Below are 69,880 nucleotides of genomic sequence, written 5' to 3' on the forward strand. Positions count from 1 at the left end.
GTGCTCCGCAACGGGAGAGGCCACAACAGTGAGAGGCCCGCGTACCAAAAAGAAAAAAAAAAAAAAAAAAAAAGTGTCTTGGCCCTACCTCTTCATTGAGCTGCTGTGTGTTTCCCTCCTCCTTTTAACAGCCAAACTGTGTTGAGTCCACTTCTTTACCATCCACTCACTCCTGGGGTCCGCATCCACCAGCCTGCACCGTGACTGTTCTGGCCAAGGTCAGAGGCATTCTCATTGCTACATCCAGTAACCACTTCCCAGTCCTTTCCTCACTTGAGTTCTTGGCGGCATTTGACACTGTCCATCACTCCTCCTTGGAACATCCTCTTCTCTTGACTTGGCTCAGTGGCTCCCTGGGTTTCCCCCTCCTTGTGTCACCACTTTTCCTCCTCCTCCTTAGTGCAGTTGTGCCCCGCTGCCTGTCCCCTTGAATGCTGACATTCCTCAGTGCCCCGTCCTAGGCTCTGTTTTCCTATTCTACATACTCTACCTGGGCAATTTCATCACTTCCGAGGTGCCGGGGACTAGGCAAAGATGCTGATGACTTTCATATCGATTTCTCCAACCTACATCTCTCCCTTGGGACACCACAGTGCTAAGCCTAATTCTCAGCCTCAGCTCTTGAGGCTCAGGAACTTGGTTGACCAGCACACGCAGAGCGGCGGCACATTTTCTCTTGGGGAAAACTAAGTTATAATTGTCACACTGCCTGACAGCCCTAGGCAGTGAGAGAAGCGTTGAGTCAAAGCACAGGCTTGTTACTAGCTGCCTGCTCTTAGGTAGATAACCTACCCTCTCTAAGCCCCAATTTCCTAATCTGCAATGTTGGGGAAATAATAGTACCTTCCTCCTAGGCTTACTGTGAAGGTTAAATGTGATAAAGCAAATAGAGCACTTATGATGCTTACCAGCTCATACCCAGCCCTCAATAAGTATAAGTTATTATTATTTCTCTCCTACCAAATTCTGCTTCATCGTAATAATATTTTTATTAAAACTATTGCAAAAATACATACATCTGTCTACAGATACATACATACATGTGCCTACAGCACACACGTGCGTGCGCACACACACACACTGAACATTATTCAATCATAATACCTAATAAATTGCAAAGGAAAGTGTCTCATACCACATCAAAGTCTTTAGATAAAGGAAAATACCTAATAATCTGTGCTTTAAAATGCTGCATTTATGCCATGCTCTTGAAGTAGCTGGGTTCAGTTCTTGGTAGCAGAACCAACCCAACCAGGGGAGGGAGAGAGTCTAGCCCTTAACAGTGTACACAGTGCTTTTAAGTGCCTGACAGGCTCTTTTAATCCACTCTGCAGTACTGTGAGGTGACATTATTACCCCAACTTTGCAGGTGTAGAAACTGAGGGCTGTAACCTTCTGACCAGATGTCCTCTGATTTCCAAATGCTTTTGCTACGTGACGCCAGGGAGAATTAGGCCCCATTTCATTGTACCTAGTTTAGTAACTAAAATAGATGATTAGCTCTAATATCAAGAACAATTTTGTTAATCATTCAACAGTTGTTAAGCAATCCTTGGGTGTGGTGAGAGAGGAAAAGGCTAAAGAAAAATAGATCTTTGCCCTTTTAAGAGCTTCGTCTGTAATAAAGGGACATACCTATGAGCAGCAAAAATACTCAGGGACTCTTACAAAGCAACATAGTTTCCCATGAATTGTAAGCTGCATGCTACTTCATATTTTAATATCTCTGGATGCTGTAAAATCAATTGCACATCACAGTTTACTTGTTAGCAGTTGTTTGCTATCTTAATAGCACATAAAATAACATGCCTCTTATAATCAATAGCCTCTTATATAAGAGCCAAGAAAATATAAAATAATTAAATGGCCATTTCTTTAACAGCAATCAACAAATATTTGCCAAAAAGTAAATCGTTTTATCCGTAGGTAATAAAGTTAATATCTGTTACCACAAAACTGGAGGTCATCAGTATCACCATTATTGATTCCTACTGTCTGGCTCAGGTTCAAGGTCTTCTTTCCCAAGAGGCAGGCACAGCAAGAGGCTCCTCAGCGTTGGGTCAGAGCAGCCTGCACAAATTAGGCTAACAATTAGTTTAACAAATTCAGATGACAGTGTAACCAGTGGGGAAATGTGCAAAAAGAACCCTCATGTGGACAGAACATTTGAATAAACAAAATGGTACAATGAGTTCAGACAGAAAGAGCGCATTGTTCCTGGAAACACAGTGAAAGTTGTATTTTCAGAGAAGTCGAATTTCAAGGGGTGACTTAGAAGGGGAGGACGTCCTGATGGAGGCGGCATCGTGGCAGAATTCAGAGGGTGTATGGAGATCTGTAAAAGTCTGGGTGACAGGGGGGCCACAGCTGAACCACAGTCACAGACTCAAATCCTGACCAAACCTCACACTGGTTTTTGACCTTGGGAAAGTCACTTTATTCTTTTAAAGTCACTTTACAGGGAAAGTCATAATTATGTTGAGTTTCGGTTCCTCCTTTGTAAAATGACTATAAAATACTTACTTTTGTGCTGTGAGGAGGAGAGGGAATATTTGTAAAGTATTTGGCAGGGAGAGCAGAGAATAAATGGTAATAAAATTGGTTAGAAGGTTTTGAACAGAAGAAGTGAATGAGCAAAGCTATGATTTGGGAAATTAACGTAGAATCTGTGATTAAAACGGGCTGGAGAAAGTGCTAAGTAGAAAACTAGTTAAGATGCTTTTTCAATCGTCTGGATGAGAGGTGGCAGGGACGGAGGGCAAAATAGGACATCTGTCGGTGGAGATGCAGCAGCCAGGGGTCCCTAAGGGCGGCGGCTACAAAGCCTGTGAACCTGATATAACACCTGCCTGGGGACAGGGCCTGAGGGTGGAGGCCCGGCAAAGCACGCGAGGAATCCGAAAGTTCTGCAGTTTAGCGCCCAGGTACCTGAGAGAGGACACGGCGGGGGACAGTCTGGGAGGGTTGGCAGAGGGGTGTTCACCACCGCTGCCTAAATCCCACACCGGGGCGCATCTGTTTCAGGCCGCCAGGGAAGAGGTCAGAGTCAGTACGGGAGGCAGGGCGAGCAGAGGTCGACCGGCTTTCCCACCGATCCGCGCCCCCGGCGGGCGGCCGCGAGGAGGCAGAGCGCGGCCCCTGCTCCGCCCCTCCCGCCGAGTCCCACCTCCCCGAGTGCGTTCCGAGGGGCGGAGCCCGAGGCGCCCCGCCCACCCACCCCGCGCTCGCCTCGCCCATTCGACACGCTACACCCTCCCCGATCGCCACGCCCATCCGTCACGCCCCGCCCTCCCCCCCACCCACTCCGGGTAGACCAGCTGACGCCAGCCGCAGCGGCCACCCAGCTTCTACCCGTGCATCCAGAGCGCCGCGGCGACACCATGTTGGGCATGATCAAGAACTCGCTGTTTGGGAGCGTAGAGACTTGGCCTTGGCAGATCCTGAGCAAAGGGGGCAAGGTAGGCCCACAGGGCTGCCGGGGACCGGAAGGGCGGCCGCGCCCACCGCACCCTGTTCGCGGCTGGAGCGTGGACAGGTGGGGCAGGAACGTGCCCGGGATTGTGCGTTCTGGCGTCTGCCGTGGCCACGGCCCTCCTCCGATGCCCAGCGCTTGGACTGGGAAGGAGGGGAGTAGGAGGTCGGGTGCAGCGGGGCGAAGGGCTCTGCTGGGAGGAGGGGAGACAGTGAGGCAGGATGGGTTTGACGGAAGAATCCCAGCTTACCGAGATGGACTGCGCCTCTTGAGTGCATTCGTCCATTTAAACATTCCAAACTTTATGAATATTTGTTCGCTGAGAGGCCTTCGGTTGCAGGAAAGACTGGAAAAGTGCTTGTCCTTGAGAAACTCCCAAACTGTCCTTGGTGGAGAACTGAATATAAAAGAACAAGATCTGCTCTGCGAAGGAGATAACTGTTCAAGTCCGGGAGCGCAGGCGAAGGAGCAGTCCGTTCAGCCAAGGGTGATAGTGGGGCCTGCGCAGAGAAGGTGCCGTCAGCTAGGCCTCTGGGATGTGCAGGAATGCACAGAAACAAGAGCCCGTGCAAAGGCCCAGAGCTGTCAAACGGCTTGTTGGCCTATGGGAGTTGGACTCCTAGAATACAGGATGAGTGAGGAGGGCATCATTGCAGTTTTCCCCCAAATTAACATTAGTGCTCACCCAGGCAAATTGGACTGCCCCCTGAAAACAAGAAATCTGCCACTAGATGATAATCTCCTGTGGACAGGTACTTTGCGCACCTCGCGGCTGTATACTCAGCTCCCTGCCCAGTGCTTCATCTGTTAAAGGACCGTGTTGTCTGGGGGGCCAAAGTCAGGTACCCATTACATTGATCATCACACAAAAGCCCTCAACTAGAGTCTGGACTCTTCAAGCAGCTATAGCCGGAGGCCTGTTACTTCATCTGTCTATATCTGTTTCCTTAGCCTTACGCAGAATAAGCACTTTAGCCCTGATCAAAGGTGACCTATTCAGGTGCCTACAAGCAGCCAGGCACATAATGAAAATGATTGACAAACTATAAGGCAGGGTGCGAACTGAGGCAAGTTGGAGACAGAGAACTCAAGCCCCCATCTGCAAAGGGTAATTCCAGGCAGTTGTCATGCAGTGATGTGAACCAGGGTTGCTGGGTTTTTAAGGAAAACCAGCAATCCAGACTCTTCATGTGAAATCTCTAAATTTAAAATTTATTCATTCAACAAATAACTGTTGAGTGGGCCGGGTACTCTTATAGGCAACGGGGATAAAGCAGTGGACAAAACTGGCAAAAATCCCTGTCCTCATGGAACTCCTCTTTTAGTGACTAGTGAGCAAGTAAGTCAAATATTTCATGTATCAGGTGGTGGTCAGTGCTGTGATCAAAAAATAAAGCAGGGGGGGCTTCCCTGGTGGTGCAGTGGTTGAGAGTCCACCTGCCGATGCAGGGGACACGGGTTCGTGCCCTGGTCCGGGAAGATCCCACATGCCGCGGAGCGGCTGGGCCCGTGAGCCTGTGCTCCGCAATGGGAGAGGTCACAACAGTGAGAGGCCCGCGTACCGCAAAAATAAATAAATAAATAAAAATTTTAAAAATTAAAAAATAAAATAAAGCAGGGAAGGGGAGGAGGGACTAGAGGGTGTTAGGGGTGAGGCTACGGTTTTAAGTAGCACAACTGTGTCAGTTTTTTTTTTTTTTTTGCGGTACACAGGCCTCTCACTGCCGTGGCCTCTCGCGTTGCGGAGCACAGGCTCCGGACGCACAGGCTCAGCGGCCATGGCTCACGGGCCCAGCCGCTCCGTGGCATGTGGGATCCTCCCGGACCGGGGCACGAACCCGTGTCCCCTGCATCGGCAGGCGGACCCTCAACCACTGCGCCACCAGGGAAGCCCTGTGTCAGTTTTAACTGTTACAAATGTTTGTAAACCCTGCGGGTCAGGTAGGCAGTAGGATCTGTCTGTGGTGGGATGTCGCCTGTGTGCATACCAGTCTGTGGACACGGCCCGAGGATCTCCAGGGTCCTCGTTGGCCTTGACACTTGAGGAATCCACGTGTTACCCACAGCTTGCAGAGAACTTTCCTTTCTGTAGTAGAATTGGGCTCACTTTGTCTTTGCTGTTAACAGTTATTTGCAGTGCAGGCTGAGGGTCTGGGCTCCCAGTGGGAGGCACTAGAGGGAGATAGGAGGGCTGGAAGAAGGGAGAGGCCAGGGTATTTCTCCCTCGCCTTCTCCTCCCTGTCAGGTCTCTGGAAGCAGGAGCTTCTCTGGGGCTCCAGTTCTTGCTAGCCAGGCCACCATGGTTTTGGTTCTCACCAAGTGATCCAGGTATCTGAACTCAGGTAAAGGATCACCCTCCCTCTACCTCTGTAGGGCGCTTACTAACCTCAGGGTTGCTTCACTGTCCCTGCTGGGCATCTCAGCTCTTTTATGATCTGTGAAATCAGTTCTCTGAATCAAGGTGCCTCTGTTCAGAATACTCCAGTCATTTGGTTTTCTGTTAGCCCCTTATAGTACGGTGTCACCTGCCACTGACTTGGCATCTCCAGGGATAAATGCAGCTCCCCGATCGGCATCTTCCCTCAACATCTGATAAGAATATGGAACCATACGGGATGTTGTTGCCAGGCTGAAGCAGATCGTTTAACCTGAATGAACCTCAGTTCCTGCACCTGTAGAAAGGGTATCAAAATACCTTCCCCATCCACTCCCAGAGTTGCTAGAAATATTAAATTGTTTAAGAAACATGAAAATGATGTGTAAGCTAATACACCCTACAAATGTAGTAATATCGTTATGTCGGAACTCATTTCAGCTCCACTCTTACTAGCTTCGTGGTCACAGCTCACTTAACCTCTCTGATGCTAATCATGAGAGAAAATAATAATCCACGTCTTATAACATTGTTTTGAAATTTAAAGGAGAAAACCAATTACAAATTATTCAACAAAATACCTAGCACTTGATTGTTAACTTGCCCTTAGTTTTCCAGGTAATTTGGGTTAAATTACTTAACCTCTCAACCACTCTGAACCCTGAAATTCCTCAGCTGTTAGATGAGAATGACAGTGCCTTATGTGACAATTAATTAAACAGTTGAAGATTCTTGTAATCTTTTTTTAAAAAATATACAAATTCAGGGTGTTGTTATTGTGAAGAGAGCCTCTTTCTGAAATGGAAAGAGAAAGAGAGCCTCTCTCTCTTCCTGGAAAGAGTCTGGGTCAGAAACCATTGTTCACTTTCCTGGGTGAATGAATATATTACACAGGGTGCCCCACGTAGCTCAAAGTCAAGACTCAACCAGATGTTCAGGGCTGATTCCAGGCACCCGGTGGGGAGGCCCAGGCTGCTGCAGACCTTATCAGGTCCTTCTGCATTTCTTGGGGAGGGAGGAAGATGCACAGCTCTCTGTGTGGGGTTGAGTGGGTCTTGTGGGTACTGAGAGCAGGACTGATATTAGTAGTGGACATCTTTATGGGATTTGTTTCCAGCCTGTGCACATTGATTAGGACCCCACTGCCTGGCTTGGAATCCTTACCCCACCTCTTGCCACTGTATCTTGGGCACGTTACTTAACCTCTTGTTTTCATCCGAAAATGAAGATAAAAACACTTACTTCTTCACAGGGTTGTTTAAAATAATACGTGACACATAGAAAGTACTCAGTTAGGTTGATCATTATTATAATAATTATTGTTGTTTTCTTATAGTGAGAAAGCTGGCTTCCAAAATCAGCATGTATACCAACCACAGCAGGTGGCAAGAGAAAAAAACACCCTCACAGAGGACCTTGCGAGGCATTCTTGCAACATCTCTGTCTGGGACTTGAACTTGACCAGGGTTCCAACTGAATGTTGAAAACTTCTATTTGTGGCCACTGGCTGAAATCCTCATCTAGTTACTGACGTGGGAGCACAAGCTAGCTGAACGTGGGGTGAGGGAAGGCCATTATGCCATTATTTTGTTACACGTAACAAGGAAATGCACTCAAGATGTCAAATTTGAAGAATCACATGTGCTAACAGTGTTAACTTAGGCGCTTTGTTTTCTGCCGAAATAGAGCTCTATTTAAATTCAGCTCCCTGGAAAATCAGAATAGTTGGATAATATCCATCTCTCAAAGCTAAATTTTCATAGTGATGCAGTGGTTCAAATGAGAAGTTACAGACATAGATGCTGTGAAAACAGGCAGTACCTGTTGGAGAACCACCTTCAGACAATGTGGCACAACCTTCCTCCAAGATGGATATATATAGTTAGGCTAGGTTCTCATCTCTCCAGCCAGCTATGGCTACCATATTCCTTTTCATTAGAGTAAAGCCAGGCTTCACTCCACCGCCTCCTTTCCCACAAATCCTTATAGAGGGCCTACTATATATATGTGTAAGACGTGGTCTTAGATGCTGGGAGATACAGCGGTACACAATACAGACAGGCCATGACCCCATGGGGCTTACGATTGCAGTTGGAGATTAAACACACTATTATTCCATTACAATTTCCATTGTAATTATATTCCACTATAATTCCATTGTAATTATAATTACAATATACTATGTTGTGAAAATACAAGGGCCTATAAAAATATCATGGGGAACCTGTTTTAAACTGGGATCCTCTCTGAGGAAGTGACTTTTAGGTTGCGACCTGTTGGGTGAGTGAGGATTCATTGGGCAGAGACAGGAAAGGAATCCCCCAGGCAGAGGAGGAGGCAGGTACAGAGGCCCTGAGGCAGGAATGACCGTGGCATTGAAGCAGATAGCAGAAGGCCAGTGAGGAGGTGCTCTGGGTATGGCCGGCAAAGTAGGAAGAAGCTCAGTGGTGCCTGGACCATCACAGATAAGAACTTGGTGAATGACAGCGTTTAGGCGGGGGATTAATTAACGTGATTAATTTATATAGAATGCTCTGTGTATGTTCCCTGGGCAACACAGCCTCATTCACAGCTTTGGTTGCCCTTTATGCTGATGCATCCTAACTGAGCCAGGCCCCTGCTGAGTCCAGACCCATGTGTCCAACTGTACAACGGACAGTTTGCTCATCTGTAACAGGAGACAGATAAACCAGTGGATTTGTAAGCGCCCTTCCAGCTCTAGTGTCACCTGTCTTTGAAGTTCATGGGAAGGCAAGATCATTCAGGAAGAAGAGGTAGAGTTAAGCTCAGCCTTAAAGGATGGTAGACTTATCATGGGGGCTGGGCTCCCCGAATCAAACTGGATTCCTTTCTCTGCAGCCGTTCCTTTCTGGCCGTGGACTTTTCTGCCTCGGGGAACAAGCTGAGAACATGCTCACTCAAGACTCAGACACACCTGCAAAACCCTATATTTAGATTACAAAAGTAGGTTGAACTAATTTGGGGTAGATGAAACGAACTTGCTGTCAGATCACCATCATTGGACTAATGGTTCCAAAATCCAGCTCCCCGTGAGAGCCTTCAGATGTTCGGAGATCTGGGTCCTGCCAGAGTCTCTGGCCTCCTTTCTTGCCATGCCCTGCTGGGCCATTCTTGCTCCAGTGGCAGTGAATTACTTATATTTTTCACCGTCATCATAAAGTTCTTCAGCTCTTCGCTTTTACCCCTAGGGTGCCCGCTACCTGAAATTGCCCTCCCTAAACTATCAGAGCACTTACTACATCATATAATGATTATGTAATTCTTCTCACCATCCAATGAGACTGCCCGAATCATATTAATCTCCAACTCTGTAGCGCCTGGCAGAGGTTTTCAGTAGATGTTTATTCGATGAATCAATGCATCGGTGACTGAATGTCCAGTTGGATGCTCTGTAAGCACCTCAAATTCAGCTTGGCCTACCCAAACTTGTAAACAGACACCCATGTCCCCCAAACTAACCTAGGTGGTCCTCTCCCATGCTCCCACACTGCCCTGGAGCGCCTCTCCCCTTAAACATATCGTCAGGTTATAACCTGTTTTCCTGGCTACTTCTATTAGACCATGCCTCCAGATGTCAGGGACCATGTCTTTCATCTCTTTAGTTGTTGGTTGAATGAATAAAGGAAGGAAAGAAAACAAAGGAGAGAGCCAGCCAGCTCTTTCTCCGGTGAGAATTGGTCATTGGTTTCTTCATTTGTAAGAGAAGGAGCTGCACTGAATGACTTTTGATGGCCCTGTTCTGAGTGTGATGCGAACCTACAAATGTCTGTCAGAAATAACTACCTCAGTAGCTACAGAAAGAGGTTAAAAAATACCCAATTCATCCCCTGTGGAGCATAGAGCCTTGTGGCAAGCATTAGACCAGAGTTTGGGGATTTGAATTCTGGTTCCAGCTTCACCACTCAGCAGCTGTGTGGTCTTGGGCAACTCAGTCTCTCTGGTTCTTCATTTCCTCTTTGGTAAAATGAGTTTGATTGGGTGAACCTTGAAACCTCTTTCAGGCTGAAATTCTGTGACTCACAGAGTGACATTTCTGGAATTTAAAACATTTTAAGTGGCAAGACTTAGTGGGACCTCCAAAGAAGGCTGGGTCTGGTCTCTGCTATGACAGAAGGAGCCAGAAAGAGCAAGATACCCCGAGTTTACATAACACAGTTTGCTACTGAAGGCTCTTTGGAAGTGGCAGACTCACTAAGGGGAGGGCCTCACAGCAGTCCTCAGAATTAGCAGGCACAGTGCCCCAAAGTCGAGGCCAATTTGTGGCCTCTTGACTCTTGGTCTGGTGCAATTTCCCCTGCCCCATGTGGAGGGAAGTATATGAAATTGGCACTCAGCGTTTATGTTCAGATGTCCCTGACCCTTTCTCACTACTCGCCTTCAATTTTGCATTACAAAAACAATAGGTGTTTTTGCATTCTAGGTATAAGTTTATAATATTAAGTGTACTTTTTCAGACAGTATAGGCCACTCACAGTCCTACCCTCCTCTAGAGATTCATTATATCCCCTTGGAAGTTGAATCTTCAGTCTAAGATGTTGTAGGAAGGCCTGTTTGACCAGCCCAGGGCAGCCAGGTCCTCTATCATGTGTCTATTTTTTACAATCGTTAGTAAGAGAGGCACCTCCTTAATCAATAAATAAATATCTTTTGAGCATCTAACATGTAAAGCTCTGGGATATAGTTTCTGTCCACAAAGACCTAGCAGATTTTTCAAACTGTACTGGTGTTCCGTTACCAGATAGTAAAATTAATATAGATCAAGGTTTTTTTTCTTTTAGTGGACTAGACTAAAATTCACTTGAGTAGAGCAGAATAGAAATAAACAGGATAGAAAGAAAAGGCATGTCGCTATGGAGAACAGTATGGAGGTTCCTTTAAAAACTAAAGATAGAGCTACTCTGTGATCCTGAAATCCTACTGCTGGGCATATATCCAGAAAAAAACATAATTCGAAAAGATACATGCACCCCAATGTTCACTGCAGCACTATTTACAATAGCCGAGACATGGAAGCAACCTAAATGTCCATCGACAGCTGAATGGATAAATGAGGTGTAGTGTCTATACACAATGGAACATTACTCAGCCATAAAAAAGAATGAAACAATGCCATTTACAGCAACGTGAATGGACCTAGAGATTATCATACTAAGTGAAGTAAGTCAGACAAAGATATACATCATATGATATCGCTTATATGTGGAATCTTTAAAAAAATGATACAAATGAACTTATATACGAAACAGAAATAGATCCATGGGCATGGAAAACAAACTTATGATTACCAAAGGGTAAGGTGGGGGGAGGGATAAATTAGGAGTCTGGGATTAACATATACACACTACTATATGTATTAAATAGATAACCAACAAGGACCTACTATATAGCACAGGGAACTATACCCAATATTTTGTAATAACTTATAAGGGAACAGAATCTGAAAAAGAATATATATATATCTCTCTCTCTCTATATATATATATCTGAACCACTTTGTTGTACTAACACAACATTGTAAATCAACTATACTTCAATTTAAAAGAAAAGACATGTATAATCATGCATCCGGTCCATACAGGTAAAGTGTTATTTTGTGAAACTTTGCTTCAAACGTGTATGTTCATGATAGGGTGTGGTGTAAAAATGTATTTCTTGTTATGGATTGTGGTTTTTTTTTAAAGTTTGAAAGTGCTGCCTTACAGTATGTTCAGGAATACAAAATTTTTTCATATGAGACATCAAATGGTGAAGAAGAGGAAGAGGGGTGAAAGAGAGCTGTGTGGGTCTATAGGGAAAGGGTAATGACCTTAGGGCAGAGACTCAACACAGAGAGGGGATCACTGCCAAGGAGGAAGGGTTTGGGGGGGAAGTGACAGTGCAGCTGGTCATTGAGAGGCAGATTGGGAAGAGGAATTGCATCTGGGAGTACAGTGTGAAAAGAACTACTCTGATTCTTCTTGAATTGCAGCCCTTCTACTAGATTGAGGCTAATCTTGGGGCCACAGAGTTTTGTGGGATGGTTGCTGTATTTCTTTGTTTCCTCCTTCGCAATTTTCTCTTCTCTTTTCCTGGGTCTCCTGTTATTCAGAGGTTGGATCTCTTGGCTTGATCCTTTGATTTTCTTTTCTATTTTCTACTTCTTTGCCTTTTTACTTGACTTTCTAGAATATTTCCTTCAATTTTCTCTTCCAGCCTTTCCACTGAATTTTTCCTGTTATATTTTTAATTTCCCAGAGCTCTTTGATCTCAGAACAGTCTATTTTTATAGCATACTGGGGATGTTCTCGGTGGTTTGGGTTGTAATATCTTCTATTATTTCTCTGTGAATATTGATTATATGAAGTTTTTTCTGCTGTCTCTACATCTGTAAGAAATCTCAGAATCTGTTTGTCGTGGCCCTTCATTCTCTGGCCTGTCTCTTCCCTGTCACCATCGTTGGGCTCTTTATGGAAGGTTCCTTAGCAGTGTGTGCCTCTGGTAACTGGACTTTCACTGTTTCTAGAGTCATCACAGGTTGCTACTTTCTATCTCTTAAGTGCTGCATATTCTCTGCCTCTAGGGAGAGGTCTCCTATGAGGAGAGGGCCTGTGAAGGTGGGAAGTTTGCCACAGTGGAAGTGACTGATAAGCCTGTGGATGAGGCTCTACGGGAAGCAATGCCCAAAGTCGTGAAGTATGTGGGAGGCTCCAATGACAAGGGTGAGTATCCCTGAAGGATTGGTTCTGGTCTCATAGGCCAGGGCTGCATAGTCTCACGTCATCAATGGAAAACACAGGGAGGGACCACAAGGCACCTGTCACTACCTGTTTCAGTGGCACGTGAACTTGCTGTGCTCCGTGGGCAGGGAGGCTCTGAGGAGACCCACTGACTTCATGCCAGTCTCCCCCGACTTTGTGGGATCCCCGCTCGGTAGCACTGAGTTCATGCTTCTCTTCCAGGTGTGGAGACACAACGCTGATTGTTTGTTTCTTTGTTATTTTTTAACCCTACAGTGCTTATCATGTCTTTGGGTTAGTGGACTGGGTAAGGTGTGCCCACGATACGCCAGGCCACAGAACAAGGCCAGCTTCTGACATGAGACCTCTGCCCCCATGCTGGAAATCTCCAGAGTCAGCCCCCTGGTAGCTCAGATTGTGTGGGGATACCGAGGATCAGTGAGTGATGATTATGGAGGGTCCATGGCTCTGTTCCGGCAAATAAAGAGCCTGAGAATTCTTAGGCTGCTCCCCTCTTAAAGTCTTGGCAGTCCAGGGGAATTCCCTGACGGTCCAGTGGTTAGGACTCAGCGCTCTCACTGCCGGGGGCCCAGGTTCGATCCCTGGTCGGGGAACAAAGATCCTACAAACCGTGTGGCATGGCCTAAAAATAATAAACAAACAAACAAATAAATAAATAAAAAGACTTGGCAGTCTGTGCTGGCTGCCTCCCTGTTTTTAAAATGAGAGGCCTGAAGTTTCAGTGTGCCTATTAGTATGTAAACCACATTTAAATACGAATTGAACTCTTTAGGTCTCTAATTTGTCCTGCACTTTGGAATCAGTGCAAACCCAAAATGGGTCAAAACACAAGGTGAAAAAAGAGACAATGTGTTGAATTTTTAGGATATATCTCAAGTTGATAATTGAGAAAGTTAGAAACTAGTATTAACCTTAGTAACACTTACTAGAACCAAAGTAATCAGGCTTTGGACATAAGTTGACCAGTAGGAGGTCAAGAAGAAATCTCTTCCTTCTTAGCACTGTCATAACATTTTATTTAGAAGAAAATATGTGTAAAAATTATAAACTCATTAAAAAATTTTGAAAATAACAAAACAGCACCCCTAATCCATCTTTTCTAATATAATCATTGTCGTCTTCAAATGTATTTTTTAGGGCTTTTTAATAGGTTTTTAAAATGTAATCACAGTGTTTGTGCAATACATCCTGCTTCTGTCACTTATTTCATAATTATTTTACACTGTAGCTAAATAGCCCTAAGCATAACTATTAATAGATAAATCAAATTGCATCATGTGCCTGTCACTTACTTAGACATACTCCTATTTTGAACATTTATGTGAATCCCAATTTTTCACAATTATAAATTCTGCTGCAAGGAAAATCCTATTACCTACAGCCTCTTCCATATCTTGAATTATTTCATTAAAATCAACAATTAGATAGGAAGTAATTAGATACTGATATATTTACAGTCTTAAATATATATTACCAAATAATTTTTTCCAGACGAGTTGAATCACTATGCTCTTACCTCCAATATATACAAATAAGAGGCGTTTTGTCTGTGTCTGATGATATGTTTTCATGCCTGAAATACTTATTATGAATTTCAAGAACAACAAATATTGTCTTGGAAGAAGAATGAGACCAGCAGATGGTCCATGGGCCTGAGCAGGTTCTGTCTCTAACACCCACATCCATCTGTGGGGTTTTGTGTTTTCAGGAATCGGGATGGGGATGACAGTTCCTATTTCCTTTGCCGTATTCCCCAGTGCCGATGGGTCCCTACAGAAGAAATTAAAAGTCTGGTTCCGGATTCCAAATGAGTTTCAAAGCGACCCACCAGCTCCCAGCGATGACAGCATTAAGATCCAAGACAGGGAAGGCATCACTGTCTATTCCACGTAAGGAAACTATTCTTTAGGCATACACGGGTAGCACTTGAATCATCTGCAGTGAGCATTTGCATTTTCTTTTTCCAGTTTTGAGATGGAATTGACATATAATATTGCATTAGTTTAAAATACAACATAATGCTTTGATATATGTTTATCTTATGAAATGATTACCACCATTTAGTTAACATCGTTCATTAAACAAAGTTACAGATTTTTTTCCTGAGATGAGAAATTTTTTTTTTTTTTTTACAAATTTATTTGGCTGCATTAGGTCTTCGTTGCTGCACGCAGGCTTTCTGTAGTTGCGACGAGCAGGGGCTACTCTTCATTGCGATGCGCAGGCTTCTCACTGCGGTGGCTTCTCTTGTTGCAGAGCATGGGCTCTAGAGCACAGGCTCAGTAGTTGTGGCGCATGGGCTTAGTTGCTCCCCGACATGTGGGATCTTCCCTGACCAGGGCTCGAACCCGTGTCCCCTGCATTGGCAAGTGGATTCTTAACCACTGCGCTACCAGGGAAATCCCCATGAGAAATGTTAAGATCCACTCTCTTAGTAACTTTCAAATATATGATACAACGTACAATATTGTTAACTGTGGTCACTGCTGTACATTACATCCCCAGAACTAATTTATCTTATAGCTGGATGTTTCTACCTTTTGACCACCTTTAGCTAGATCTCCCACCCTCCACCTCCCCACCCTCCGGCAATCACCAATCTGTTCTCTGTATCTGTGAGTTCAGTTGTTGTTTTCTTTAATTCCACATATGAGTGAGATTATACAGTATTTCCCTTTCTCTGACTTATTTCGTTTAGCATGGTGCTTTCACAGTCCAGCCATGTTGCTGCAAATGGCAAGATTTCCTTCTTTTTATGGCTAAGTGATATTCCATTGTAGGTATGTACCACATCTTCTTTATCCATTCATCTGTCTGTGGACCCTTACGTCATTTCTACACCTTGGCTATGGTAAATAATGCTGCAGTGAACATACGGGTGCTCATACCTCTTCAAGCTAGTGATTTCATTTCCTTCAGATATATGCTCAGAAGTGGAATTGCTAGATCATATGGTAGTTCTATTTTTAATTTTGTGAGGAACTTCCATACTGTTTTGCATAGTGGCTGCACCAATATGCATTCCCGCCAGCAGTGCATAAGGATTCCGTTTTCTCCTCATCCTTGCCAGCACTTGTCACTTCTTGTCTTTTTCATAATAGCCATTCTAACAAGTGTGAGGTGACATCTCATGTGGCTTCGATTTGCATTTCCCTGCTGATTAGTGGTGCTGAGCACCTTTTCACGTACCTCTTGGCCATTTGTATATCTTTTTTGGAAATATGTCTATTCAGATCCTCTGCCCACTTTTTAATCTGATTGTTTGGGTTTTTTTACTCTCGAGTTATATTATTTTTTTATATATTTTGGATATTAACCCATTACATATATACGATTTGCAAATAATTTCTCTCATTTAATATGTTGCCTTTTTATTTTGTGGATGGTTTCCTTTTTCTGTGCAGATGGTTTTTAGCTTTATGTAGTCCCACTTGTTTATTTTTGCTTCTGTTGCCTGTGTTTTCAGAGTCAAATACAAAAAAAATCATTGCCAAGACCGATGTCAGGGAGGTTACCCTCTATGGTTTCTTCTAGGAATTTTACAGTTTCAGGTCTTATGTTCAAGTTTTTCATCCATTTTGAGTTGATTTTTGTGTATGGTGTAAGACAGTAGTCCAGTTTCAATCTTTTGCATGTGGCTATCCAGTTTTCCCAACACCATCTACTGAAGAGACTGTCCTTTCCCTATGGTACATTCTTGGCTGCTTTGTTGTAAATTAGTTGACCATGTATGCCTGGGTTTATTTCTGGACTCTCTGTTCTGTTCCATTGATCTTTGTATCTGTTTTTATGCCAATACCATACTGTTTTGATTATGATAGCTTTGTAATATAGTTTGAAATCAGGAAATGTGATGCCTTCAGCTTTGTTCTTCTTTCTCCAGATTTCTTTGGCTATTCAGGGTCTTTTGTGGTTCCATACAAATTTTAACATTGTTTTTCTATTTCTGTAAAAAATTCCATTGAAATTTTAATAAGGGTTGCATTAAATTTACAGATTGCTTTGGGTAATATGAACATTTGAACAATATTAATTCTTCTAATCCATGAGCATGGAATATCTTTCCATTTATTTGTGTCTTCTCCAGATTTTCCATTAATGTCTTAATAGTTTTCAGTGTAAAGATCTTTCACCTCCTTGGTTAAATTTATTCCTAGGTATTTTGTTCTTCCTGATGCAATTGTAAATGGGATTATTTCTTTTTCTTTTTTTTTTTTTGCTGTACGCAGGCCTCTCATTGTTGTGGCCTGTCCCGTTGTGGAGCACAGGCTCCAGACGCGCAGGCTCAGTGGCCATGGCTCACGGGCCCAGCCACTCCGCGGCATGTGGGATCTTCCCAGACCGCGACACGAACCCGTGTCCCCTGCATCGGCAGGCGGACTCTCAACCACTGCACCACCAGGAAAGCCCGGGATTATTTCTTAATTTCTCTTTCTAAATTCATATTATTGATGAATTAAGAAATACTGAGTACTGACTTTCTTCTTAAATTTCTTCAGCCTACAGCACACAAACATTTGCACTGTATCTAAGTAAACGCCTTTGCCAGTTGCCAAACTGATTTGGATATAGAGAATATCCCCTCAGCTTAAGCTGAACATCTACATTAGCCACAGCAGGGTTCTGGGAGATTCAGAGAATATCTAAGTCAGTCTGTAGTTTGGGGTCATGAATATCTGGGGAGCATAAAGGGCTAGAGATACTTCGTTTTTAACCCACACTCCCCTTGAATGCCAGAAGGGCAGGGAGCATTTGCCAGAGCCGGACTGCTACTGCCTTAGTTATTCATGGTCTGTGGGCCTTTCAGCAGAGCACATGTGCCTCCTATTATTCTAGTCCTGTTTCCAGGGCTTTACTTGGGGTCCGGTTTCCTTGACTTTAGAGAAAAGCAAGTGCAAGTGGTTGCATGATTTTATTCTTTGGGCCTCAACCTCCCTTCAGAAGCCAGGTCTCTTCTAGATAATCAGTGACTCCCCAGTTGTTAAAATCCTCCTGTGTGACAGGAGCCTCCACCTCTTCTGCTCCAGCCCTCATTCAGACTTTCCAGCCTTCACTGCAGAGGCTGCAGAGAAAGCAAACTCTATTTAAAGAACACCTAGACTATCTTTTCCCAGGGCTGGGACTAGGGTGAGGAAGCAGGTGCACCTGTTGTGCAAAATTTAAGGAGACACTCAGTCTCACAGTTGTCCAAGTGTATGTAGGGTTGGCCCTGAGAGTGAGTACCTCCTTAAATCTTGAGCCCCAGGCATCTCAGCTGTCTCATCCTAGTTCCCACTCTGTCCTCTCCTAGTTCCCACTCTATCCTCTCCATCCTCTTTCCTGCGTCTTGGGAGGCAGCCTGGTGTAATATGATGAACAAGTATATTTTAGTTTGAATCCTGGATGATGCTTGGGAAGTTACTCAGCCTCTATAAGACTTGGTTTTCCCATCTTGTAAGTGCTGATAATATAATCTACCTCATAGTATTATTGTTAGAGACTATCTTTCAGTATTTACTGAGATGCTATTTATAAACTGCTTAATGTTTATGACCTGTAGTAGGTTTCAGTAATTCTTTCTCTTTGCCCCTTCTTATTTCATAAGAAATGAGGTTGACATGATTAAATCAGGTCACATAAGACTTCAAGCAGAACGGACTAGTTTCTAATCATTTCTCTTTCCAAACCCAGGATAATAACTTGGTCCCATTTTTTTCTTTTGCCTTTAACTTTTTAGTAGGGAAATCTTCAAACTTACAGAAAGACAGAATAAGAAAATGAAACCCTATGTACCATCATTCATCTTAAATGATAATTACCTCAAGGCCAATTTTGTGTCATGTGTATCCTCACAACTTCAACCTGGTCCCGACCCTAACTTATTTTTAGGCAAATTCCAGGCATTATATTATTTCATTCATAAATATTTTATTGTGACTACTGAAGACTTTTTAAAAATAGAAAAACAATATCTTATTATTCCTAAAATTTTAACAATTCATTACTGTTATAATAATTTTAAATATCCAGTGTTCAGTTTTCTCCTACTAGCTCATAATTTGTTCCTACAGTTTGTTTGAATCTGGCTCCAAATAAGATGCGTCCATTGCAATGGGTTGGTACATCTTTGAAGCTTTTATTTATCTGTTGATTTTCTCACCACCACACGTTTTCATTTTTCCTTGCCGTTTATGGATCATTTATCCTAGTGTTTCCCACAGTCTGAATTTTGCTGGTTTCCTTCCTGTGGCATTTTAACATGTTTCTCTGTCCCTGTACTGCCTGAAATTAGTAGTCAGAACTAGAGGCATAATCAGATTCAAGTTTGAGTTCGGGGCAAGGATATTTCAAAGATGGTGTTGTGTATCTCCATCAGGGGCTCATGCTTGCCTCTGGTTTTGTGATATTAGTGACCTTAGATCACCATTTCCCAGATGCCATGTTTCCTTAGAGGTTGTCAAATGATACTATTCTCTGTTTTTCCTTCTTCATTTATTAGCCGGAGTACTTTGGTAAAGAGAAACTTCCCTTCATCTACTATTTGGTTTCCCTGAGATAGAGTTGTAGAAAAAAGGCCAGATACCTTCTCTTTATCAGTTTTCAGAATAATGATTTCATTTCTTAACATCCTCCAAAGGGGAGGCAGTGTTGATCTCTGGTGTTTGAGTACCGATATAAACATATGAATTCAAACATAATTGATGTGTTTCAGTTCTTTGCAGTTATTATTCTCACTGATGATCAAACTGTCCCATCTTTGGCCAGTGGGAACCTCTTCAAGTTGCTTTCTTGGTCCTTTTGACATGACCCTGGTAATCTTCAGTAACTTCCTTGGTTTCTGGTAGGACAGGATATTTCAAGCGCATCCTGACATTTCTTGCTCTAGAGCTGGAATTAGCCATTTCTCCAAGGAACCCTGGTTCCTTATGGTGGGAAAGGGAATCTCTTTAAAAGCTACTAGTCAAGCCAGGTCTGTCGAAGTTTCCTTTACTGCAACCTAAACAGAGAGGAGAGTGACAAAGACGGCATCTAGCATGGCTCAATGAATTTTTTTTAACCTGTTAGCATCTGATCCTAAGTTAGCATCTGTTCATTCCTCAACTAGCCACTAGGTGTCACTGCACAGTCAAGTGTGCATTTAAAAGTACCTTTTTGTGGAAGGCAGAGTTGATGACATAATAGAAGGCACAAATACTGTTTCAAATACACAGTGCATCCTTAACTCAGTCTTCCTTTTTTATGACCTTGTGAAGGGATGTCCATTGACTAGTAGTATGTATTACCAATACTGTTTAAATGAATAGAAGGCTATGAAAAATTAACGTGATCAGAGTTTTTTCAGTATTCACAAGAGGCAACAGAGTTGTCCTCACGCTTCGATGAGTGGCCTCATTCCAGACTACTGTCCTCCCTCTGTGCTCTATAAAGGCCACTTAGGTTAGAGCTCAGCCTCCTCAATGCAGTTCAACAGAGACCAACAGCAGGAGAGGTTCGATGGTGTTAACAAGACTTTCATGATCTTAATGAAATGTCTGGGTATAAAGGAAAGAGTTGGAAACAAGGAGCTCGTTGTCGGGGTGACCTGTGCTCCAAGGTCAGGTCTACCGCTTAATGGCCAGAGGACCTTTGGCATCTCACCGAGCCTCTGTGTGACTCAGTGTCCTTATCCGTGAGATGGGGGTAAGAGTAGCGGCTGGGCCCGTGAGCCATGGCCGCTAAGCCTGCGCGTCCGGAGCCTGTGCTCCGCAACGGGAGAGGCCGCAGCGGTGAGAGGCCCGCATACCGCAAAAAAAAAACCCCAAAACAAAAAAGTTGGTAAATAAGGGAATGAATTCCCTGGCGAGCCAGTGATTGGGACTCTGCGCTTTCACTGCCGAGGGCGCAGGTTCAATCCCTCGTCTGGGAACTAAGATTCCACAAGCCACGCGGCCAAAAAAAGTAAAACTAAAATAAAACAAAACAAAAAGGGGGATTTGAGGGCTCTTTAAAAAAATTTTTTTAATTAAAAACAGAAAAGTTGGTGAATAAGTAAATGAATGAAAGTCTTGGACCTTGCCTCCTGCTCTCCTCCCTCAAGATCTCGGCCCCTCTCGATAGCTTCAGCTGCAGCTGCCACCCTTCCATCAGTAACTCTCCTGCCTGACCTCCATCCAGCTCCCTTAAACGTCTTACCATTCCTCAGACTCACTGTGAAGACAAAGGCGAGGCCACTTACGCATTCATTCATTCATTCATTCATTCAAAAAAAATCACATCTTCATCATTCACTTACTCTGTGCCAGGAAGCGTTTTAGGTGCTGGAAATATAGCAGGGAACGAGCAAAGCGTCTGCCCCTTGAGGTGGGAGAAACATTATAGTGCAGAAAACAGACAAAAAGCAAATGCCTCGAGATATTTCAGGACAGCGTCGTTCCAGAGATAAGAAGTGGTATCTGAACTGAAATTATAGGGAAGCCTATTTCTACTCAAAAATAAATACGTTCCCTGGTGGCGCAGTGGTTGAGAATCTGCCTGCTAATGCAGGGGACACAGGTTCGAGCCCTGGTCTGGGAGGATCCCAGATGCCGCGGAGCAACTAGGCCCGTGAGCCACAACTACTGAGCCGGCGCGTCTGGAGCCTGTGCTCCGCAACAAGAGAGGCCGCGATAGTGAGAGGCCCGCGCACCGTGATGAAGAGTGGCCCCCGCTTGCCACAACTAGAGAAAGCCCTCGCACAGAAACGAAGACCCAACACAGCAAAAATTAATTAATAAACTCCTACCCCCAACATCTAAAAAAAAATTAAAATAAGTAAATAAATAAATAAATAAATACATTCGGGACTTCCCTGGCAGTCCAGTGGTTAAGACTCCACACTTCCCATGCAGGGGGCTCAGGTTTGATCCCTGGTCGGGGAACTAAGATCCCACATGCCATGCGGCACAACCAAAACAAAAAGTAGAATAAAATAAATAAATAAATACATGTATACATACCTTCTGGCGTAATCTGTCTCAGAGTAAAATGGACAGATGATGAGGCGCTGAAGCCCTAGCCCTGGAGGAATTCAGATACCATCTGAACGGATGTGCGACAATTATGCACGCAACGTTTGTCCCAAGTGGCAAGTTTGGCTGCATTTGACAAACGTTTATCGCGTACCTCTGCTATTTAAGCCCCTTCCCCTCTGAGCGCCCCGCCAGCGATAAGATTCTGTAACTAAAACCTAATCCATCACCGCTCACTCCCCCCACAGCTGCTCAGTTGTCCCTTTAGTCTAGTACTTGGAAGGGGCTTCAGTCACTGTTTCCAGGTGGGTGAACCCAGATCAACACGGTAGTGCTGCTGCCTTTTATCACAAGCTCCCTGGGCAGCATCGCCGTGTAAACCTCCTCGGGCGGCTCCCAAATCAGCATGTCCGAATGGAACTCACATTCCTTCCCACATCTGACCCCCAGTGTTCTGTCTTCCCAGAGGCCCCTCCATCCTACGCATCCCGTTCACATCCATCCTGACTCCTTCATCTTCATCTTCATCTTCAGCGTCAGTGTTGGCCGAGTCCCGGTCACCTCCTGGCTGTGCCTTCCCCTCGATCCGCATGGCCACGGCCCTCATCACCTCTTGCCCGAACCGTTGCCGAGGCCTCCTTAGCGTTTCTCGTCCCTCCAGCTCTGCCTCTGCTGAGAGGTCGTTTTGTCTCCGCCAGCCCTAAAGCACAGGACCGATCGCACTACTGCCCCCTGCTGTTGGGCTCTGCCCGAGGCACATCCGAGGTTTGGGACCAAGGCCAAGCTAGTAATAAAATACGAAGGGGGATGGGTGGACTTTGGGTTGGGTCCCCAAATGTTTGGCCAGGCAGTGAAGCCTAGTAAAATGCCTTGTTGTGGCGTGTACTGTCCTCCACAACACAGCCCCACTCCAGGGGTCCGCCTAGCCTCAGAGCATCCCACCCACACCTCCCAAGCCCCGCCTCAAACACACACACATACAATATCCACTCCCAGACCTTCACTCACTCGCCCAGCTCCTCTCAGCCCTTCCCCAACCTCTGCTCATTGCAAGCTCTGTGAGGGCAGGAATTTTTGTCATGTTGTTCATTGCCGCCATCAGAAGAGACGCTCAAGAGATAGATAGCAGCTTGATATCACGTCCGTAGCATCCTCCCCTTCATGTTCTAAGTCAGAACCAATCCGTCCCTGCCCCCAGAGCGTTCTGTGTGTACCTCCGTTCTGGTGTTTTCTCCTGCCCTGCCTAATCTTTATGTGTGTCTCTGTCCTGGCCACTACAGTGAGACCTCGCCTGGGTAGAAAGTTCCCCGTCGTCTTTATGGCTCTGTGCTCTCGAGAGCGTGTGCTTCCCGCTTGAGCGATGCTCACCTCGATAAGCCTGGTTCAATCTGACTGAATGAAATGCCACACGGTGTTAAGCTTCTTTCCTGTTGATGTGGAATTATCAGCTCTTCGGCTTACGCTTCTCCTGCTTAGCACAGGGCTGTGTGCGTGGCAGACTCTCCACAGATCCGTGCTGACCTGTTGACTGTGAAAGTTCTAGGCCACGTCGGACGGTCAGGCTCAGAGTCATTCCATCTCTCCTCTACCTCGCTGCCTGCCTGCTCCAAGCACTCCCTGAAAGATAACACGTTCTGATTTTTCGGACCTGGGACCAAAGTCTCCGTCTGTTAACCCGCCTCAATGACACCTGCATCATCCCCCCCACACCCCAACTCTTCCAGACCTGTTTAGACAGTTCCTTTTTTTTTTCATCTTTATTGGAGTATAATTGCTTTACAATGGTGTGTTAGTTTCTGCTTTATAACAAAGTGAATCAGTTATACATACACATATGTTCCCATATCTCCTTCCTCTTGCGTCTCCCTCCCACCCTCCCTATCCCACACCTCTAGGTGGTCACAAAGCACCGAGCTGATCTCCCTGTGCTATGCGGCTGCTTCCCACTAGCTATCTATTTTACGTTTGGTAGTGTATATATGTCCATGCCACTCTCTCACTTTGTCCCAGCTTACCCTTCCCCCTACCCATATCCTCAAGTCCATTCTCTAGTAGGTCTGTGTCTTTATTCCTGTCTTACCCCTAGGTTCTTCATGACATAGACAGTTCCTTTTGTATTTCTGGAATCCAGGGCATGTGTGTCCTTCCTTGGTTCCCATGGTAACCAAATTCTTGGGAATACTGAGCTCTGACTACAGAGCCCTGGTGGTGAGCGGCTTTGAAGAGGGAGACTTGGACACTGATTAACAGGCTCGCAGAAATGATGTATAGACTTCCTGTTTCTTTCCTTTGAGAAGCTCAGAGCGCTTTACAAGCATTCCTTAACTCACACTCAGATGTGCCCGTGGACTTGGAGAGCTGGGGGTACAGCGTGGTTATCCTCCGAGTGCTGCGTGGAAGCTGAGCCCTGGGGAACGAGGCAGCCGGAGCCGGGCCTCTTTCACATCTTAGGGCTCTGCGCCTGGGAGGGTTTGGCTTTCTGGCTTGTTTGTGCGGTTCTGTGATGGGGGTTCGGGTCAGCTGGTTAGACTGGCAGCGGGGAGCACACGCGGATCTGTTCCGCAGCTCATCCAGCTTTGCTCGTTTCCCAGTAGAATGCTTCCTTGATGAAGCAATAGGGAAATTTTCATCCTCGTTATAAGCATCTTAGTCAGCCTGGGAAAAAATAGAAAAAGTCAAGGGTTTTTTTTTCTTTTTTCTGGTAATGGATTTAAGAATCCCTGAACGATGACGTTCTCCGCATCACTCTCTGCCGGGTCTCCTTGGACTCAGGTGGGTCCTTCTCAGCGGCCTTTGCTGAGTCTTCATCCTCCTCCCAGCAGCGGGGGACTAGGATCTCTGAGAACAGCCTGCTGACTTTCTGTACGCTTACCACCTGGGCCCCATCGCCCTCTTCGCTCTGACCAGAGCCAGCACCTACTCACAGGTGACGCCCAAGTTTCTGTCGCTAGACCCGTCTCTTTCCCCGGTCGTATCTCTGACTCCAGTTCCTGCCCAAGTCTAGGGAGATTTCACAGTGCCCAGCACACACTTAGGGGCTCGATAATTGTTGCACGAATTCGTTTCATCGAGGCACCTTCACAGCAATATGCCCCAAACCAGATGAAAAACCCACCCGCCCCGATTCCCTCTTCTGGTTGGTGGTGTCGGTTTCCACTCAGAGACTTAACTGGAAGCCCTGGAGAATCCTTGACTCCCTCCACTCCACCCCCGCCCTAGCCTCTCCCCGCCCCACGCTCACCTCCCACATTTGCCTTTGTCCAGGCCTTCGTCATCTCTCTGTCAGCTGTTCCTGGCCTCCCGTGACTCCCTTCCCCTCATCCCTCCATGCCCCCACCCCAGAGGGGTCTCTCCAAAATACAGTCCGATCACGGCAGTCCCTTAACTTTAAAACCCCTTCCCGAGTCCATCTTTGCATCTAAGGTCAGGCTCAGAGTCCTTAGCGTGCCCTTCAAGGCCCTTTCCAACACGGCCCCAGTCCATCCACTTTGTTTGAATCCCCACCACTGTGCCCTTAGTAGGTGCTTCAGATTTTATTCTATGAGTGAGTGAAGATGGAGGCCAACAGACTTTGCCCTCATCTGTAGGCCTATCAACCTGAAGACAGAGACTTCCATCATTTCTCCCAGACGGTTCATTTAGCCAAGAGGTCTAATATGTGTGTTAGGTGCTCAGAATACACCAGTGGCCAAAGAGTGACAAAGATCCCTGCCCTCGTGGGGCCTGTATTCTACCAGGGGCCTCAGACCATAAACAATGAATAACTTTTATATAGTATGTTAGAAGGTAAGAAGTTCTGAAGAAAGAAAAGGATAGGAAAGGACGGAGGGAGGAAAGAAGGAAGGGAGGGAGGGAGGAAAGAAAGAAGGGAGGGAGGGAGGAAGGGAGGAAAGAAGGAAGAAAGGGAGGGAGGGAGGAAAGAAGGAAGGAAGGGAGGAAAGGAGGGAGGGAGGAAAGAAAGAAGGGAGGGGAAAGGAGGAATGGGGAAGGGGAGTGGGGTTACAAGATTGAAAGCATTTTTAGAGAAAATGAGAAGATGAGGTTGTTAATTGAGCCAGTTCTTCATCATTAAGCTCTCTTGCTAGTTACTTTACATCACCATTATGTCTCTCACCTCGGGCATCAGGGAACTGGAGACTGTTCTGAGCAAATTGCAAAGTAACAACAATAGCTACTGTTTGCTGTGCGTTTCCCACGTGATGGGCAGGAGGCTGAGTAAGGAGTTTGCGTCGTTTTCTCTTTTTTGATCTTTACAACAGCCTTCTGAAATTGATGCCCTCATTCCTACTGAACAGATGAAGGACCTGAAGGTTAGAGAAATGCAAGCATTTGCCCAAGACCATGAGCTAGACGGTGGCAGAGGTAGGATGTGAGCACACAACTAGCCATTTTGCCTCTCAACTGATGAATGAAGGTATTTGAGGACCACTCCTTTAGATGTTTGTAGAAACCAGTAGTTTAAAGAGCCAACATCATCGATTTACACAGAAAACAGCTTAGTATCACAGCGTGAGAGGGGACTGCAGAGGCATTTAACACCTGATCACCCCACCCCCATCCAGCATCTGATTCGTTTCAGACCCGCGGTCCTCAATCTATAGACATTCTTCAAAAATAAGCCCAGTGTCTTACAGGCTTTTATTGTCAGAACAATCCTTCCTTAATATTCATCCTCTGCCTCCTAATCCAGTTTTATCTCATTTGAGCCTCAATGAAGCTAGAACTCACCTTTCTCCATCTGCCTTATAATCTTTCTTCAGTAGACTTGAAGGACCAAGCCTCCTGTCTCCCAAATTGGTCTCAGCCCTGTCCATGTGCTGTAGCTATTGTCTAGACATTAGAACAACCAACTCCTTAGAAATCCTGGGTATTTTCAAAGCAGTAACCCTGTAATCAATGTGCTGAATGCTTAGCGAGTTATAAAAGAGCAAAGCGTGAGTCAGAGAACCCCACCCAAAATAATGCATTTGGCCAATCTTGGCTGGGTACAGATTCAGACCTTTGAGTCATCAAGCTCGTTAGAAATGGGGATGTGTTTGACACTAGTAAAGATTGTAATGCAGCCCCAGATTTAGAGTGGTGTATTTAGGGTAGGTCACAGGACGAATTTTGGAGCGAAGGCAGGTGACGTAAGGAGAGAATAACGGTCGTGAAAAGACAAACTTTATTGCTTCTCTATCTCCACCTTCTGCCATCAAGAGAAAAGCCTGATTTGGAAAAATCATCTTTACTTACTAGAAAAAGAAGGCTTTCCTGATTTGAGCAGAAGGGATCTATTAGAAGTGATTTCTCTTTTGCGGTACGCGGGCCTCTCACTGCTGTGGTCTCTCCCATTGCGGAGCACAGGCTTCAGACGCACAGGCTCAGCGGCCACGGCTCACGGGCCCAGCCGCTCCGCGGCATGCGGGATCTTCCCGGACCCGTGTCCCCTGCATCGGCAGGCGGACTCTCAACCACTGCGCCACCAGGGAAGCCCTGAAGTGATTTCCTTATTTGGGGCAGGCATGCTTAAAGCTTGCCTAGGGGCCCTGCCTTTGGTAGCTCTGTTTTCTTTTGTTTGTTTGTTTGTTTTTTAACATCTTTATTGGAGTATAATTGCTTTACAATGGTGTGTTAGTTTCTGCTGTATAACAAAGTGAATCACCTGTACGTATACATATATCCCCATATCTCCTCCCTCTTGAGTCTCCCTCCCACCCTCCCTACCCCACCCCTCTAGGTGGTCACAAGGTAGCTCTGTTTTTTAACAAAGCTGCTACTTGTCCTTAGAACTGCTCTGCAGTGGGAGAAACATGAGCTCCAGCTCCACCCTAACTCCCTCGGTTCTCCTCCCCGCCAGCTGGCGACAGAGAGGCAGGGAAGAGAGGCGACTGGGGCAGCAGAGGAAGCTAGAGAAAAGGGTAAAGACATGGCTTTGGGAAAAGTCAGCCTCCCATCTGTTCAGGAAATTTCAGAAAGGGAAGGGAAGCTCGCCTATTGTACCAACTACAGTACTGGTTCCAGACTGGTTCCAGGACCCTCACAGATACCAAAATCCAAGGATGCCGGAGTCCCTTATCTAAAGTGGTGTCGTATTCGCATATAATCTACATACGTCCTTCCACCTACTTTGAATCATCTCTAGATGACTTATAATACCTATTACTGTAAATGCTACGTAAATAGTTGATGGCACGTGGCAAATTTAAAGTTTGGCTTTTTGGAACTTTCTGGAACGTTTTTTTTTTCCCCCAAATATTTTCAATCTGCAGTTGGTTGAATCTGCGGGTACAGAACCCCCCGATGCAGAGGGCCGAATGTAGTGTGGTTCAGGCCCTGCGTTAGAGTTTTTTACATCCGTGATTGTAGTTAATGCTCATAACCTATTGGAAGAAAAAGGAAACATATCCCTGTTTTACAAACGAGGCTCCCGCTCGGTGAGATTCGTTCCACCCCTGTAGGAAGGGGCAGATCTGAAGTCTTAACAACTAAAGCATGCTTGTCGTAATAAGAGTAGTGAGTGACTCTTTTGACGTCCCCCCCTCTCTCTGAGACCCTGTCCTTTCTGAACCAGTGACTTGCTTTGTGTCCTCAGGCAGTTTGGCGGTTATGCCAAGGCAACTGACTACGTAGCTCATGCCGCCGAGCTGCGCACCACCCTGGAGGGTACAGCCACCTGCCGGAGTGACTTCTACTTCTGCACTGGGTATGACCCTCCCATGAAGCCCTACGGACGTCGCAACGAGGTCTGGCTGGTGAAGAGCAATGAATAATTGGCTGAACTAGAGCTCCCTGGATGCTTGCGTCTGTGCCCACTTCCTCCAGGAGGAAATGAAGCTCCCTGTGCAGCTCCAGTAGGGCCGACTTTCCTTCAGAGCCAATCAGTCACTGCCAATTTCCTGAAATAAGCACGTTCCAGATCCTGAGGCTCTTGTTCTCGTGGAGGGAAATAAGGCACCCACGATACATATGCGTCCTTCTAAATGACTTAGAAAATTCCGTGGGAGACCAGAAAAACCCAGCAGCATTTTCCCAGCTCTCTGGATCCCTAAAAACTGATTTTTAAAAATTATGGAAACCGTATTTTTGTTATTGAGGAAGAAGTGTGATTTACGTGTGATCTTTCATCTCTGATTCTTATAAGAGCTTTCTTTAAAAAGAAACTGGAAATAAAGATCTTTGACTTAAACAGCTGAGACGAATCCTAAGTGTAGTTATTTTCCAAGATTCCACAGGTGTATAGATACTACTGATGGTGTTTACTGTCGCAGGAATCCTGTGTTTACAGTTCCAAAGTCCTTCAGAATAGAAGCCCAAAGATCCCAGGGAAGGAGGACACGCACCACATGCTAAACCACAGACACTTACCGTGACTGTGTCACAGCGATTCCATGCTCTGAAGTTGAGGAAACTGTTTGCAGCTGTGGGCCACAAAGGGTTCCAGGGACCACAAAGATAGACCAAGAAGAAAACTCACTACCCCAGATGCATAACCGTGGAGACGGGAAGACCTGCCCAGAAGGTTTATGCAGGATGATGAGATGAGGTCAGAAAAGCTGGGGTCCAGTTTCATTAACTGAAGAGGATAGAAGTGAAAGAATCAATGTGCATCTTGGCCAGAAGAGAAGGAAAGGGGACTCGAGGCTGTGAGGGGCGGTGGGGAAGGTAGCTAAGCTGGAACCAAGTGCCTGGGGGAGCCAGTAAGGATGAGAGCCAGTGGGTCACGGCACTGGGAGGGCGTGCCATCCTCCCAGGGTGCACAGGGCCAGCCCTGTCAACAGCTCTCCATGGGGTTTGCTAAAGAGGAATGAGAGCTATGTCTTCACCTTTCCTGGCCGCCTTTCAAAACAGTGGTCTCTTCTAGGGGATGGGCTTCCCCCTTTCTGAAGATCATTGGGAAATCACAGTGGCTACCGGCCTTGACTGCTGTCAGAGGCCATGCTGGGTGCCTTCCATGCACACTTTATGAGGGAGGTGCTGTCATGACCCCCATGCACATGAGGAGCTGAGAGTCCCAACATTTGTAATGTTTGGACTTACTCATTTCCTTTTTTTTCATCTCTCACACTTGATAATATGTTTGATAGGAAAGAGGTCCGCACCTGCTTTGTTCTCCATTATATCCCCAGCACTCAGTTCAGGGTCATCCATCGTTTAAGAATGAATTAAGCTGTAAGTAACAGAAAACTAAACCAGCAGTAGCTTAAGCTAATAAAATTCTATTTTCTCATGGAGCAGGACATCTAGAGATAGGTCAGTGGCTCAGTGCTTACGTCTCTGTACTCGCCTTGCTCTTTCCCTCATGATTACAAGATGGCTGCAAGCTCCTGCCATCTCATCCATGTTCCGGGTTGGAAAAGGGGAGCGAAGGAAAGGCTGTATTAGCTGCATCTGTCCCATTTTATGAGGAAACAAAAGCTTTCCCAGAAGTTGCCCTAGCAGATTTCCACCTACATCTAATGGACCAGAACTGACACTTGGAGCCACCCATACCTGCCACGGAGATGGGGAAAGTGTGTGTGTTTGGCTTTCCAGCCTCTATGGTGGGGAGCAGCAGAGGAGAATGATTTTCAGAATGGCTTTGGGGTAGCTAATCTCCAGGGTTTTCTGCAAAGGGATGATGACTAGGTGTGTACATCTGGAATCAAGAGTTAGGGAAGGTGAGAAGTGAGAGACAGCTGGAGAGATGGGTTGAAGCCAGGTTGCAGAGGATCTTAAAGGTTTTAATTCTGCATTTTCACTTCTGAGCCCATGCAAATGGCTCGGGAGCACTTTGCTGCCTCTCTTCCAGTGTCTCCTGCTCCTTCGCTCTCGTCTATCCCTAAAAACCCCAAACAGTGGAGCATCATCGGGTGGAAAAGGGAGGGCTTTCAGGCTCCTGCCCCACAGTGAGGACACAGGTGACTGACGGGATGGCATCAAACAGTGAATTAAGAAAAGAGAGAGACAAGAGCCAAGGAAATAAGTTGTTTATCCTCATTCTGGATTAAATAATGAAAAATAGAACAACAGAGACCAGGGTTGCTAGATGCCAATCTATGGACTAACGAAGCAATCTATTTTTTTTTTAAAGATTTTTTTTTTGATGTGGACCATTTTCAAAGTCTTTTTATGAATTTGTTACAATACTGCTTCTGTTTTATGCTTTGGTGTTTTGGCCCCAAGGTATGTGGGATCTTAGCTCCCTGACAAGGGATTGAACCCACACCCCCTGCATTGGAAGGCAAAGTCTTCAACCACTGAACCGCCAGGGAAGTCCCTAAAGCAATCTTTTTTCCCAACTCCAACCCACTTTCTTGTCTGTATCTTTCCTAAAATAGAGGTCAATGAAAAGACCCTCTGGCCCCATCCCTCTCCTCCTCTCCCTAGAGGAGTAGAACTTATGGCCGGTATTTTAGATTGTTGTATAATTAAGTTTGAAAACAGTAAACAGTAGAGATATTAGCAAATATTCAAACTGTGCTCTAGGTGTAATGCTCGGAATCACAGCCTCAAGGCGGCAGCCTCCCTGGAGCTGCACGTATAAGGATGCTCTGCCTTCCACCACAGGCCATCTTCCTGTGCCATTAGTATTCTTGTATGCAACTCATTGTGTACGTGTATACAATGGAATACTACTCAGCCGTAAAAAAGAACGAAATAATGCCATTTGCAGCAACATGGATGCGACTAGAGATTATCATACTAAGTGAAGTCAGTCAGAAAGAGAAAGGCAAATGTCATATGATATCACTTATACGTGGAATCTAAAATATGACACAAATGAACCTTTCTACAAAACGGAAACAGAATCACTGACATGGAGAACAGACTGGTGGTTGCCAAGGGGGATGGGGTTTGGGGGAGGAATGGAGTGGGAGGCTGGAGTTAGCAGATGTAAGCGATTATATATAGGATGGATAAACAACAAGGTCCTACTGTATAGCACAGGGAACTATATTCAATATCCTATGATAAACTATAATGGAAAAGAATATTAAAAAAAGAATACATATATGTATAACTGAATCACTTTGCTGTACAGCAGAAATTAACACAACACTGTAAATCAACTATACTTCAATTTTTAAAATGTTGATAAAATTAAAAAATTTTTTTAAATGTCCCTTGTATGTTCTGTGAGCACCACCTCATAAATTTTGTCCTGCATGTACCACAACACAATTCTACACTTTCCTGCTTACATGAGCGCTTACAGGCCGTCAGGTGATTGTGTATAAACACCGTGGGACTCTTAGCTGAGCTCAGGGAGTTGGTCATCCCCTGTTTAAGGAAGACCTCCTTCATTTACATTTGGCTTCTCCACTCTTGAGTAACGTTACATTGATCTTGAGCACAGTAATTAGAGCTTCATAGCATGCCACGTGGATGGGTATTGATTTGGTCGAGTGCCATGGGTTTTGCCTTTGAATTTATATCCTTGACAAACTCTAGGTTTTTCCTTTAAAGTATTTGATTTCTATAACAACCAGCATTCTCTAGGAATTAGGGGATAGTCTCAAGCAGTATCTACAAATGCAGAATCAAGAACCAATCCACGGGGACTTCCCTGGTGGTACAGTGGTTGGGAGTCCGCCTGCCGATGCAGGGGACACGGGTTCGTGCCCCGGTCCGGGAAGATCCCACATGCCGCGGAACGGCTAGGCCCGTGAGCCATGGCCCCTGAGCCTGCGCGTCCGGAGCCTGTGCTCCGCAACGGGAGAGGCCACAACAGTGAGAGGCCCGCGTACTGCCAAAAAAAATAAAGAACCAATCCATGGGGACTTTCCTGGTGGTCCAGTGGTTAAGACTTCACCTTCCAATGTAGGGGGTGTGGGTTCGATCCCTGATCGGGAAGCTAAGATCCCACCTGCCTCGTGGCCAGAAAACCAAAACATAAAACAGAAGCAGTATTGTAACAAATTCAGTAAAGACTTTAAAAATGGTCCACATCAAAAATATCTTAAAAAGAAAAAAGAACCAATCCATGTAAGGTGAAAAGGGCCAGAGTCGACTGAAGGTGTGGCAGGAGTTGGCGTGGGCTGTGTAGAGCTATCGCGTAATCAAGCATCAGGTAGAACTTGAATTCCCTTTTCCCTGGCAATGAATTAATTAGACCCTCATCAAAAAGTCAGTTTATGAGCTGCCCCACACAGCCGCTTCTCATGCCACGCCTCTTCCTCTCTCTTGGGTTCCTTACCCTCCAGCAGAATGAGAATAAATGCTGGTTCCCCTGCACTGTCCCCCACTTGACTCGCCTTTACTCGCTCTGTTCCCACACCTAGAATCCCCCCCCACGTCTCCCTATCCATCCTCTACCCATCCCCCGAGTCCCAGCTCAAGAGTCTTTGAATTCTTCCCCGATCCCTCCATTTACACCCCTCTTCCTAGTGATTTAGGGTCCCCACGTCACCCCCTAGCATAAGGGTATGTGTACAGTAGACGCTCAGTCTTCTTAATGTAGATCCATTTGAATTTTTAAAAATAAGAGTTATTGATAGCTCACATTTATTACGCATTCACTGTGCAAACTCATTACACGAAGTACCTTATTTATGAGACACCACGGTCCTATGAGGCAGCCACAGGCACTGTCATCTCTCCCCATCTACAGATGAGCTGGAGCAGCTCAGAGAGGTTCATTAACATGCTCCAGGCTACACAGATGGTACCCAACCGAGCCAGAATTGGAACACAGGCAGTTGAACTCCAAGAGCAAACACTACTAAACACTCAGTTCAATGTCTGTTTTCTTTGTCTGGCAAGACAGGAAATGAGGCAGAATGCGACTCTACAAGTGAGTGTACGGGGTGGGTGCTCCCTCTCCCCTGTATCATTTATTCTGAGGCTCAGCCACAGGGGCAGTGATAGAATCCCTATGTCCCCAGGGCATATGCCGCTGCCTGGAATGTAGATAAACAAACTCCAAGAACTTACAACTCCAGAAACAGCACAGAGACCCAACAGCAACCTATTTGCTCCCTGTCACAGCAGCAGCCCTGTCTGTCTTCTCTCCCTCTATAGATTAAAAGTGAGGGCTTCCCTGGTGGCGCAGTGGTTGAGAGTCCGCCTACCGATGCAGGGGACACGGGTTCGTGCCCCGGTCCGGGGAGATCCCACATGCCGCGGAGCGGCTGGGCCCGTGAGCCATGGCCGCTGAGCCTGCATGTCCGGAGCCTGTGCTCCGCAACGGGAGAGGCCACAACAGTGAGAGCCCCGCGTACCGGAAAAAAAAAAAAAAAGTGAGCTAAAAGAAGTTCTGGTGTACTAACACAGGACCATTGTCCCACCTTAAATAATGTCTACAAAATATGGACTCTTTTTTCTTCAGGTTTCAGTGAGATATAATTAATATACAGCACTGTAGAACTTTAAAATGTACAGCATAATGACTTCCATACATCATGAAATGATTATTACAATAAGTTTAGCGAACATCCATCATCTTATATAGAAACAACGTTAAATGGGAGCTCCCTGGTGGACTAGTGGTTAGGACTCTGGGCTTTCACCTCCGGGGCCCAGGTTCAATCCCTGGTCGGGGAACATCCCACAAGCCGTGTGGCACAGCCAAAAAAAAAAGAACCAACGTTGAAGAAATAAAAAAATATATTTTTTCCTTGTGATGAGAAAATTTCAGGTTTACTCTCTTAACATCTCTCCTGTGTGACAGACATCAGTGAGAATTATATTTATCCTGCTGTGCATGACATCCCCAGGACTTACTTATAACTGGAAGTTTCTACCTTTTGACCACCTTCATCCAATTCCCTCTCCCCCCACCCCACGGCATATGTGCCTCTGAACATATAATGCGTGTATGTAATCATGTTGTCTCCACTCCCAGAGTCCTTTCCTCCGAGCTGCCACGCTGTGGACTCACGCAGGGTATTTGCCGTGTGAGCAGACCCACAAAGGAACGGGGTCTCCTAAACCAGAGGCAGAGCCCAGCAGAGCCTCAGCCACTCTAAGAATCCGGAGGATCCTTCAGCACTCGGACGCATCTGCAAGGGCTCCGTGGAGGAAGGAGGGTTTGGGGAGTCGGTTTCATTCTTAGGAGAAGCAGCTTGGTACCCGGTGGAGTACACCTTCCTTGCTCCTTGCCTCTCTCGAGGATGAGGTGTCCCACCTGCCAGCCAAGGCGAATCCTGTCACTTGTGCTGGGAGCCAGGTCTCTCCCTTCCCTCGGAATTCCCGTCTGTTTTACTCTGTCCTTATGACTTCAGTCTCTCCCTCTTCCGTGGCGCTTTCCTCCTACCACATAATCATGCTCACTCGCATGCTCCAATGTGAACAGACGAAAACCTTGCCTCAGTCCCATCTGGCTTTCCAGGCACCATGTCAGGGCTCTCATTTCCCCCACAAATTGCCTAACAAGTCACTCCACGCGCAGAATGTTCTTCTCCTTCGCTCCATTCATAGACAGGTACTTCCTCTGAAACTGATCTGCATCCACAAAGTCCAGCAGGCACATTTTGGTCCCCACTGGGTTGAATGCTCCTCTGTACCAGCTGACACTGACACCTCTCCTTCCCCCTTGAGTTCCTCCTTTGGCACCTGTAACCTGTCAATCTCCAGGTGCACCCACCTCTGACCACTTCCTTACTTCCCTCATTGGCTTCTGTCTCCCGCCCAGCCCTTAAATGTTGGTGTTCTCCAAGGTGGCGGAAGGGAGGATGACATACTCTGTCCTCTTATTACCGCATCACACCACTCTGCACACTCTCCCAAGATGAGCCCATCTGTGACGATGCAGATCACACCCACTGGTTCTCTGACCATCCATGTCCCGGTGACTCCCAAGCGTTCATTTCCAGCCCATCTCTTTTCCTGACTTGATTTTTTAAATGCATCCCATCTCCTTTCAAAATGTGACCCTCAGGCATGCAGAAATAAGAAATGGGTTCATTGCTCAGACATACTCTGAACTGTCCCTCAAGTTTTGTCCTGCATGTTTTGTGACAAAAAGCATAAAAACTTTGAAATAACCACTTGTAAGGTCTCATAAGGCACCGCTAAGATCCATTCTCTTTTGAGGGTCTCTTTCTGGCAGGAGGTGGAAGTATTAATTTATTCTTTAAGTTACGCACATCTCAGAGTACATACATCTCAAGTATTTGTCAGCAAGTCTCACCAACTCAATGTGATTTTCCTGAGAGCTGATACTTAGTAGTATTCATTTTTGTTCTCTCAGCTCCCAGTGAAAGCTCAGTGTATGATTGTGGGATGGATACATGAATGATTGTATTTCCCAATTCTTGCAACTGCTGAAAGCAAGCTGGGAAATGAGGATGGAGAGGGATAGCCAGTCCACCTGTGTGCTATCCAGCTTGGTGTATATCTACGATGCCAACAGGAAGTTGGACATAAAAAAAGTACAAAAAGGCAGAAATAAATCTATAAGCTCCAGACGCACAGATCCAACGAACTGCTTGATGTATCCACACAAGTAATTCACAGATTTCTTAGACTCAACATGCCCAGAACAGAAAGTCTCGGTTCAGACTCTTCCATCCCCCCAAACCTTTTCCTCCCTCCATCTTCCTCGACTCTCTAAATAGCACCACCATTCATGAACTTGCTCAAGTCAAAAAACCAGAAATCAGGGCTTCCCTGGTGGCACAGTGGTTAAGAATCCGCCTGCCAATGCAGGGGACATGGGTTCGAGCCCTGGTCCAGGAAGACCCCACATGCCACGGAGCAACTAAGTCCATGCGCCACAACTACTGAGCCCGTGCTCTAGAGCCCACGAGCCACAACTACTGAGCCCACGTGCCACAACTACTGAAGCCCACGCACCTAGAGCCCGTGCTCCACAACAAGAGAAGCCACCGCAATGAGAAGCCCGAGCACCGCAACGAAGAGTAGCCCCCGCTCGCTGCAACTAGAGAAAAGCCCGCGCGCAGCAACGAAGACTCAACACAGCCAAAAAAAATAAGTAAAAAAATAAAAGCAAAAAAACCCGGGTCTTCCCTGGTGGCGCAGTGGTTGAGAGTCCACCTGCCAATGCAGGGGACACAGGTTCGTGCCCCGGTCCGGGAAGATCCCACATGCCGCGGAGCAGCTGGGCCCGTGAGCCATGGCTGCTGAGCCTGCGCGTCCGGATCCTGTGCTCCACAACGGGAGAGGCCGCAACGGTGAGAGGCCCGCGTACCGCAAAAAAACAAAAAAAACAAAAACAGGAACTCATCCTAAGAGACAAATCTTCCTTATTTGCTGGACGGTCCTCAGGCAGTTTCCCCTCCCCACGCAGCTATCATCTGAGGTCAGAACATTCCTCCTGCCAACAGGGCCATTCCCCGCCCCCCTCCCCGGGAAAGCCCCCATTTCACCTTGATGGCTTGGCCTCCCAGCGTCTCTTCCAGGGGATGGAGGGGCGGGTGGGGAGGAGTGGGGACCCTCTACTGCGGCACGAAGTCAGCCGCAGTGCCTCCAGCCGTGCCCAGTCAGGAGTGGGCCTCTGGGAGAGCGCACGCGCGCGCGCGCGCACGCCTTTTGCTGACTCCGCCTCTAAGTCTTCCCCCTTCGCCCTGCTTTAGCCTGTGCTTATTGGTTGTGATATTTGGCTCCACCCTCTGGCTAAACACCTGAATTCCTTCTCATCATTCATTCATTTCACAGGTATTTCCCGAGCCCCTGCCATAGGCCAAGCACTGTTCTGGGCAATTAGATTTATCAGTGAACAAAACAGACAAAGACCCTTGTCGTTGTAGGGTAGGGAATAGAGAGAGTGAACAATTCTCTGTTACGTTATATTTTAGAAAGCAATAAAGGCTGTGGAAAATTAAAAAGTAGAGCGAGGGGCTTCCCTGGTGGCGCAGTGGTTGAGAATCTGCCTGCTAATGCAGGGGACACGGGTTCGTGCCCCGGTCCGGGAAGATCCCACATGCCACGGAGCGGCTGGGCCCGTGAGCCACAGCTACTGAGCCTGCGCGTCTGGAGCCTGTGCTCCGCAACAGGAGAGGCCGCGATAGTGAGAGGCCCGCGCACCGTGATGAAGAGTGGCCCCCGCTTGCCGCAACTAGAGAAAGCCCTCGCACAGAAACGAAGACCCAGTACAACCAAAAATAAATTTAAAAAAATTTTTTTAAAAAGTAGAGCGGGGTAAGAAATTGGGCAGCGTTAGAGAGTACAGGATGGAGCGGGTGGTGTGAAACTTTGACGGGTGTGGTCAGGGGAGGCCTCGTAGGGAGCAAAGCCTTGAAGGCAGCCCTGTGGGGGAAGAAAGTACATTCTAGGCAGAGGAAACAGCCAGTGCAAAGACCCTAAGAAAGGCGAGCCTGTGTGATTATGGAACAGGTCAGAGAGGCTGAAACGGCATAAGCAAAGGCTAAGGTCAGAAAGGTAATGAGAAGGGCCTGGTCATTTAAGGCCTTAAAAGGCTACTTCTTCTTCTTCTGTTTTTTTTTTTTTTTTTTTTGGCTGCACCATGCCAAAAACGTTGTTCCCAGACAGGGATTGAACCCAGGCCCATGGCAATGAGAGCGCCGAATCCTGACCACCGGGCCCGCCAAAGAACTCCCTTAAAGGCCACTTTAAAGACTGGCTTTTCCTCTTATAAAATAGAGAAGCCTGCTACCGGATTTTAAGCAGAGGGCCAACATAATCAAACTCAACTTTTTAAAGAACCCCTCTGGCTGCTGTATTGATTATACACTGTAAGAGGTCTAGGGTCAGGGTTGCAGTTGGGAGACAAAAGTGGAAGCAGACGGCCAGTTAGGAGGCCACTGCAGCCATCAGACAAGAGATGGCAGTGACTCAGGCCCGGCTGGTGACATCAAAGTGGTGAGGAGTGATCAGAGTCTATATATATTTTCAAGATAGAACCAACAGGATCTATACATGCAGCATGAAAGAGAAAAGTCAACATGAGTCCAAGACTTCTGATTTGAGCCACTGGAAGGATGGGTTTACGATAAACGCTGGCAGGCTGCTGGTGGAACAGGTTTATGGGTATCAGGAGCCCAGTTTTCCTTCATTCTCCGTCTCCCAACCACCAGCCAGACAGAGAGTCCACTTCCAAAGTGTCTCTTGAATCTTACTGGCTCTATCACCCCCACACAACCCTAGGAAACTCATAGCCGCCATCACAGCTCACCTGGACTCTTGAGATAGCCTCCTGCCTCCTATCCTGATCCCCTGATCCATTCTCAAATGCCTCGTGTTTCGTATGAGGTTACACAGTCTGCAGCCAGAGTGATTTTTTTTCACAGTACAATTCGTCTTCCCTACTTAATGCCCTTTAGTGGTTTCCTGTGATATCAGACTCCATTCCCTGGGTCGCAAGTGCCTGTACCATCTGATGCCCACTTCCATCTCCACTCTCCTCCTTTGCTAAACCCTCCGTGATGCAGACAATGGGCTTCTCGCAATTTCTCAAATTTCCACGCTCTTTGGCACCTCCAGGCTCCTGCCCATCTTGACCTCTGCCTGGGACGCTCTTTCTCCCACTCTGCATGGGCATGGCTGGTTCTTCCCCATCCTCCAGGTCTCTGCTTCTCAGAGAGCCCCCCCTAACCCACCCTAACAGAGGCACCCCACTCCATAGTTCCCCATCACAACATCTTTTATAGTACTTTCCACAATCAGTAAATATTTATATATAAATATATACATACATATACTTTTTTTTTTTTTGCTGTTTTATTGGCTGCTCTCCCACCAAACTGTAAGCTCATTGAGCACAAGAAACACGTCTCTTTTGTTCATCACTATAGCCACAGAATTTGGCAAAAGAAATAGAGATGCTCCACAATGATGTGTAAATAAATATATATATAAATAAATATATTAAATGCAATGCAATATAAAGCTTAAACACAATACATAAAATTACTCTCCGAATAGCATCTGTACTCCTTAAAATACAAGGCCTGAGACCCTCTGTCTCCTTCTCTCTCACCCATTGGTGCTTCCTCCACACTCACCTACTCGCCATGGCTCACGCTGGTCATCATGGGGGCTGTTTCCTCTGTCTGGAGCTCTCTTACCCGTCATTTCACATAGCTTCCCTCAGCTTAGACATCTCTCCCTCTTGAAACGTCTTCTCTGACCCCCTCACTGGTGTACACACAAAATATTTGCTGTTTTCATTACCTGCTTACCCTCTACTCACCCCCAGTCTGTAAGCAACTTGAATACAGGTGATGGGCCCTAAGCCTCATGTGATGTGATATTGTAATAGGGAAGAAACTTTATGTTCTATTACAAGTTAATCACTAAAGGGATGTTGCCTATAAGCTTAAATTACATAAAATGGCCCATCTCTTGGAACCCTGCCTCCCAGGTAATGAACTTTAAGCTAAGATACCTTTGTTTAGCTTGCAAGAAACATACTAACCAGGCCCACATCTGAACGGCTGCAGGAAGAGTCTGGCAGGCACCAGGACTTTACCTCCACCCCTTTTGTATAAAGCCTGAATTCTAACTCGGGGAAGATGGTTCTTTGGGACACTTGTCCGCCATCTTCTTGGTCTGCTGGTTTCCAGATAAAGTCGCTATTACTTGCCCCAACATCTCGTCTCTCAATTTATTGGCCTGTCATGCGGCGAGCAGTATGAGCTTGGACCTGGTAACAATAGCTCAAGCACAGGCACGGTGGCTGGCACAAAATAGATGCTCATAAAAAGTCATTAGAAAGGACTTCCCTGGTGGCGCAGTGGTTAAGGCTCCACCTGCCAATGCAGAGGACGTGGGTTCGAGCCCTGGTCCGGGAAGATCCCACATGCCACGGAGCAACTAAGCCTGTGCGCCACAACTACTGAGCCTGCACTCTAGAGCCCACGAGCTGCAACTACTGAGCCCACAATGAAGAGTAGCCCCCGCTCAACACAACTAGAGAAAGCCTGCATGCAGCAATGAAGACCCAATGCAGCCAAAAATAAATAAATAAAATTTTTTTAAAAGTCATTAGAAGAATGAACAAGCCCATGAGTGAGTTAATGCCAACAACATATTTCTAGGGAGAGGTTCTAGGAGTAAATAAATGGGCTACTTTAATGTGTAAGACCTAACATTCGAATTTAACATAATACTTTGCACGCTGATAATTAAGGTATAAAAGTCCTTTAAAATTCGTAGTACTCTTAGCCTAAGCAGTCTTACTTAACTTTTGGTGTGGTTTATACCATCATGTTGCTTTCAACACTCTTTAACTCAGCCCAGACCAAATGATCACAAAAATCAGTTTTTCCGTTATGTAAATACACCCACAGGGAAGAGGAAACATTTATTAAGCTTAAAGAGATCAAGACACTTGCCCAAGATCATAGCAAACATCCAACTCAAGTCAGAGGGTGAGCAAGTGCTCATTGGATGAGACTAGTATTTTTCAAGCTTCTTTTTCATCCCAACCCAGCATCAGAAATACATTTTACCTTTCAATCCAGAACGAGCGCTCACACACACATGTAACACATGTTTTATGAAAAGGTATTTCCCATTGTTACCAATGGTAAAGTGAAAGCAGAGTAGGAGAGAGAGGGGGGGATGAAGAGGTGGAGCACAGGGGATTTTTCGAGCAGTGAAACAATCATATGATCCTGTGATGATGGATACATTTGTCAAAATCCATAGAATTTACAACACAAAGAACAAATGTAAACGTCAGAAACAATAGACTTCAGGTAATAATAATGTATCGATATTAGTTCATCAATAGCAACAAACGTACCATATACTATTTCAAGGTGTTAATAACAGGGGAAACTGGAGTAGGAGGCGGGGAAGGGGGAGAATGGGAACTCTGGATTTTACACTCCATTTTTCTGTAAACCTAAAACTGCTTTTATTTTATTTTATTTTTGCCGTACGCGGGCCTCTCACTGCTGTGGCCTCTCCCGTTGCGGAGCACAGGCTCCGGACGCGCAGGCTCAGCGGCCATGGCTCACGGACCCAGCCTCTGCGCGGTATGTGGGATCTTCCCGGACCGGGGCACGAACCCGTGTCCCCTGCATCGGCAGGCGGACTCTCAACCACTGCACCACCAGGGAAGCCCTAAAACTGCTTTTTCTAAAAAGTCTGTTAGGGACTTCCCTGGTGGTCCTGTGGTTGAGGCTCCGTGCTTCCACTGCAGGAGGCGTGGGTTCAATCCCTGGTGGAGGAATTAAGATCCCACACGCTGTGCAGCATGGCCAAAATAAATAAATAAATAATAAAAAGTCATTTTAAAAAGCATAGCAGAGACAACATTGCATAGTATTTTATTTATATAGAATATAAAAACTTTAAATAACAACACAGAAACAAAAATTTAGACATGATTTTTATTTAGTGAACAGATGTGCTTACCTGCTTGTAAATTCATTCCATGGACTACCAGAGGAGAAAGCAGTGTGTACATCTGGCACACTGTTGGACCTGGTTCTTTCCCTTTTTAAATCCAACCAAAATTGAAAACCCTAAAAATTCACCCAGATAGGTTGTTGTGATTAGTAATATAGTAATACTCTCTAGTTAGCACTGGAAATTTTTCTTTAATCTTAATCCTCGTGATAAACATAATGTCTTTTTATCATTCTTCAGTATAAGAATTAAATGCAATCATTTATTCTCTTCATTGTTCAAGTTTAATTCAATTATTGATTCACAGTTTTGAAAAGCAAATGGATCTTTTTTTTTAATATTTATTTATTTATTTGGTTGTGCCGGGCCTTAGTTGCAGCATTCAGGCTCCTTAGTTGTGCATTGCGAACTCTTAGTTGCGACATGCATGTGCGATCTAGTTCCCTGGCCAGGGATCGAACCTGGGCCCCCTGCATTGGGAGTGCGGAGTCTTAACCACTGCACCCAGGGAAGTCCCTCAAATGGATCTTTTATTCAAACATTTTTCTTTCAAGCTTCGTATTTTCCTCGAAAAAGTAATGATTGTGACCTTGAGAGAAAAGCAAAATGTAACAACAATGCATATTTCTAACTTTATTTCATTCAAACTGACTTTATAACCTTCCATTCTGTGTGTTACAATTATGTTGGGAACATACAGCAGCTAGAATTACCTTCTTTATAAGAAAAATTTAAAGACTTTGGAATGAACATCCTTTTGATGGAATGCTGGTGCCTCTGAGATTACCTGATCCTATAAAGATGTGTGCCTTTGGCTTCAACTAGGCTATTTTAGAACTCTATAGAAATAAACTTTAACTTGTAGAAAACTCATAGCAATGCAAGTAAGTCTTGCATTTGACATGTACATAAATCCTGTTCAGCGAAGGTTTAACTGAACCGCTGGAACAAGAGGATCCATTTCCCAACTGGCTTTTCCATTCCCATGCCTGGTGCTTTGGCCACGATGGCTGGAAGGCTGGACTCAGCTGGTGCTGTTGACCAGAGAACCTACATGTGGCCTCTTGTGTGACTTGGGATTCTAAGAACAAAGCAACTGTGTCTCAGGAGAAAGCAGCCAGAGACCAAGCATTCCAAGGGACCAAAACTGAAGCTGCAAGGCATCTTTTGACCCAGCCTTGGTAGAATTTGCACATCATCACCTCCACCCCATTTTATTGGTTACAAGAGAATCACTAAGGACAGCCAGGGCTTCAAGTGGAGGGGAATTCGACCCCATCTCTGGATGAATTACAGCCATCTTTTAAAACCACCACGTCTTTTGGAATCCTTGAATGTGTTTGACAAGTTAAAATATATCATGATTTTCCTCCAAAATTGTACTTAAGAATGTCCCAAAATCAGTTAAACGTGCACTTTTATTATCCGAATACCATGTCCAAATATATCTGCCAAATGAGACAGTTTTTCAATCCAAGAAATCTACATCTTATTTCTGAGTGTATGTATTATGCTTAGCTTAGTATTTTACCTTCTGGCAACCAGGAATTCCACCGTGTACGTAAGTGGATATAGCCAGCTCCAACATCTGAACAAAATACGTCTAAAGGTTTTGCTCACTGGCATTTCATTTGATTTCAATACATTTGTGAGGTTCAAGTAAAATTTCTTTAGGTGCCAAAGCTTCATGATGAATAAACCATGGTTGTTAGTCCTTTTTTGTGGTCATATTTGTTGTCTAAGCTTGTAATTCCTCTACAGTTTTCCAGTTTAAACAGCTGAATTAACAATATATTTTTGGGCTTCCCTGGTGGCGCAGTGGTTAAGAATCTGCCTGCCAATGCAGGGGACACGGGTTCGATCCCTGGTCCGCGAAGATCCCACATGCCACAGAGCAACTAAGCCCGTGCTCCACAACTACCGAGCCTGTGCTCTAGAGCCCGCGTGCCACAATTACTGAAGCCCGTGAGCCACAACTACTGAAGCCCACGCACCTAGAGCCCATGCTCCGCAATAAGAGAAGCCACCACAATGAGAAGCCCACGCACTGCAACAAAGAGTAGCCCCCACTCGCTGCAGCTAGAGAAAGCCCGCACACAGCAATGAAGACCCAACGCAGCCATAAATAAATAAATTTATTAAAATATATATATATATTTTCCAACTCAGAGATCATATCTAATCCAGTTGCGAGTGAAATTAAACACCACACAAAAAATCCTTTTGTAGGAACAAAATTGTGTTATTTGTAATAAGGTGGATGGACCTAGAGGCTGTCATACAGAGTGAAGTAAGTCAGAAAGAGAAAAACAAATACCATATGCTAAAGCGCATATATGGAATCTAAAAAAAAAAAACGGTACTGATGAACCTAGTGGCAAGGCAGAAATAAAGACTCAGACATAGAGAACGGACTTGAGGACACGGGGAGAAGGAAGGGTAAGCTGGGACGAAGTGAGAGAGTAGCGCTGACATATGTACACTACCAAATGTAAAACAGATAGGTAGTGGGAAGCAGCCGCATAGCACAGAGAGATCAGCTCAGTGCTTTGTGACCACCTAGAGGGGTGGGATAGGGAGGGTGGGAGGGAGGCTCAAGAGGGAGGGGATATGGGGATATATATATTTATGTATAGCTGATTCACTTTGTTGTACAGCAGAAACTAACACAACATGGTAAAGCAATTATACTCCAATAAATATATTTTTTAAAAAAGAAAAAAATCCTTTTGTCACTCATATCCGATCTAATTGAAAGTGTTGGAAATTTATATCAGTGTTTTTATCAAGCTGAATCACAAACTCTGTATCAGACTATAATTGCATTAAAGCGTTGCTTCCCTGTGTTCTGCAGTAGTACGGATTTGGTGAGCTATTCTGAGATACTAAGAGGTTTAATTTTCAACTTGTCAGCTGATGTATCATTTTACCCTCAAAAGTCATATGTCCTATTCCATACATACTGGAAGAATAATTGTTAGCTGTTGTGTGACCCGTTTTCCTTTTTGCCACTTAATACGTTGTTAAATAGATTATTAGAAGTCTCATTCATAGCAGATGACAACTTAGAAATCATTGATAAATTTATGTATTTTCCCTTCGGAAACGTGAGGGACTTATTGACAGGTTACCATGTTATTTTCTCGGGTGTGTTTTTAATTTTGAAGATTTTAAGTTTTCATTTGTAAAAATTTCATCACAAATTATATGTTGTCTCTCATTTTTGTTAAGCTTTGTATATTTTATTAAATCACACTTAAATAATGTTCATTATAAGACTTTGCATCTACTCCTTCCTTTTCAGAATGCAGCTCAAATAAAATAAAAAAATTTTTTGGTCAGTATTTTACTCAATATTGTCATGTTTACACTTCCAGATCGAGAAGTTGAACTTGAACATAACTATACATTTTCCCCATCATCTTCCTTCTACTAATAATGATAAAACAACCCAGTATAAGAGCGATGTATATTAGTTCAATTAAAATGTTATAATAGGGACTTCCATGGTGGTGCAGTGGTTAAGAATTTGCCTGCCAATGCTGGAGACACGGGTTCGTCCCTGGTCTGGGAAGATCCCACATGCTGCGGAGCAACTAAGCCCATGCACCACAACTGCCGAGCCTGTGCTCTAGAGTCTGCAGGCCACAACTATTGAGCCCGTGTGCCTAGAGCCCATGCTTCACAACAAGAGAAGCCGCCGCAATGAGAAGCCTGTGCACCGCAATGAAGAGTAGCCCCTGCTCGCCGCAACTAGAGAAAGCCTGCGGGCAGCAACGAAGACCCAATGTAGCCAAAAAAAAAAAAAGTTATAATAGCCACCAACTGGGGAAAAAATGTCAGATAACTTTCTTCCCCCAAAATACTCTGAATACTAATTAAATAATACTCAGTTGAGAGTCTTCACAATTTCCTGACCCAAATAAAACACTGCGGTTCTTCACAACTACTGCACATTATAATATACAATTAAACTGTACAACATTAACGTCCTGATAGGAAATTGATCAAGGTAGCCATCATATACCAGAAAACTGAAGAAGATGCCCAGGGCCAGCTACGTAATTTGCAGGGCCCAGTGCACAATGAAAATGTATGACCCTGCTTGGACATAAGTCAATCCCCCGTTTCCAAGGGCCCATCACCCCAACCCACGTCAGACAGGTGCGCCCAGTGGAATGTGGCAGCAGTCGAGAGACAGGGGCAGAAATGGGGAAACCAGGTGACCCAGTGCACCTGGGGTGGCGTGGAGGGATGGCTGAGAACCTGTCCCAGAGAGGCAGGGAGGCGATGAGACATAGACACCGTGGAAGGCAGGTCATGTATGAGCCGAGGCTCCAAGCCCCCAGTGCCTGCTTCATTGTCCCATCTGACTTCACTGATACAACACAAATTCAAAGATTAAATTAATAAGAATTTCAAAACAGTGACAGCAAAGCATTAGATTCCAAGTACAGGACACTTCTGTGTGTTGGGCCCTGAACAATGGCGCCACCCCCATGAAGCCAGCCCTGGAGAGGGCAGTGAGCAAAAGAGTGAATGATGTTCCCAGCTAACTCACCCCATCTCACACAGCTAGCTGGTCCTCACATGGTTGCCATGACAGCTGTTTGGGGATGAAGGGTATGTGATGCGCTCTCCTAATCTTTTTTTGTTCTTTCACGTCATGACCAACTTATCACATCTAAGGGCTTATCTCTCTTAAGGCCTGTCCTCATGAGGTGAGAAGTGTCAGGAAAGCAGCCTGGTACAGCAGCAAGAACGGGACCAGGAGTCAGACAACGCTGGTTGTCTCCCTCTAACCTTCCACACCTTGGGCGCGCGTCCCTTCGTCACTCTGGGCCTCTGCTTCCTTATTGTTAAATTCCTCATGTTACAATGGTGGCTTCCTTATTATTATTATTAATGGAAGGGTTAGACTAGGTCACCTCTAACATTGCCTCCAGCTCTGTTTCTGGGAGAAGGAAACAATGCAAATAGATGTTTGGCAAAAGGCGTTTGGCCTCTTGACTGTTTTATCTCCCTTTTCAGTGGACTGGTTGTAATCAGTATAATTTGATTTATCAAAGCCATATCTGAGCTGTTTGGTGTGGTGTTGTCACCACATAGAAGACAAAAGTAAGGAGGTGTGAGTAATTTGGATGTGTGTAGGCAAAGGAAGCTCTCATTTCCTTAGGGCCCAGAGCAGATAGGCTAATTCTATGACTCTAGATTTTAAAATAACAATAATTAGTACCTGTGACAGTTCTTTTATCTAAGGTGCTCATAGGGCTTTGTTGTCTTTAACCCATTAATTCACCTGCCTCAAGCCATCAGGGGGTCAGGAGGAATCTCCTTAGCAGACTAGCACACCAGGAACTCAAACCTCACAACAGTGAGGAATGCCATGACTAAAGGCCAGTCAGAACTGGGTGGGAGGAGAGACAGGGTCACCAAAATAGTTCTCTTGGAAGAATTAAATGGGAAATCTTCCTGTTGGTCTCCTAACAGCAATTTCACAGCTCACAGGGTCTTTGAGTGAATCCTCCTGGATGTCACATTTTAGCATCTGGAAAATTCCTTTACGCTTAACGTAAACTTTAGATTAGCTTTTACAGCTTCAGACAGACCGTGATTATGCCCAAAGCAAGTAAAGGGGAGGACTCTTCTCCCTAGAATCATATTGTCTCAGAGGAAAAAAAAGCTTTTTAAAGTTAGGGAATCTTGGGACTTCCCTGGTGGAGCAGTGGTTAAGAATCCGCCTGCCAATGCAGGGGACACAGGTTTGAGCCCTGGTCCAGGATGATCCCACATGCTGTGGAGCAACTAAGCCCGTGCGCCACAACTACTGAGCCCAGGTGCCACAACTACTGAAGCCCACGTGCCTAGAGCCCGTGCTCCACAACAAGAGAAGCCACCGCAATGAGAAGCCCGCGCACCACAAAGAAGAGTAGCCCCCGCTCACCTCAACTAGAGAAAGCCCGCGCACAGCAACAAAGACCTAATGCAGCCATAAATAAATAAATAAGTTTTAAAAAATAAAGTTAAAGAGCCTTTATATGATAGAACACCACTGCAGAATGAATTTGTCCAGGGTTTGTTAAGATTCTGATTTATTTGCAGGTGGTTTCCATTTAAAAGCATTGGTTGGAAAACCACACTGCTAAAAAGTACCTTCACATGGCCTGGAATTCTATCATTAGAATCCTTCAATTAATCAACCCATCCATCACCTAGGAGGTGCTCCCCACAGGGCCAGGTGCTATGGGGACATAAAATGTGGAGCCTAACCTCCAAGCAACTACAAGTCTAATCAAGGGGATGAGACCATTACAAATAAAAGTAATTAATAGATGTATTATTTAAATTCATTTATTGCTTATAGTTATTAATAAATTGATTAATACAAATAAAATGGGAAGAAAATATTATTTCCATAATTTTGTACAACACAGACCCTACATGTTGTAGAGTTCCTGGCAGGAGTGATCAGTGAGGGCCAGAGTGATCAGGGAAGCTCACAGAGGAGGTAAGATGAACTAGACCTCAGATGTAGGGAAAGTATATTTGGGTAGGAAGCAGGATCAATGGGAATTGAGCACAGAGGATAAGTGGGAGGAAAGCAAACGGTAGTTCAGGACAGGGACAACCCCTAAGAGAAGGCAAGCAGATGGGAGTGAGAAAACCAACGTGAATAAAACACAGGGTCAGCAGACCTGAAGGAGATATGGTTGGATGGGGGAGGGAGGGGCCAGTTCACAGGGACACTTGAAACCACGCTAACAAGCACTGATTGGGGTCTTCAGGAGTCCTCTGTCAAATGCAAATATCCATATATTCAATATCCTGTAATAAACCATAACAGAAAAGAACATGAAAAAGAACATATATAAACAGCAAAGATATATATCTCTCTGAACCACTTTGCTGTATACCAGAATCTAACATAACATTGTAAATCAACTATACTTCAATTTTTTAAAATTAATTGTGGATAACTAATAGGGACCTAATATCTAGCACAGGGAACTCTACTCAATACTCTGTAATAGCCTATTCGGGAAAGGAATCTAAAAAAAGAGTGGATATATGTATAACTGATCCACTTTTCCGTACAGCACAAACTAACACAACATTGTAAATCAACTATACCCCGATAAAAAATTTTAAAAAATAAAATTAAAATAATAGTTCATTTAAAAAATGAAAGCAAGGAAAACCTCCAAACATTTTTTTAAAAGGCAAATATCCAGGAAAAGAACCAAGGAGTTAAGTAAATTTGAAGGGGAGCTTGGGGGGTGGCCTGCAGTCAGTATAGCCTGGACCCTGTACTGCGCGCTCTATTATACGTCACCACAGAGAAAAAGAATATGTTATACCAATAGCAGCTGGAACTTTTAACTGCAAGTTCTTCTATCTTGGGCCCTGGGAAAGCCCCAATGGAATGAGACCGAGAAAGAGTACGTTCTGATGGGGGCGAGGAGAGCAAGGAGAGCGGGAAATTATACCAAAGGCTTTGGCAATCCCGGAAGAGCTGGTCCAGGTAGGGACCCCACCTGATGGGCAGCCGAAGCCTGAGGAAGCACCTCCACAGGAGAGGAAAAGAAACGGGCAGAGCAGAGAAGACAAATTTCCCCTAATTCACACTGATGCCAACCACTGGCCCTTTTGATGTGTGTGACCCTTCTTTACGGCCCAGTAAACATCTTATTCCTCTGGGATGGATGCTTTTTTGGGTCTTATGATCAAGATGTGGGGAAGACTGGAGATGGCTTTTTAGGGAGCAGGTCAGAAGAAGAACGAAGTGTCCTCACGTGAGCCCAACAGAGGGCCTCTCGCAGCCTCCAGCTCACATGGGAGGCTGTGGGGAGGGGGTGGTCTTTCCTAAAGCCACACCCCTTTATAGGCCCTGCAGGAACCCGAGTGCGGGCCTCCATCCTTCTGCCCGTTTGGGGAGAGATTAAAGACGCTGAGGTTGTCTCCTTCTTACTCATTGGCAGTTACAACCTCGCAGCCACTACAGTCTCAGCCTCCAGCGTGCACGCAGAGGAGGTAAGTGGGACTGAAGGGGCCATGCCCTCAGCTGTCAGCCTGGGTCACTCCAGGTAGCTGGCTTGGGAATAGCTGAAGGGGAGTAGAGCTAGGGGTATTCAGCTGCAAGGTACTTGTTTCCAAATGAATATATGTGATGTTTTTCTAGACAACCCCAGGCAAGGCGTAGAGTTTGGTGCTAAACTCTCCAAAAAGTTAATCGAAGGCAGAGACCTTTTTGTAAAATTCTTCGACAGACCAACAGTGGGTATTTAACTGTAATGCGCTGTCTTGGATTGACTTGAATTAAAAGAAGGAAGAGTCATTAAAATGACTGGGAAAAATCATCTGCCTGTCTCCTTCGAGCAGTGCCTCATGTCTTGAATGATCAAATGGTCCATTCATGTTGACAACCCTTGTTCTGCAGCCTGCTATAGCTGGAGTCCTAACCATCATGCGAACGTTGTCACATGCCCGATTTTTATGAAAAAGATCCTGCCTTAGCCCTCAGAAAGCCTTGGTGGAAATTATGACATGAAAATTCATGAGTTTTCTGGAGCCCCTAAGTGAAGATGGTTCTCCTTTCCCAGCAGGATAGAGCTAGGATAGTTTGGAGGGGTTGATAGTTTTGAGCTATTTCATCCAGTAGGTCCAGGTGTCTTCATGTGGGAATCAGAGATATTATAGCGTCCTGCCCAAGACTACCCAACAGGGGTTCTTGAGGGTGCAGGTAAAGTTATGAAGTTATGTTTGTTCCTTTTTTTTTTTTTTGCACAGGAACAAAAGACCATTCTCGTGAGGTCCACCTACAGGTCACCATGAATGAGGACTGCGAAGAGTCCACTGGGGACTGTTACTTCCTCTGTGACACCGTGGGAGCATGGGGCATTGTTCTGGAGTTCCTGGCATCAATTGGCATAGCAGTTACGGTTTTGCCACCCTGGCATTTCTCTTCCTCATGAGAAGGGTTCAAGACCACAGCCAGTGGAATGTCCTCCCCACCCAGCTCCTCTTCCTCCTGGTGAGCTGGGGCTCCTCAGCCTTAGCTTTTGCCTTCCTCATCCGGCTCAACCAGCAGACTGCCCCCCTCTGCTACTTCCTCTTTGGGGTCCTCTTTGCTGTCTGTTTCTCGTGCCTCTTGACTCATGCCTCCAACCTGGTGAAGCTGGTCTGGGGTCAAGTGTCCTCCTCTTGGACGACGATTCTGTGCATTTCTATCGGTGTCAGCCCGTTGCAGACGATCATCGCCACTGAGTATGTGACTCTCATCGTGACCAGAGGTACGATGTTTATGGATATGACACCCTGTCAACTAAACGTGGACTTCGCGGTCCTCCTGGTTTATGTGCTCTTCCTGCTGGCCCTTACGTTCTTCGTCTCCAAAGCCACCTTCTGTGGGCCGTGTGAGGATTGGAAGCGGCGCAGAAGGCTCATCTTCCTCACCGCGCTCATCTCCATCATCATATGGGTGGTGTGGGTCTCCATGCTCATGAGAGGCAACCCAACGGGACGACCCTGTCCTCTGCATCGCCCTGGTCACCAATGCGTGGGTCTTCCTGCTGCTGTACTTCATACCAGAGCTGTGCTTTCTCTAGAGATCGCGTCAGCAGGATTGCCCTCTGCAAGGCAATGCCTGCCCACTCCCAGCTTAGGAACGCAGCTTCAGAGCGGAGAATCAGCAACTCTCAAGAGGTACTTTCCTGGGGAGCTTGGGGAAGCTCTCCCGTAAGAGAAGCAGGAGAAAAAACAGGGCAAGAGGAAAGAAAAGGGAATGGTCAGAATTTAGGTGGGTGACGACATAGCTCAAGCCTGGAGACGGGGGCACTCAGAGTCAAGGTTAAACTTTTCTGAATCATCAGTTCCTCCGAAATACAGAGATTTATGGGGAGAGGCCAAGACAGAAATGACTCAAAGGCCCTAAATAGAAAGTGTGTGGCTCTGAGTATTCATGCTGGATAAAGAAAGGCACCCACTATAAAATGAGTTCACCAGCCCCAGATTAGGCGTGGGCCATGCCATTGCATGACACATCATGCTAAGTGCAGATGTTCTGGTCATCAAGTGCAAGAGCAACCCTGGCACCAGTGACTGACATTTTTCAAATTTAAGTCTCAAAGCTGACTTGCCCAGATATCATAACAGACTGATCTGTACGACTCATCACCTCATTAGAGTCTCAAAGCCCAACGACTTCTGGATTCCTACTTTGCAAATCATTCACTCCTTGAAAGCCTTCGAGGTTTACACGAAGTGACAGGAGGAGCCATGAAGTCAGAATTCTGAGCAAGAGTCTCAGATGTGTCATCATTAATAGAAATAAAGAACTTGCTTATGTGACATTTTCATAATAATTTCTGGGTCGGATTTGTATCCTTATATAAGACCAAGCCACCTGACTATATGCTGTTAAAGAATAAAATATATTATCCATGATAACAAGGAGGCTTGGACCCCAACAAACGGGGGGAATTAGTGGCTAATTTCAGTTATCTGGAAATATGTCAAAACTCATTAAGCCCTTTCTGAAATATCTGGCCTATTTTTCATAACCCAGCATCACAGTTTTACATCAAATTTTGTGTCTTAATAGGCATCTGATTTCTCACAGTGTATTTCTAATGTGCAAAGATGATGTTATTTTATATATTGTATAGCACACATGATGCTCACCAGGCTCAAAAACGTGAATAGAAGGTTTCCTTTTAAATCAGACACTTTTCTGAGCTGTAATCTATGGCTAATTACATACTCAAATTCAATCCTGTTCAGATGGAAGCATCCACTAATTCTTTTCAGTTCAGTTGACCACGAGTTGGAAATTGACACTATACATCCTTCTTTTAAGAGTTTTTCATTGCTTTTGATGATGTGAGGTTTGGGGCAGAATTGCAGAGTCTATCTTTCTTTTTTTTTTTTTTTTTTTTTTTTTTTTTTTTTCGCGGGGGTTTCTTTTCCGTGGCCTCTCCGGTTGCGGAGCACAGGCTCCGGACGCGCAGGCTCAGCGGCCATGGCTCACGGGCCCAGCCGCTCCGCGGCATGTGGGATCTTCCCGGACCGGGGCACGCACCCGTGTCCCCTGCATCGGCAGGCGGACTCTCAACCACTGCGCCACCAGGGAAGCCCGGGTCTATCTTTCTTGAAACTACTTCTTATAGTTCTCACCGAAAAATAGGATAAAACTTCTTTTGTTTGCTTTGTTGCTGTTATGTTTCCAGGAAACAAAAGTCAGAGAGAGAGAGAGAAAGTTCTTAGAGTTTCATAATACCCAAAACCCACTGGGACTTGTAATGATCAATTTTCCATACGCCCAAAAGACTAGGCAGGTGTTTAAAGTGTTCTAAGAAGTGTCTTAGTGGAAAAGCAAGAGCTTTCAAAAGCACAGTGTTTTCTTATAACTATCCTTATTACTGGAGCGTGGTTAGAAAATCCATTTCTGCCAGTGATAGTCATTGTCAACGTAGCTCAATATTTTGTGGCAGAAAAAAAATCGATAGTGTGGAAAAGAACATATAGATTGCTCTCCAAAACTAGGCAGAATAACCAGAAACTTAAGCTTAGAGAAGGAAATCAGAATTTAGGTCACCTAGAAAAAGTACAAATATCAAAAATTAGAAGAAAGATTAAAACGCAAGAAAAAGTACAGGATGATACCTAGCTAGGAAAAACATACAAAGAGATACAAAATAAATAAGAGTCAGACCAGTACAGTATAATAACAGTAACAAAAAAAAAATCCTAAGTGTTGCTGTAGGTCGTGAGCTGACAGTGGGAGCCCAGCTCAGGGGTGTCTGTTTTTGTTTGCCCGAGAAACAATCGTAGTGCTGTGTAAACAGAAAAGTGGTCAGCTGGAACAATCAGGCCATTGTTCTCAGCACCTGTCAGTCTGACAAGAATACCCTTTCCAGCACTGAGATCCACTGATGAGAAGTGTGGGAGAGGCTGGGTGGAAAACCACAGAGATGATGAAGGGGTTATAACATCAGACCTACGTGGAAAGGTTAGGACAATGAAACTGAGATGGTCGTTCTTAAGCTCTATGTGTCTTTCTCATGGACATTCAGGTTCTCTCTAAACTCTGTACTGAAACACAACAGTCCATGAGGTGTGCATCTGTCATGTGACTCTTCTGATTTATAGCTATGACTCCAGTCACATAATTATTTGATTTACCACTGGGTTGTGAGACCAGAATTATCCAGTTGAAAGAAGAGTTAGACAAGAGGGGATTAGCAGGGAATTTCACACGTATGAATACCTCTCTCCAAGAGGTTGCTGTCCTGCTTTTTGTCTCCAGCTAAAGACGAAGGGTGGAGAGAGACTCAAATCGAAGCACAAAGCATTTAGATTAAATACGAAACTAAGAGTTGGTACACACTGAAATAGATGAGCAAAGCGGATTAAGGACTTCATTTCCTTGGAAGTCTTTCAAAAGATTAGTCTTTATCTCTCGGAAGTGGCTTAGGGACTTAGTTCGAAGATATAAAAACATCTTGATGGAGAATGAAAATGAAATCAGGCATATTACTACAAAACACCAAACAAATGGGTATAAATATTCTTTGCCCCATGTTATAAATGTGTTTCTTAAAAACTAGACTGGGGCTTCCCTGGTGGCGCAATGGTTGAGAATCTGCCTGCCGATGCAGGGGACACGGGTTCGTGCCCCGGTCTGGAAAGATCCCACATGCCGTGGAGCGGCTGGGCCCGTGAGCCATGGCCGCTGAGCCTGCGCATCCGGAGCCTCTGCTCTGCAATGGGAGAGGCCACAGCAGTGAGAGGCCCGCGTACCGCAAAAAAAAAAAAAAAAAAAATCACTGATTAAAACACACACACACACACACACACACACACACACACACACACACACAGCCTCAGTGGAGAATTCCTTTTCAAAGGGTCAGGAGCCTCTTTGCAAGCCATTGAGTCTCTCAGTCCTCCTGTGCTGTTTCCAGGTAAATCCGTGACACTAAGCCAGCCCTTCCCTCCTTTGACTTTCAGCCCGAGACAGTGATGGAGCTGAGGAGGAAGTAGCAGTAACTGAATATGGTACCCCCAACTCAGCAGCAGGTAGATGTGCTCGTCTGCATTCTCCAGGGAAGCACAGAGCAACTCGCTCCTTCCTTAGGAGAGCAGTCAGTCTTCATCTCCAGCAGCCATACTGACCTGAGCAAGGAGAGGCAGGGCAGGGTCATCCCTCCAGGCATGGGAGCTTGAGCCATCCAGACTGAATCCACACCAGGGCAGTGCAGTAAAGCTAAATCATGCCTTTGCCTCTGCAGGAGGCCCTCCCAATCCCCCATGGCGCTATATTCTGATGCAGGTGAATGTCCCTGAAAGAAAAGGCAGCTTGAAGGGTTTGTGTGAGGGTGAAGAGATGCAAGCTCACGGCTTTTTGCCTTGGGGACAACAGGGGATTATAAATATGTATGAGTGTCAGATCTGTTCTTATTATCAGTTGTCTAAATGTATCCTCTGGGCCATGTTGGCTGCCTCTCTGAGTCACTGTCTAGCTCCAGCAGCCCAGGCTGCCCCGAGAACTGGGCTGGGTCTGTCAGCATCATCTGGACGCCCAGATGGGTGTACCAATTTTTTAAAATTATTATTATTTTTTTTTATGGTACGTGGGCCTCTCACTGCTGTGGCCTCTCCCGTTGCGGAGCACAGGCTCCGGACACGCAGGCTCAGCGGCCATGGCTCACGGGCCCAGCCGCTCCACGGCATGTGGGATCTTGCCGGACCAGGGCACGAACCCGCATCCCCTGCATCGGCAGGCAGACTCTCAACCACTGCGCCACCAGGGAAGCCCGGGTGTACCAATTTTAATCCTTGCCTGCAAAAACAGAGGGACACGGCTGAGTAGGACTGGAAGTAACTTGGATTTGTGCCGTGATGGCTTTAAGACACACAAATCCGAACAGCTAAAAATACCACTTTGGGACACAATTGTTTTATTATAAGGATCACAAGTCACTAAGATCCGAGAGGGAAAGCCATGCTCAGGCTGTTTGTTCAATGAACTGTACTAGGCAACTCTAACTAGGTTAAACCCTCTGGTCTGTTATCTGAGAATTTGCCTTCTCCTGGAATGACACACAGACCAGGACATAGCTATATCATTTGCTGTAATTAATCCTCCAGAGGGCCTTTACACGATGAGAAAATCTTTACTATCCCCACCAAGAATTTCTCGGATTATTTTCAGTTTCCAGTAATCCTGCAAAAACATTCTTGTTAATGGCTAAGAGGGAAGATGGCAAAGTAGTTGTGATATGGATAGGCTCAACATTTTTTTCTTTTTTTAATTATCAAAAGATTAAATGATGGTGAAATTATAATATTTCAAGCATAGTTTTGGAGAGTATTATCCCCTATGTTGCCTCAGAAAGCTGATGGTGGCATTTCTTCTTTTGCAGACTGTTGATCCCACACAGGAGGATTTCATCCCTTGGGCTAAAGTAAGCCTTCAGCAAGATGCAGAATTATAAAGTCCACAGGAAACACGGGTAGTGAAAACCCAGCAGATCATCCTAACGTAGGATGGGCCACCGGGAAGCCCATCTGCCAGCGAAACATCGGCTCATCCTTCCTTCCCTTCCACACAGTCCTCTCCATCCATCTGGACCCTTCATCAGGACACTGCCCCTTCAAGCATAATTACAATCTTGCTGGCCACCCTACTGTGACTATGTGTCTCTTTCTTCGTTCTTTTTCTTGGCTGCGTTTGGTCCTAGTTGCACGCGGGATCTTTGTTCCGGCACTGGAGCTCAGTAGTTGTGGCACACAGGCTTAGTTGCCCCACGGCATGTGGGATCTTAGTTCCCCAACCAGGGATCGAACCCGCCTCCCCTGCATTGGAAGGCGGATTCTTAACCACTGGACTACCAGGGGAGTCCCTCTTTCTTCATTCATGTAACTGAAAGATTCCCTTCCCTAGTAATGCTAGGACAAATTGGCACCTCTTACTAATGGGACCGAAAGACCTCAGTTTGATGAAATTAGGGTCATGCTAATATGACAAATTATAGATGTCAGTAGCAGCTTAGTACTGGATTACCCCTCTAGTCATTTTTATAAAGGGCCCCTAAATATGATTGACCCAGAATTTGCAATAAAATTATAGCAGAACCCTCAGGATCCCCACAATTGTGCATCTCGTGGGCTTGCAATCTGGCAGGTTTCTCCCATGATGTTAGCACCCTCATGACAGTGAGTACGGCAGCAGATGTGACTGAGGTCAATGACCTGCTTTGATGAACTAAAAACAGCAAAGGAAGAGCCACCCGAGTTGATGCTCATAAAGGATTTCGGGTGTACATGAAAAGGAGAGTCCACCTGTCTTGATGTTTCTAATGCGCCGATGCCTCTGCCCTAATTACTTTTCCTTCATCCCTCATGCAGCTTCACATCCTTCCCAGTGGATATATACATCCTTAAGACCCATTTGTTAGATATAACAGATATAACAGGACCAGAGTCAGAGGCGTGTTGCCCTAAGGGTTTTTAGAGTCTAATTCAGCCTCCCACCTCGCAGATGAGAAAACAGAGCCTCGGAGAAATGGAATGACTTGTCCAAAGTCACATGGTAGTTTGTATTGGGCCAGGTCTTCTGACTCTCGGGCCACTCCTCTCTCACTCTACAGGCTTCTCCATGCCTGTATTTCTGTATTAACAAGGAAGGTGTGCACCCTTGAGAATCAAATGTGATATTTCAGACCAGTGACTGTTGAGCGCCTGCTATGTGAAAACACTTTGAAAAGAAACTAAGACTCCATAGATTGGGGAAAAAAGCCCTTTTAATGACCAGTGCACAGCACGGATGAGTATTTCCCGAGCACCTGCAAGGTACCAGGAATGGTTCTCGGACTCAGTCCTGGGCAGACAAGGCACACAGCGCTGCTCTGACGGGGCTTACGTTTTTCGTGGGGGAAGATAACCCAATGCAGAGAATTTCAGGAACATCACTTCCTCTGTTATCAAGTCCAAACACATACTGCTCACAGCACAACAGGCCATTCAGTCCAGAGACAAAGTGTTGGGGCAAAGAACGGCAACTTTATTCGGAAAGTCAAAACACTGAGAAGATGGAGGGCTAATGTCCTAAAGACCATCTTAACTCAGAATAGAATTCAGGCCTCTTTTATGCTGAGGGACAAGGGGAAGCAGGAGGGTTCAAGATTAAAGGATAAAGGTGGATTGCGGGCTTCTTGGGGCCACCTGGCCTTCAAGGGAAGCATAACTTTGTTCTGCTTGCTCACGTAGGCTGGATCACGAGGCTTCTGCAAAACTTCACGTTGCTAGCCGTTATTTTTACTTTACCATTCTTCTCTCTGCTTAGTTGCAAGGTTTCTAGGCTGAAAGAGAACTTATCTATAAGTAATAGCTATAACTAATTCAGATCCAGTCCGTGGTATAGAAACTTTCTTCACGAGCTTAATGAACTATTTGGGTACAAGTGACATTTCTCTAATGTTTGACTCTTGATGTGCGAGGCTAAAGTGATGGAATACACAGGCTGAAGAATGAGAGAGGCAATTTCAACATGGTGTTAGTTCTGTTCTTCCTCTGTGACACCTCCTTTTACAGACAAGGAAAGGGACTTGCCCAGGATAATATGGCTTGCTAGGGGCAGAACCGACTAGAATCCAGGTCCCCAGCTGCTGTTCGAGGGCTCACCCTCTACACAGTGTTCCAGCGCTTTCACATATGTTTCTGCTGCACTCAGATTACCTGCTCCTTTTAAAAATCTGTGCCCTGAGCAATGTTCTCAGCACAAGCAAACACCTAGGTGAACGACCAAAGAGTTTGACCTTCTGCCCTTATTGGTAATAAAAGAATAGAAAACGTCTAAACATTAAGACTCTGACCGGTGGCATACTATTCAACAAACCACGTAAGAAACCTAATTTGAGACAGAACAGCAAGCCGTGCAAGCTTACATCTGCTCTGGAGGAAAACTCTCATCGCTGATCCTCCTAGATTTTATCCCCCAAATGATGACAATGACACCTTCAACATCATTTTGTTTGGTTTGGTTTTGTAGGTGAGAGGTGTTTAAGTCAGCTGACAAATGTCCATCAACCTATTAAAGTCACAAAGGATGGCTAATATTGTTTCCCAAAATGTTTTCCCTAAAATCAGTAAAGGTAAAATTGAACCTCTTTGTACCAAATTGCCTCTGAGGTTTATAGCACAATTTTATCAAATTTTGGACAGTGCATTAATATTAGTTAGATTTGGGGGGTCGTAAGGTTGCAAAGTATCTCCTTCAGGCTGTTTCAGGAATGGAGTTGTAAGGTTACATGTGGGAGGAGGGAGCGAAAACTCTCTCCCGGAACCCACTACAGCCGCCGGCTTCATGGAGATGGAATACTGTCGGGTGTTGGGTGGACCCTGTTGACTCCTGCCCCAGCCCCACAATCCCCCTCAGCCACTTTGATACTTTCCTCACTATTTCCTTTTGTGGTATCTTCACATGTCCATCCACCCGCTAGCCGCTGACTTATTCTCTCCCCATATGTCATAATTCAGATTCCTGAGAGGGAGTCTGCTTGGGCCAGCTGATCATCATTGTCTCTGATTGGGTACTCCTTTGCCTTGGCCAGCCTCTTCATTTACATTCAGCCTGTGGATTGGATGCCCTTGGATCCCGTACCCACCATTGGTCCATTCAGCTATGTGTGGCTTGGTCTTGTGGTGCAGACTTGATTGTATATGTCTGCTCCCTCAGTGAGATGCTGTGGGCAGGGAATTATCCTCTGGGCAGCTAGGGAAGGTATAGCATGCACGATGAGTGACCTACTCCAGAGAGATTAATCCAGGAAAATATAATTTTATGAAATTATAGAATATTTTAGTGAAAATACCATTTCATTTCTTTTGAGTTTATGCAGCAATTCACGTAAAGCTAAAAACCTCAATAGTCTTCTAAGTTGGGATCCATGAGGAACCACTTAAAAGAGTAGATAAAACTAGTTATGGGGCTTCCCTGGTGGCACAGTTGTTGCGAATCCACCTGTCAATGCGGGGGGCACTGGTTCGAGCCCTGGTCTGGGAAGATCCCACATGCCACGGAGCAACTAAGCCCGTGTGCCACGGCTGCTGAGCCTGCGCTCTGGAGCCCGTAAGCCACAACTACTGAGCCCGCGAGGCACAACTACTGAAGCCCATGTGCCTGGGGCCCGTGCTCCGCAACAAGAGAAGCCACCGCAATGAGAAGCCTGCACACTGCAACAGAGAGTAGCCCCCGCTCGCCGCAACTGGAGAGAGCCCGCGCACAGCGGTGAAGACCAAACGCAGCCAAAAATAAGTAAATAAAATAAATAAATTTTTAAAAAACTATTTATGATATGCATATTATACTCAATTACTCAATTCAACATGGAGTATCTGAAGATCTATCATTTACTGAATGCAAAAGCTGTTTATTCACTTAAATATTTTAGATCATCCTCTTCCGATTTTATCTTTCTGATTTTATTCATTTACCAAAAGAAAGGGTATCAATGAAAAAATTCATTACCAAATACCTTCCTGCTGGAGGGAATTCCCTGGTGGTCCAGTAGTTAGGAGTCCACGCTTCCACTGCAGGGGGCCCGGGTTCAATCTCTGGTCAGGGAACTAAGATCCTGCATGCCACGCGGTGTGGCCAAAATAAATAAATTCAATAAATAAATAAAATAAGATAAAATAAAATAAAACACCTTCCTGGTAGAGCATGGCTGGTTTGCTCAGTAGAGCATGGTGCTAATGAAATACCTGCCCAGGTAGAATTAATATATCCTTCATCTTGATGAATTTTTTCCTCATCCAGAGCATCAAAGATTTGTTTCTCTCTACATTAAATTTCATGATCTCTCCATAAGCTGAAAGCGTCTTTTACTTATGCCTTATTTCAACCTGTGGTCTGGTCAGGTTAAAGTTTCCTCATTCTCTCTACCCATTATTCCTTCTTCTTTCTTCTTTTAAACAAATGCTCCCTTTTCCTAGGATTATATCTACTTCATATTGGCCAGATTCATGCCTTCTTATCATTCTTTTCCTCCTTCCACAATCAGCTCCGAATCTACCTTTTCCCAGAAACTTTCTCTGATGACATGGAGACACAGGGCTGTCACACACCAAGCCTTACTTAACTTATGGCAGAATAAAAGTCTCTTTTTTTCTTCAAGCTCAGATGGTAAACAAGATACTTCTGTAGCATCTTTCTCTGAATAAGCCTAATCATCTATTTCAAAAGTACACAATTCATGAGAAATAAACTAGAAAATCTTGTTTTTTCTTCCTTGGTACAAAAGCCTCTGTATTTTGCATCTGAAAGAAGTGCTTCTCAGTTAACATTAAATGGGAGTGAACATCCTTAACTTCTGAGAAGTCAAGCTTGACACCTGAGTAAAGAAAGACTTTTTCTTGGAGTTGTTTAAAATGTCTTTTTTTAAAAGATATTTATTTATTTACTTTTTTTGGCTGTGTTGGGTCTTAGTTGCAGCACGCGGGATCTTTCATTGTGGCGCGAGGGCTCTTCACGTTGTTGCGATACACAAGCTCCTACTTGTGGCACTCGGGCTTAGTTGCCCCGTGGCATGCGGGATCCTAGTTTCCCAACCAGAGATCAAACCAGCGTCCCCTGCATTGCAAGACAGATTCTCAACCACTGGACCACCAGGGAAGTCCCCGGAGTTGTTTAAAATGTCTTAATGGCTCAGACCAGTTTTGAGCTGCTGGTCTCCAGTGAGAGATCATGTTTGCTACTCTTCAAAGATAGATTAGTTAGAATTATGTTTGCATTTTAACCTATATCAGAACTTATTTATTCAAAGGACTTCAAAGTGACTACCCCAGGAGGCATAAAGATCACCATTACTTAAAGCATTATTAGAATGCCTTTCCTGGACAGCCTTCAAGAATGTCTCAGGGGGCTTCCCTGCTGGCGCAGTGATTAAGAATCCGCCTGTCAATGCAGGGGACATGGGTTCGAGCCCTGGTCCGGGAAGATCCCACATGCTGCGGAGCAACTAAGCCGGTGCGCCACAACTACTGAGCCTGCACTCTAGAGCCCGCAAGCCACAACTACTGAGCCCGTGAGCCACAATTACTGAAGCCCGTGCGCCTAGAGCCCGTGCTCCACAACAAGAGAAGCCACCGCAGTGAGAAGCCCGCGCACCGCAACGAAGAGTAGCCCCCGCTCGCCACAACTAAGAAAGCCGGCGTGCACCAACGAAGACCCAACGCAGCCAATAAATAAATACTAAATAAATAAATTCATTAAAAAAAAAAAAAAAGAATGTCTCATTAAAATCAGAGGGATTGGGTTGCTAGGATGGCCAAACTGTCAGATCAGAGAGGTGAGTTCAGGAATGAATTTCTACTGCTGATCTCATCAATCACTCAAAGAACTACCAAGTACACTTTGGAAATACCATCTGCTATCTTTCTGGATTTTTTTGTTTAATCCTTATGTGCAGGCAAGGTACACACTTGCAAGGCATGTTGTTATTTTGCAGATGAAGAAATTGAGGATCAAGGAGATTAAGCCATTTGACCAAGGTTTTAGATAGTAAGAACCCAATTCTGGCCACGCCATGCAGCATGTGGGATCTAGTTCCTCAACCAGGGATCAAACCCGGGCCCCCTGCACTGGGAGCATGGAGTCTTAATCACTGGACCGCCAGGGAAGTCCCTGGATTTTTCTAAAGATAGTGGAGCTATTAGAACTTGAACCATATTTAGGATGTGGTTAAATCAAGTCTGGGTTTGGAAAAGAATCCTCTGGGCAGACTTTTTGTAATGTGAAAATTTAGAGGATTATATTGACTTTTCTATGTTCTTAGAGAAACCCATTCCCATCTAAACGTTTGATATTTGATCTGAGATTTATTCACATTTTTACACATGAATTCTTTAATTGGAGATTAACGTAATTTTTCATTTCAACAGGATTTTCACATGATTACTGTCACAAATTGTGGGGTCACAAGTTCTGTGTCATCACAGGATTCAAGATAAACTAAACTGGTAGGAATTTCAGTTGCCATCCATTACTGTCCACTAACTGTAGGATAATGGAGTCCATGCTGTGAAGCAGATAGAGAAGAAGCTATCCATTTTAAAAGGTGTAAAACACAGACAAAGAAAAGATACAAATTAGGGCATTGCATATATATTTCAATTTGTAGAACTGACGCTTCTTAACTGTAACATGTCCTTTATATGATATAAATGCACTAAGGGAGCACATTGCGCTTTTAAAATTCCTTTTTGAAATTCACCCCTTAATTGTTGTTATTAAGAGTCGAAGGCTTTGTAAGTCTTCCACCTGCGTATAGGAGGGGGGCTGGGCTTTTTAAAATATATGCCACAAAGAGAACGTTTGGCTGTAGTTTCCACCTGGACTCTATTTGCACGCGGAAGAAACTTGTATAGACTTCATCTTCAGCTCATTTTTAAATTCCTGACTGTCTAATTCAGTGGCCTCATTCCCAGGGCAATTTGTTTCTGGAAAAACTGAGCTTTCCAACTTTTGTTTGGAATATATAGCTGATTCAGACTGAAAGAATGTTTTCTGTGGTTCTGTTCTTATTAGGGGTTTGTTTTAAAAGCAAAGGAAAATCTATGGAAAAGAAATGAGAAGATACCTATAGCAGGAGGAGATCTTAGAACATAAAGATTTGGGTTGCCTGGTGCAGTGGACTAATAATAATGCATTTTTAAATAGAAATTAGTGTTTAGCATCTTACAATTTGCAAATGGTTTTCACATCCACTGTCTACCGCATGTGATCTACTGGATGGATTCGACCATTTATTTATTGATTTATTCTTAAGATACTAAGAATCTAAAACTGCCCTTGGGCCACCATCACTCGGCTGTTTTGTACAATACAATCTGAACTATAAAATAAAATAGACACATACGTCCAAAGAATCCTTACTTATGGACAGAGATGTCACTGAAAGGTTTCCAAAACAGACTGTGCTTTAGCTATAGCTGTTATTGCCATGTCCTGCTGTTGACAATGCATTTTTCTGAAGGCCAAAGCAACTGGTAGAAATGGCTTATTTAGGAAATAAGAAAAGTCAGTCAATTTTATGGAAACTGTCAATTCCGGGCGTCAGCAGTGCTGGTTGTCAAACGTTTCCAAACTCCCCTGCCGTCCAGGCCCATGATAGGATGACACTTTCTGTCCCTCTTGAGGTCGGGTGGGACCACGCATTGATTCTGGCCAATAAGTCGGAGCAGAAATGATGTCATTTCCAAAGCTGATTCCAGGCAGAAGCAACTAATTGTTGGTCCAACAAGGTCAAGAACTTTTTTCCTCCACCATGTGGCAAGCAGAGCTTCAAACAGTGGCTGCTGCATCCATCTGGGGTCCGTGATGAACATAACGGTGTGAGCAAGAAATAGAACTTTCTTATTGTAAGCTGCCCAGATTTGGGGTTGTTACCTCCGCCTGCCCAGCCCAGCCTGACTGACTGTCGTAGCCACTGAACAAATTGTCTGGTACCTTAACGTAAAACAAGGAGGTACTTGTCCGAATGTTTTACTTTACCACTTGTTCTTCCAGTGTTCTACAAAGGCATCCTTAGATTAAAGAAAAACCATCCTGAAGTTAACTGATATAGGCCGGACCTCTCTGCCAGGCGTGTGGCTTTACAGCTGTTCACATAATTACACTTCACTGGGACAGCTGCCGTCATAAAAGCATGCAGAGGGCGAGGTGGTAACTTAGAGTCACTCTGTCTCAGAGACCGAGGGCAAGAAAGACTTCCCAGTAGAGGTCAAAGCTTGAGCTCTGTCTTACATGGGAGGTAGCCAGGAATTCATGGGGCAGATAACGTTGGGAATGATACTTGGAGCAGCCGCTAACAGGGCGTCTTTGTTTAAGTTAGAAACACGTGCCCCCTCTGGGTGGATGAATCAGAAAACATGCCCGCAGCCCCCAGGGACGCAGCCTATGCTAGGGGCACGGAGCTTGGTAAGCGGAGCAAGGCTGAATTCCAACCCCACTCACCATCTCAGCCAGGTGTCTTGGCGCAGTGCAGAAAGCAGCAACGACTATGCAACTGACTGCAATGACCCAGATTTGCAGGGCAGAAAACATGCCAGTGCAAAGGCGTAGCTGCAAAGAAAACCAAGGCGTATTGGAGAACTGCAAGGCATTCATTATTGCCAGAGCAGAAACACACAAAGTGGAAAGCAGTAAGAGATGAGGCTGGAGAACTGGGCTTCCTCGGCTCACACCGGGCTTATATCCCGAAAGCAGGAATCTGGATGTGGGTGTGAAGGACGTGAAAGGAGCGGCCGATCAGCCTGGAAGCTGGGGCCGAGGCATGTGTACCCCTGAGCACACTTATCAACAAATCCTCCCACATTTTGAACCTAATGGAAAAAGTTAACAAAAGCTCTCCAGTCAAAAAAAAATCTAGAGCCCTTCATAGCACAATCTGTTTACACGCCTTTGTCAACCCTCAAAAACCCCTGGGAGGGACCTGACAGGCACACCAACCCCGGGAACCACAGCCTGATTGGAAAAAATTGTTCCTGTTGCGAAATAACGCAGGGTCGTGAAACAAACAAACCGTGACAGCCTGTTTTTTATAAAATGTCTCTGTGTTGTTGATCATGGACTTTTTGCACTAATTTTGGTTTTTCAAAATATTGTAATTTATCTTGATGACTGAGGGTTTTGGCGCTCCCTTGAATTTTGTGCCGGAGGCAAGAGCTTCGCTCTCCCCACCCTGGCCCCAGCCCTGCGGATGGATCAGATCTGCCTGGTGGGAAAGGGTGGGACGGCGGCTGGAGAGGGAACCCTGGCTGATGTTAGAATTACTTAGGAAGTTTTAAGAGCTCTCCATGGCCTGACCTCACCACAGACCAATTTAAATCAGAATTTCTGGGAGTGGAGCCCAGGCATGGGTATGTGTTTTAAATCTTACCAGATGATTCTATTTTGCAGCCAGGCTTGCAAACCACTGCAGTTAAACAGATATTTAGGCTTCGAGGTACAGAATGAGGAAGAGGAAGGTGCCAGGATCCTGACCTGGGTAACTCGGAGGATGACGCTTCCACTTTGTAAAAGAGGTGACCCCAGGTGGAGGGTCCAGGAGGAGAAACAGATCTGGAAACGGAGAGGACAGCAGATGTGTTGTTTTGAACCAGCTGAGTTGGAAGTGGAAATGCGCAGATGAATACAAGGCCGTGGAGTTCCACCAGAAACAGAGAGAGAGTTTCGGGAATGAGCTTAGAGGTGGAGGTGGGTGTTGTGAGAGGAGATGTGCTTTTATGGGGAGCGTGAGGAAAGGGCCCCAGAATGCTTAGTGGTGGAGAAACCTGCCCCATCCCTAAGGGGATTCTCTCCTGATGCCGTTGCTTTCACAGCCACTTCCACCTTTAACACTGGGAGGTCTCCACCAAGATCCCTCCAGAGACGGAACCGGAGTCCTGTTTGCAGAATCACACTATAGCTCCAAAACAAGAAAGCAGACTGAGAGTCTTCCTCTGGGTTTGAGTTCAAAGGTGGGGAAGGCAGCTGCTGGGGCTTGCCTGGAAGATTGGTGAATTAGAAAATGAGGACAAATGTGGCTAACTCTCCAACGCCTTTCCCCACACCTGCCCAATCAGAAGAATCATCCGGGATACTTGTTACAAATATAACTTCTCATACCTGGATCCGGACCTACTAAATCAGAACCTCCAGAGAGGGCCCTGGGACTCTGCCTTTTTAACAAGTTCCCATGGGACTCTTAAGATAGTATGAGTTTGGGAAGTGCTGCTCCGTTGACGAGAGAAGGCTTCCTCTTTGCTCTGGTTTGGAGCAAAGACTGCCTGGGCTTTTCCAGTTTGGCCCGAGAAGGCAGAAAGTGATTGGCCTGATATGGCATAATCAATGGAAAGATTTTATGAGTCAGTCCTGTCCCTAGGAACATTCAGCTTCCAGTTTACATCTTCTCCTCTCCCCTTGTCCCGTGTAATGCTCAGCTCACGCCGACCCCACGCCTGCTGCATCCCTGCTGACCCTCGCCTACTCCCATCCAGTCCCCACCCAGGACACACTCACCCAGTTTTCCTAAGAGAAAATGTTGCCAGAAGCACCTTACTGCCTTGAAATTTAAGAAGATAAATCCCTTCCGAGCCTCTTTGCTGACACTCTCATCTATTTCCGGCTGGGTCTATACAGTCTGAAAGGTCCTTGTTCATCCATTGGGTTCAAGTCAGTTTAGAAAAGGAATGCACTTGAAAAAACAACGGCTGCCATCGATCTTGGCGGGGCTGGGGAGGGGGGAATCAATCTAAAATGCTTCTTTGATTTTTGCCTCGGGGGCTGCTTTTCTCTTTTCTCATATTTGAAGTTTGTTCTTAGTAGTTCTCCTAGGAAACAGCGCTTTCCCAAGCTTGACAAAGAAAAGCCTCAGGGAAATAAAACTTGGACGTGATGAAATGCAGGCAGCCCAAAAAGTAAAGAATTTCCTTTCTTTCCTCCAAGCCTCAGGCTTGTGAATAGCTTTTATCACATTGGAGTTAAGTGTTCTTGTACAGAAACAAACAAAAAAATCGGATGGTTGATCAGCTGAAATTCATCACAATTATTTAAAGATAAATGACACCGAAGACACCAGAGCAAACTAGAGGGAATCTGACAGCGGTGCTCTCTGAGGGAGGGGTCATAATCCTAATAGGCCTGTGACAAACAAAAAAATTACCTTTCTCCCCCAAAATTTATTGGTTCCTACAACAAATTCTCCTATGTGTGCAGGCACTGTGCTAGGCCCTGGGGCTACATGAGGAAACAAAACAATTTTCTGTCCTTCTAAAACATTCAGAATAGTGGGAGAAACACAAGTAAAAACACAGAAATATAATTGCAAATTATAAGCGTTCTGAAGCAAACAGACTGATGACTCAGAAGACCAGCTGCTAGGGGAGACCAGCATTAAATAGAATGGAGGTGGGAGGCCTCACTATGGAAGCGACATTTGAGCTGAGATGCAAATGTGAAGGGGAGGAGCTGCAGCGGTGGGGGTGGGGAGACTCCAGTGAGAGGCGTGTAGAGCTGGGCCCCCTCGAGGGAAGAACTGCTGGAGAAACTTGTCTCAGAAATGAGTGACTGAAACGTTAAGAACTCGGGGACTTCCCAGGCGGTCCAGTGGTTAAGACTCCACGCTTCCACTGCAGGGTACACGGGTTCGATCCCTGGTTGGGGAACTAAGATCCCGCATGCTGCGCGGCACGGCCGGGGGTGGGGGGTGGGAGGACATTAAGAACTCTGCCCGGAAGGGTCAGAACCAGATAGGAGAGAGGCATTGAGTGGAACGGATGACAAGGGTGGCAAAATGTTGATTCCCTAGGCACTGGGGCAGCAGGCAGGGTTTGGGGAGACCAGAGACCCAGACTGGCTACGTCGGACAATGTATAGCAGTGTCCATTTACCCCTGTGAGCCTTAAATTATTTGTACCACTTCTAAGTGTCCCAATAGGTGAACTGATTTGAAGGCCCTACTTAATTAAGGCTTTAGGCCCAAACCGAACCATCTCGTGAAAAGCTACTTGGGATTAACCTTGACTAGGTATTTAGGTTATATGCTCAAATTTCTTCACTGTATATGGAAAGGTTTTTTCAGACTGGAATGCATTTCTGGCTGATGGGACACTCTGAGAAAAGCAGGGGTCTGGGAAGCTGGAGGAAGTGGGGTAATGCCGTCTGGCTGTGACCCAATCCTTAGGGTACGTGAGATTGTGGAGACCAAGGTCACAGGGATGGGTCATGCACCCTGAGTAAGGGACAGTGGTTGGCATGCATCCCTTCTCAGCTACGCACTCAGCAACCTTCTGATCTGCTACTGATTTGAATGGAAGTATGTTTTCTTTGGCGTGATAATATGTATGCATACAGGCAGCGACTGGGATCAAGGATAATCGTTTCGTCACACTTGTGAGAACGGCTCTCCGTACCTTACAGTTCCGTCTGATCTGTGGCTATAGGCAAGGGTAGATATGTGTATTGCCGGGGGGGGGAGGGCTGGGGGGTGGAGTGCACATGTGCTTACACAGGCGGACACCTCACACATGTACTGGGATTTCAGAGACTCCCATAGGCTGCTGGAAAATATATTTGGAGCGCATGAAAACTCTTCTATTTATCCCTTATGTGGACTTGATAAAGAACAATTTTTTTTCTTTTTAAACCAAGGCCATTTTTTTTTTTTTTTTTGGGCCGTGCCGTGTGGCTTGCGGGATCTTATTTCCCCGACCAGGGATCAAACCCAGGCCTTGGTGAAAGTCCTAACCATCCTAACCACTGGACCGCCAGGGTATTCCCAAGAACACTTTTTCCCCCCATCCTCTTGTTTTCTCCTAAAATTAAATGCAACACACACACACATACGCATGCACACACCCCAGTGACCTGGGGGAAATAAACGGGTTCCGGTTTGGTGTGTCACTGCCTCCAGGTGTGGTGTGTCAGGAAAACGAGGGGACAGAGGCCCCAGCCAGTGCCTTTGAAGGGGGTGCGGAGGGGAGGGGGGAGGGAGGGTCAGTGCAATCAGAAGAACCACATGCCGGGGTCTGTGCCTTCAGAGGCTGCTTCACCTCACACCGTCCCCCTCTTTCATGATTCAGGGAACTTCTGGGAACTTACAGGGAAAAGTAGCCATTCTTCATAGGCGGTTCTGTGATGAGGTCAAACCCATCTGCCCAATATCACAGACAGCTCATGACACTCTGGGAACTGGAACTTAATGTTTTCCTGAATTTCTGATTCTTAAGCCCTTAACTTTTATTTCACCTTACAATGCTTTTTTCTTCATTATTTTGCCATTATTTGGTTGATGTTACAACCCTTCCTCCTGCCTTTCAACCCTCTCTCCCCATCTCCTCACCCCACTCCCACACTTTCTCCCCAACACAGCCCTGATCCTCCCCCTCTCCTCCTCCTCCCCCCCCTCCCCCTCCTCCTCCTCCTCCTCCTCCTTCTTCTTCTTCTTCTTCTTCCCCTTCCCCTTCCCCTTCCCCTTCCCCTCCTTCTCCTTCTCCTTCTCCTTCTCCTTCTCCTTCTCCTTCTCCT

At 45.5% G+C, this 69,880-nt stretch overlaps 2 protein-coding genes and 1 long non-coding RNA gene across 4 annotated transcripts; 2 read left to right on the top strand and 1 right to left on the bottom strand.

Moving 5' to 3' along the window:
* The first annotated feature begins 3,314 nt into the window (after window positions 1-3,314).
* HEBP1 (heme binding protein 1) lies at window positions 3,315-28,743 on the top strand. Of its 2 annotated transcripts, none has more exons than XM_027129555.1 (4): window positions 3,315-3,458; window positions 12,427-12,565; window positions 14,313-14,493; window positions 22,037-23,358. In XM_027129555.1, exons 1-4 carry the CDS (start codon window positions 3,381-3,383, stop codon window positions 22,272-22,274), a joined length of 636 nt encoding a protein of 211 aa, XP_026985356.1. In that variant the 5' UTR covers window positions 3,315-3,380; the 3' UTR covers window positions 22,275-23,358. The 2 variants fall into 2 exon arrangements, with proteins under 2 accessions (XP_026985356.1, XP_026985357.1); XM_027129556.1 differs by lacking the exon at window positions 22,037-23,358 and adding an exon at window positions 28,145-28,743 and having other exon boundaries at window positions 3,321-3,458.
* LOC113632414 (uncharacterized) lies at window positions 23,595-26,774 on the bottom strand. Its single transcript, XR_003437798.1, has 3 exons — window positions 26,299-26,774; window positions 25,685-25,854; window positions 23,595-24,225 (listed from the first exon to the last, which is right to left on the bottom strand). It is a non-coding gene; the product is annotated as an uncharacterized LOC113632414 (long non-coding RNA).
* A 21,896-nt stretch (window positions 28,744-50,639) lies between the features above and the next one.
* GPRC5D (G protein-coupled receptor class C group 5 member D) lies at window positions 50,640-56,483 on the top strand. Its single transcript, XM_027129251.1, is given in 5 exon segments — window positions 50,640-50,754; window positions 50,757-51,327; window positions 51,329-51,513; window positions 54,820-54,876; window positions 56,224-56,483. Coding segments are annotated over 5 exon segments (1,011 nt in total). The 3' UTR covers window positions 56,307-56,483.
* Window positions 56,484-69,880: the final 13,397 nt, after the last annotated feature.

This window comes from Aethalodelphis obliquidens, unplaced genomic scaffold, assembly GCF_003676395.1.
Source record: "Aethalodelphis obliquidens isolate GAN/ISIS:26980383/991018 unplaced genomic scaffold, ASM367639v1 scaffold36, whole genome shotgun sequence".
NCBI lineage: Eukaryota > Metazoa > Chordata > Mammalia > Artiodactyla > Delphinidae > Aethalodelphis > Aethalodelphis obliquidens.

Excerpts from the sequence above, each read along its gene's own strand:
- HEBP1 (XM_027129555.1), top strand. The coding sequence starts at position 3,381 with ATGTTGGGCATGATCAAGAACTCGCTGTTTGGGAGCGTAGAGACTTGG. Across the intron at positions 3,459-12,426 it reads TCCTGAGCAAAGGGGGCAAG|GGAGAGGTCTCCTATGAGGA; the intron begins GTAGGCCCACAG and ends CTCTGCCTCTAG. Across the intron at positions 12,566-14,312 it reads GGGAGGCTCCAATGACAAGG|GAATCGGGATGGGGATGACA; the intron begins GTGAGTATCCCT and ends TTGTGTTTTCAG.